This window comes from Aedes aegypti, chromosome 2 (genome assembly GCF_002204515.2).
Source record: "Aedes aegypti strain LVP_AGWG chromosome 2, AaegL5.0 Primary Assembly, whole genome shotgun sequence".
NCBI classification, from domain to species: domain Eukaryota; kingdom Metazoa; phylum Arthropoda; class Insecta; order Diptera; family Culicidae; genus Aedes; species Aedes aegypti.
In genome coordinates, this window is record NC_035108.1 from 431,731,980 (window position 1) to 431,803,604 (window position 71,625).

At 37.5% G+C, this 71,625-nt stretch overlaps 4 protein-coding genes and 2 long non-coding RNA genes across 9 annotated transcripts; 2 read left to right on the forward strand and 4 right to left on the reverse strand.

The window, feature by feature from the left end:
- Positions 1-10,334: 10,334 nt before the first annotated feature.
- LOC110676054 lies at positions 10,335-10,848 on the reverse strand. Its single transcript, XR_002500029.1, has 2 exons — positions 10,556-10,848; positions 10,335-10,490 (listed from the first exon to the last, which is right to left on the reverse strand). It is a non-coding gene; the product is annotated as an uncharacterized LOC110676054 (long non-coding RNA).
- Positions 10,849-13,656: 2,808 nt separating this feature from the next.
- Positions 13,657-22,120, reverse strand: LOC110677091 (zinc finger protein 429-like). 2 transcript variants are annotated; one of them, XM_021847761.1, is made up of 9 exons: positions 22,086-22,120; positions 16,707-17,014; positions 15,647-16,654; positions 15,193-15,588; positions 14,926-15,141; positions 14,511-14,870; positions 14,165-14,449; positions 13,935-14,101; positions 13,657-13,868 (listed from the first exon to the last, which is right to left on the reverse strand). In XM_021847761.1, exons 2-9 carry the CDS (start codon positions 16,994-16,996, stop codon positions 13,846-13,848), a joined length of 2,745 nt encoding a protein of 914 aa, XP_021703453.1. In that variant the 5' UTR covers positions 16,997-17,014; positions 22,086-22,120; the 3' UTR covers positions 13,657-13,845. The 2 variants fall into 2 exon arrangements, with proteins under 2 accessions (XP_021703453.1, XP_021703452.1); XM_021847760.1 differs by lacking the exon at positions 22,086-22,120 and adding an exon at positions 17,076-17,318.
- A 136-nt stretch (positions 22,121-22,256) lies between these two features.
- LOC110677092 lies at positions 22,257-24,568 on the forward strand. Of its 2 annotated transcripts, XR_002500937.1 has the most exons (4): positions 22,257-22,347; positions 22,522-22,782; positions 22,849-23,896; positions 23,962-24,568. It is a non-coding gene; the product is annotated as an uncharacterized LOC110677092 (long non-coding RNA). The 2 variants fall into 2 exon arrangements; XR_002500936.1 differs by lacking the exon at positions 22,257-22,347 and having other exon boundaries at positions 22,354-22,782.
- A 2,193-nt stretch (positions 24,569-26,761) lies between these two features.
- Positions 26,762-30,147, forward strand: LOC5569878 (zinc finger protein 62 homolog). Its single transcript, XM_021847763.1, has 10 exons — positions 26,762-27,023; positions 27,086-27,501; positions 27,560-28,204; positions 28,267-28,656; positions 28,713-28,928; positions 28,991-29,335; positions 29,394-29,675; positions 29,737-29,882; positions 29,944-30,033; positions 30,094-30,147. The coding sequence occupies exons 1-9, from the start codon at positions 26,871-26,873 to the stop codon at positions 29,976-29,978; spliced, it is 2,628 nt and encodes an 875-aa protein (XP_021703455.1). The 5' UTR covers positions 26,762-26,870; the 3' UTR covers positions 29,979-30,033; positions 30,094-30,147.
- A 12,681-nt stretch (positions 30,148-42,828) lies between these two features.
- On the reverse strand, positions 42,829-52,067 carry LOC110677094 (zinc finger protein 62-like). Of its 2 annotated transcripts, XM_021847766.1 has the most exons (9): positions 52,027-52,045; positions 51,762-51,926; positions 51,066-51,697; positions 49,652-50,284; positions 44,629-45,021; positions 44,348-44,563; positions 43,938-44,279; positions 43,522-43,806; positions 42,829-43,456 (listed from the first exon to the last, which is right to left on the reverse strand). In XM_021847766.1, exons 2-9 carry the CDS (start codon positions 51,906-51,908, stop codon positions 43,264-43,266), a joined length of 2,841 nt encoding a protein of 946 aa, XP_021703458.1. In that variant the 5' UTR covers positions 51,909-51,926; positions 52,027-52,045; the 3' UTR covers positions 42,829-43,263. The 2 variants fall into 2 exon arrangements, with proteins under 2 accessions (XP_021703458.1, XP_021703457.1); XM_021847765.1 differs by having other exon boundaries at positions 51,762-52,067.
- Positions 52,068-56,567: 4,500 nt separating this feature from the next.
- Positions 56,568-67,865, reverse strand: LOC110677093 (zinc finger protein 184-like). The gene is made up of 9 exons (XM_021847764.1): positions 67,668-67,865; positions 67,456-67,605; positions 66,772-67,391; positions 65,377-66,009; positions 57,997-58,383; positions 57,721-57,936; positions 57,315-57,656; positions 56,899-57,183; positions 56,568-56,832 (listed from the first exon to the last, which is right to left on the reverse strand). Exons 2-9 carry the CDS (start codon positions 67,600-67,602, stop codon positions 56,616-56,618), a joined length of 2,847 nt encoding a protein of 948 aa, XP_021703456.1. The 5' UTR covers positions 67,603-67,605; positions 67,668-67,865; the 3' UTR covers positions 56,568-56,615.
- Positions 67,866-71,625: the final 3,760 nt, after the last annotated feature.

A 71,625-nucleotide genomic window follows, 5' to 3' on the forward strand; every position in this document is an offset into this window, starting at 1 on the left:
GAGCTTCTCTGCCTCCCTATCCATGGTCGGCCACCACACTTTGGATCGAAGACGTTGTTTAGTGCGCTCGATGCCTGGATGTCCAATGTGCGACAGCTTGAGTAAACCCTTACGGAGGGACGAAGGAATGACCAATCTTTCACCTCTCAGCACCAAATCGTTCACTACCAACACCTCATCTTTGAAGGGAATATATTTTCTGACTGCTTCCGTCCACTGTCCAGTCGATATTGCTGTCTTCACGGCGTTCAACTCGATGTCCTTCATCACGCAGAAGAATATCTGTATGTTAAGATTACAATCCTGTCAATTACTTTTACTTACGCACAAATAGTTGTTTCGAAATAAAATTAACTTACGCTAACACTAAATTGACGTCAAATCAAATACACACACTTCTTTGATTGAGCTATCCATTTGTACTTATAACAATTATAATTTTGATAGTTATCACTATTCGGAAACATTCACCTCTCTAGACTTCAAGTCATGCTCACAAATCTACTTACTTCTAACATGCAAGGAATAGTGTAGGTGCTAAGATGACCACCTTTCACGCAGGAGACCACGTATCAAGTTTGTCGACTCGCTCTTTGTTTTCATTTTTGCAATGTTTTTTTTAGATCGATAAAGCAGCACCGAATCTTTTCAGATATGTTGATAAAGCAGAACAAAATGCTGAGTAAACATTGCAAAATATTGTAAACTCAATAAAATTCACTTTGAGTCAACTAAAATATAGTTAAATTTTGACGTTTGACGTTTGTAAATTCAATCAAAAATATAGTTGTTAAGAACTATATGGTATAGTTATGTTTAACAATATACTGTCAATTCAACTATATTTTTAGTTATCTCCAAATCAACCTTAAAATATAGTTAAATTGACCGGAAAAATGATTACGAACACTATATTTTGTTCTCCGTGATTGTTGCCACGGTAACATCCTCCAGTGTCATTGCTTCCGGTTTGTTCACCTCGACGATCGCCATAAGCATGGACTCACCATACTCATCATACGTAGTACACTCCTTGAAGTCCGGCAACCGAGAAAGCGGGTCGGCGATGTTTGCCTTACCTGGGATGTAAATGATCTTGAAGCGGAACGACTGGAGTCGTAGTGCCCATCGTTCTATGCGCTTACATGGGCGTTGCTTGGGTCCGAACAAAACCTTCAACGGTTGATGATCGGTAACTAGGAGGAATTCCAAACCTCGGAGATACATTTCCAGTCTCTCGACGGACCACACAAGAGCGAGAGCCTCCTTCTCATTCTGCGCGTACGCCTGCTCGGTTTCCGAAAGGCCCTTGCTGATGTAGCAGATTACACGCTTGCGATCATTCCTCTCCTGGATGAGCACCGCCCCCAGTCCTGTAGGGCTAGCATCGGCGATGACGATGGTCTTATCCAGTGGTGAATAGTATCCTAGGTTCTTGGGGTTGGAGAGAACTTCCTTAATTCTGGCGAATGCGATTTTCTGTTCTTTGCCCCAGGAAAACCGAGAAGTTTTCTTTAACAGTTGCCGAAGAGGAGATGTTAGCGTGGCCAGGTTCGGAATGAACTTCCCAAGGTAATTAACTAACCCCAGGAAGCTGCGGAGTTCTTCTACAGTTTTCGGATCCCGAAATCTCCTGATCGTGTCGACTTTATCTTCTTTAGGGGAGATGCCTTCTCCTGACAGCCGATGGCCCATGAAATCCACTTCGGTTTTGCCGAATTCGCACTTCTGTTTGTTGATTGTTGCTCCACACGACTCAAGCCTGTCCAGTACCGCCTTTAAGATGACATTGTGCTCTTCCTTGCTTGCAGCGAACACTAACACGTCGTCGATGAACGGCTTCACACCTGGCAGTCCGGTTAGAATGCGCTCCATGATGCATTGAAATACCTCTGAAGCGCAATTCAGTCCGAACATTAATCGCTTGTAGCGATAGTATCCGTTGTGTGCCGCAAATGTGGTGATTACACGAGACTCCTGCTCCAACTCCACCTGATGGAAGGCTTTGTTCAGGTCAATTTTGGAGAACCACTTACAGTTGTTCAAGTGTGGAATGATGCTGTCGAATGTCGGCAACGGGTAGTGCTGTGGGATGATTGCTTTATTAGCATCCCGCATGTCGACACACAGCCTAACAGCGGATGCATCTCCGGCTTTGAGACGCACAACCAGCCTGGAAATCCATGGTGAATCCCTTGGTGCTTCCTCAATGACGTCCTGCTCCAATAGCCTCTGTATCTCCTTTTCTGTTTTCTCGCGCAAGAGAATCGGGATATGACATTGCGTCTGCTGCACTGGTTTTACCGTCGGATCTATCTGGATTTGTGCTAGTGCTCCGACAATTTTCCCAATTCGATCGTTTTCTCCGTTGTGTAAGGCCCACACCGCTGTGTTGATGTTCAGGATGCCAAGCGCTTTAGCCGTCTTCCGCCCCAGTAGGCAACAACTTCCTTCTTCAACCACGTAAATGTCCGCTTCGGTCGCACTCTTCTTCGTTGCCATGCTGGCTGAAAACATGCCTGCAACCCGGAGGGGGTGCCCTCCATATGCTTTCAAGGGTTTCTTCACGTCAGCCGATTGGTAACTCACACGCACTTTTTGGTTCTTCAGGTAGTTCCAGGTTTGCCGGTTAATAACGTTCACCCCGGCGCCAGAGTCTACTATGTTGAAAGGCTAGTCCGCTAAGACCACGCAGATCCTAGCGAGGCTAGCCCGTCCACATCCGATTGCAAATCATAAAGAAATACAATACAGTAGATGTTTCCTTCAACTGGGCAGCTAACTGACTGATACCTCAATCAGCAGCTGCAACTCTCTTTATTCATTCCATATATTTACAATTCAATCACACTTATCCAAATATCATACCTCTCGATAAATCTTCCACACTTTTACCTACGACGACGCATGCTTCTCAACCGACGATTCTTCTACCTGAGGTACGACACTACCTCTATTCCAACATACTACCCATTCAATTTTCACTCCCCCAACTGCACACACGACTTTTTCCCCACAGTCCGGACCGGTTGCAAACACGTACTGCATTTCTTCTTCTTCTTCTGATTCTTCACTAGCGTTGTCTGTGTCATCGGAGTCGTCCGAATCAGCAAGCCGCAAGTCAGCAACTACTTGTCGCAGCTTTTTATCGTCTCGACTCTTCTTCTTCCGCGGATTCGTATTACAGCGCTTCTTGAAGTGACCTACCAGTCCACAACGTTCGCACTTCCGATCCTTGGCTGGACAGCATTCGTCGTTGGCATAATGCCCAGCTCTGCCGCACCGATAACATTCTCCTTTCTGATTGGTCTTCGCTTTGCTGGAGTATCTTGATACTTTGTTCACCTCCACCGGCTTCGAGTTGAGCTTCAAATTCTTCCTGTGCTTGCCGATCGTTTCCAAGGAGCGGCCGGCTTCTAAGGTTTCTGCCAACGTCATCTGCGGCTTGGAGAGAATTTTCGCTCGAAGATCATCGGAGTTACCTTTCTCAAACAGTTGTTCCTTTATTTCGTCCTCCAGATGATCATCATATTCGCACAGGTTGCCCTGTTCTCTCAGCCTGAGCACAAACTTCTCAATTGACTCGTCGGCCGCTTGCTCCAAATTCCTGAACTTGTGTCGTTCGAGTGGTAGACACTTCATTGGCAGAAAGTACGCATCCAACAATTTTACTGCCTCTTCGTACACGTCGGAGCCGTTAGGTACAACTGGTTCTTCATCTCCTTGCAGGCCAAAATATATATCTTGCACCTACGATCCTACGAAATGTAGGAGATACGATTTCTTCCGCGCAGCGATGTTGACATTGTTGACATCCAGAAAAATTTGGAATGCCCGCTTCCACTTTTTCCACCGCGCGGAGACAGTGGACGTGTCCCCCGGATCAAATGCCGGAAGATGGGACTGATTCATCGGATCGAACATTTTGTCCTATTTTTCTTCGAATTGAATCACTGTTCGTCGCGAACGCGGAACCGAATGTTTTCGTTTTAGTCCAACTTGGAGCACCGGATGCTCCCTTCTATTTCACGTCAAATCCGAACCTATTCGAGCAAAACTTTTAGCAAAATCACTTCCACGGATTCGTTCCGCCTCGTCGCCAAATGTTACGACCTGTTCCGGACTTTTAACGAGAAAATATAACCGAATTCAATCAACTTAGCAAATCATACGTTCTTTATTTCTCTACAGTCCGTTCGACAATCCTCTTCCTCCTTTTCAGTCCGTGTTACACTCTCAAAGTATTTTAATCAAAACACAACATATATTCAACCCGAGCAGACGTGCATTAAAGTTTATCTCGTTTCTTTCACACACGTGTTTCATTCCAAGTCCGGTTCCTTTTCTTCGGTGTTTTCGCTTCCGTTGTGCCGTGTCCACCTCTGCCCAACAGGTAATGGTCCCAGAGGAAATCAGAAAGACAATTTCCGGATAGCGTAGGAAGAAAGTGTGAGAAACTGTTTTTCCTGTTTCGGGTGTTCGCGCCGCGTGTGATTGGATTTTGTTTCCTGCTGTGGTGATTCAGTTCGGAAAACAAAATGGCGGAGCAGAACAAGTTTGCGTTTGCCAGATTGCCAAAAGATTCATCTCTAAGATGTGAAGCCTAGCGCTTGGCAAACGATAAAGTATGCCCAGCTAGATCAAAAGTTTGCGATCGATGCGGAAAAACAGGTCATTTTGCTAGCTGCTGCCGTACACCGAATGTTTCCCAGAAACGTAAACGTGAGAATGACGAACAACGTAAAAGCAACCGGTCCAAATACCAGGACGTTAGAGTTATTGCGAAGGAGGAGAAGAAAGGTAGCGCTTCCGGTAAATTTTCAAGTTTCATTTTTTCAATTGGAGAGGGAGACGAATTTCTATGGATCACTATTGGTGGTGTGTTGGTTCAAGTTTTGATCGACTCAGGTAGCCAAAAGAATATTTTAGACGATGTTACCTGGAAAAATATGACAGCTCAAGGAGCACGGGTCAAAAATCTTCGAACATATTCTGATCAAACTTTTAGAGCATATGGTCGATCTGCAACTCCTCTAGTGGTTCAACAAGTATTCGAGAGTAGCATTGAAATCAATGGGAATGATCGACAAATAACTGCTGATGCAACTTTCTATGTGATTGAAGGTGGTTCGCAACCTCTTCTAGGCAAAATCACAGCTACACAATTATACACGGAGAACAAAATATAGTGTTCGTAATCATTTTTCCGGTCAATTTAACTATATTTTAAGGTTGATTTGGAGATAACTAAAAATATAGTTGAATTGACAGTATATTGTTAAACATAACTATACCATATAGTTCTTAACAACTATATTTTTGATTGAATTTACAAACGTCAAACGTCAAAATTTAACTATATTTTAGTTGACTCAAAGTGAATTTTATTGAGTTTACAATATTTTGCAATGTTTACTCAGCATTTTGTTCTGCTTTATCAACATATCTGAAAAGATTCGGTGCTGCTTTATCGATCTAAAAAAAACATTGCAAAAATGAAAACAAAGAGCGAGTCGACAAACTTGATACGTGGTCTCCTGCGTGAAAGGTGGTCATCTTAGCACCTACACTATTCCTTGCATGTTAGAAGTAAGTAGATTTGTGAGCATGACTTGAAGTCTAGAGAGGTGAATGTTTCCGAATAGTGATAACTATCAAAATTATAATTGTTATAAGTACAAATGGATAGCTCAATCAAAGAAGTGTGTGTATTTGATTTGACGTCAATTTAGTGTTAGCGTAAGTTAATTTTATTTCGAAACAACTATTTGTGCGTAAGTAAAAGTAATTGACAGGATTGTAATCTTAACATACAGATATTCTTCTGCGTGTAGGGGTGCTGACATTAGGACTGCCAAGCACACAGTCCCCAGAAGTCTATCGTTTATGTTCGGAGCAAAAGCACCCATTTCCCAAAATTAAGGGTATTAAGCTAAAAATACCAATTGATACTACCGTTACTCCAGTTACCCAACATGCTCGTCGTCCTCCACTGGCTCTTTTTAATAGAATTAAAGACAAGCTTGATTCTCTGTTGGTGGCAGACATAATTGAGCCAGTGAAGGAGTTTAGTCAGTGGGTTTCGCCACTGCTCACAATTGTCAAAGACACTGGAAATTTGCGATTATGTGTGGATATGAGGCGTGCTAACTTGGCCATAAAACGAGAAGCACACTTGATGCCCACTTTTGAAGATTTTTTGCCTCGATTAAGAAATGCTCGAGTTTTCAGTAGGCTAGATATCAAAGATGCCTTTCACCAGGTAGAACTTCATGAGTCTTCTAGGCATATAACGACATTTATCACGCATAAAGGAGTGTTTCGATACAAACGGCTAATGTTTGGCATCTCATGTGCCCCAGAAATGTTCCAGAAAGTTCTGGAGCAGATTCTCTCAAATTGCGAAAATGTTGTGAGCTACATAGATGATGTATTCATATTTGGGGATACCGTAGAGGAACACGATCTTGCTTTGAGAAAGGTGCTGGATACGCTCAGTATGCTAGATATCAAAGATGCCTTTCACCAGGTAGAACTTCATGAGTCTTCTAGGCATATAACGACATTTATCACGCATAAAGGAGTGTCGATACAAACGGCTAATGTTTGGCATCTCATGTGCCCCAGAAATGTTCCAGAAAGTTCTGGAGCAGATTCTCTCAAATTGCGAAAATGTTGTGAGCTACATAGATGATGTATTCATATTTGGGGATACCGTAGAGGAACACGATCTTGCTTTGAGAAAGGTGCTGGATACGCTCAAAGAGATGAATATTTTTTTGAATCATGCTAAGTGCGTGTTCAGAGTCACTGAGCTGAAGTTCCTAGGACACCATCTATCAGCTGAAGGAGTACGGCCGTCGAAGGATAAATTGACTGCCCTTAAATCTTTCCGAGCACCCCAGTCTCCAGAGGAATTACGGAGTTTTTTAGGCCTTGTCACATATGTCGGACGATTTCTCCCTAACCTTTCGACTGTCAGTTCACCTTTAAGAGAATTAACCCACAAAGAAATTCCTTTCAAAAGGGTCCTAAAATTGTTGCTGAAATCTTGTTTTTATTTAATAAGACAAAAGAGTATGTTCTTGCAACCACCTTAGCAATTTTTCCTGTTCAAATAATGGTTTTATCACATTTAAAATTAAATTTTAAAAATAGGTTCAACTTTGAACCTTGACACTTAAGGTCATGTTTGACATTCACTGAGTCGGCAAAAACGCCACAGGAGCTCATCTTTTTAACACTGGGGTTGTTCCTATTTGACATTTCGGAAGGGACACGGAAAACAAAATACACCCAGAATTTGAGTTTAAACCAAAGGATGTGACAAAATCTGACAAATCTGAAAAAAAAGTTTTTGGGCCGTAAACTAACGAAAATCATTCAAAAATTGAGTAAACATGTGATTCTGGTCTAAACTTAATCGTTTGGTACTAAAATTAGGACAGGGCTTTAGGACCCTAATGGCAGCCAATACATGACAAAGCATTTTTATTAAAACATTAGCCTATTTCGATAATGCGCTGCGTACACGAGTCATTGCAGATGCATCTCCTGTTGGCCTTGGAGCTGTTCTGCTGCAGTTCGAACAGGCTTCAAATGACACTAATCCTCGTATTATATGCTATGCAAGTAAAAGCTTAAGTTCCACAGAAAAACGCTATTGCCAAACAGAGAAAGAGGCTCTCGCGTTGGTTTGGGCTGTAGAACGGTTTTCTGTATATCTTATAGGCAGGAAATTTGAATTAGAGACAGACCATAAGCCGTTGGAAGCCATATTTGCACCAACATCTAGACCATGTGCGCGTATTGAAAGGTGGGTACTAAGGCTTCAATCCTTCACCTTCGAAGTCCGTTACCGCAAAGGTTCAAGTAACAAAGCGGATCCGTTTTCTCGTCTCGCAACCGTAACTACCTCCGATGAATTTGATGGTGATAATAGATTTCTTATTTTGGCTATCATAGAGTCAGCGGCTATCGATACAGAGGAGTTGAAACAAGCATCTAGGCAAGACGAAGAGTTTGCTATTGTTAAGGAATGCCTACAAAACGGTACATGGAGGAATAAAGATGTCAAATCATATGAAACAGTTCAAGATGAATTGGGCTTCGGAGGAGACATGCTAGTACGAGGAAATAAGCTGGTCATACCTAAAATTCTTCGAAGCAGAATGTTGTCTCTGGCTCATGAAGGACATCCAGGAGAAAGTGTTATGAAACGAAGACTTCGTGACCGTGTTTGGCGGCCTGGAATGGACAGAGAGGTTAGCTTACATGTTGTAGCATGTCAGGGATGTCGTTTGGTGTCTCTTCCCAATAAACCCGAGCCAATGCACCGTAGAGAACTACCAGCTGGACCATGGATTGATATTGCATTGGACTTCCTTGGACCTTTACCGACGGGCGAGTATTTGCTGGTAATAATAGACTACTATAGCCGGTACAAGGAAGTAGAGATCATGAGACATATTACGGCTGATGAGACTACACGCAGAAGAATATCTGTATGTTAAGATTACAATCCTGTCAATTACTTTTACTTACGCACAAATAGTTGTTTCGAAATAAAATTAACTTACGCTAACACTAAATTGACGTCAAATCAAATACACACACTTCTTTGATTGAGCTATCCATTTGTACTTATAACAATTATAATTTTGATAGTTATCACTATTCGGAAACATTCACCTCTCTAGACTTCAAGTCATGCTCACAAATCTACTTACTTCTAACATGCAAGGAATAGTGTAGGTGCTAAGATGACCACCTTTCACGCAGGAGACCACGTATCAAGTTTGTCGACTCGCTCTTTGTTTTCATTTTTGCAATGTTTTTTTTAGATCGATAAAGCAGCACCGAATCTTTTCAGATATGTTGATAAAGCAGAACAAAATGCTGAGTAAACATTGCAAAATATTGTAAACTCAATAAAATTCACTTTGAGTCAACTAAAATATAGTTAAATTTTGACGTTTGACGTTTGTAAATTCAATCAAAAATATAGTTGTTAAGAACTATATGGTATAGTTATGTTTAACAATATACTGTCAATTCAACTATATTTTTAGTTATCTCCAAATCAACCTTAAAATATAGTTAAATTGACCGGAAAAATGATTACGAACACTATATTTTGTTCTCCGTGTATTAATCGATTGCATAAAATTTTCACAAGGCTTGGTTTTCCAGTCACTGTGACGTTGGACAATGCAAGACAGTTTGTTAGCACATCTTTTGAATCCTACTGTAAACGTAATGGAATCAGTCTTAATTTTTCAACCCCTTATTGGCCACAAGAAAACGGGCTCATAGAGCGACAAAATCGTTCATTGCTCAAACGTCTTCAAATAAGCCATTCGTTAGGTCGTGACTGGAAAAATGATCTTCAGGATTACTTGCTTATGTATTACACATCACCGCACTCCGTTACAGGAAAGACGCCTACTGAACTTTGTTACGGAAGGACTATTAGATCTAAAATACCATCCTTGAAGGATCTTGAAACTGCGCCATCTAGATCTGAAGTAATAGATAGAGATCAGCAATCGAAAAAAAAAGGGTGAGGAGAATGAAAATATCAAACGGGGAGCCAAAGATTCTGACTTGAAAGTTGGTGATACAGTTTTGATGAAGAATTTAGTTCCAGCAAACAAGTTGACGCCTAACTTTAGTCCAAGTGAGTGTTTAGTATTGGGCAAAGATGGATCACGAGTGACTGTACAAGACAAAGAGTCACACAAGACATACCAACGAAATGTGGTTCATCTTAAGAAAGTTATACCACAATCAGGAGACTCCATAGATACTAATTCGTCTATTCTTCAAGATTCAGTGCACCATTACCAGTCGCTATTCCTGTTGATAATGAACACGTGAGAAGTTCTGAATCTTGCAGAGTACGACGACAAGTGAAGCAACCCACGAAATTTAAGGATTATGTCATCGGTGATGTTACTTCGGAATAGACTGGCGTTCTCATAGAAAAAACGAGATGTGGTACCGTAACTCTTAAGGACTGAAATGTAAATATACCATACCTCATTGATAAGACTCATTGAACTAATACTTTGATGTACCTTTAGGTGCACGCTAACTCTGAAGTACCCATTAATGGGTACTTTCGTACCCATTTCCAACTAAAGTGGCTTAACTCATTAAATGGGTAAGGCCGACTTACCCATTAAAGAGTATTCGGCAGGAACTTCAAAACATGGGTATTTTTCACCCTTGATATATTTTGTAAAAAAGGGTAAAAAACCCCTTTTTTGCCAATTTCGTTCTGGATTTAGGTTGAGAGTTTCAAGAATCGAATTGTAAGAATATCAGGACAATAAACATAAAACATTACATATTTATTATTTCACAAGCTAATGTTTGCATCATCACAAATAAATATCATTTTAAAATTTGTAAGATCCGATCGTGGATGCTCCAACTGACTGACATTGGACAACGGCTCCGGAGATTGCCCCATCCATAGCCGCCTTCTGTGGAATACATACGAGGAAAAAATTAACAAATAATCCAGAAAAACGTTTTAGAAACTACTTACCTTGACAAGTATTTCGTAAATATGATCGCTAGTAGCGTATCGAGCAGCATTTTCACACCACAACAAATAGTTCCGGCAGCAAAAACAAATGACGCGGCACCGCAAAAGCCACTGCAAAATGACGGTGATTTTCTTCAAACTGTCCTGGCGTATTATATACCCATTATTGTTCAACGAATAGAAACTTCATCATGGGGATTAAGTACCCTTTTTATGACATTTAAGAAATACCCTTTATCTGACAACTCAGTACTGGTCATAAAAATGGGTACTTGGAACCCATTTAATGGGTACTTCCAAGTTAGCGTGTGAATACGTGCTGCCAGTAGGAAGAATGGGGGATGGGAGAAGAAGAATAAGAAGATCGACGTTTAGAAAAGTGATGCGTACGGTGTCGTGGCGAAGAGATTATGAATCCAAATAAACTTACAAATAACAGAATATTAACAGTACAATAGTTAGTGAACCCGAAACCCCACAATTACTATAAACAAAAAAGTTAGGATCTCTTTTGAGTTTGGATCGAGGATTCAGGGATAACTGCTGTATGTATGTTATTAGCTGTTAGAAAATTGAACAGCTCGTCCTCTTTACCATTCAAAGAACGAGCATTTCAATTGAAAATATTTGAAAAAGTATTTGGATACGTTAGAGAAACGTAATCCAATAACAAATTTGTAGGTAAATTTAACATCAACTTGGACTACTTCAGCCATGGTGGTGGTTTTGAACATTGAGTCAATCATTTGATTCAATTGTTCAGTTAGAAAATTAGAATCAAATGGAGACGTATTACTAGAAGTGGGCACATTTTCTCATGTTTTCCGTTAGGATTTCCAGCTGAATAGAAGTTATCTATGACGGCAAGGGTATTTCCATTTGATTTAAATTTAAAGAACGGTTACTCGTAGTATGAAAAGGGGAGGACTTTAAATTACCTGATACGATATCGGCAAGTGATTTGCCTTGGGTAGATACATTCGAAATTGAAAGATTCGAACGGCTGCCCGACGGATTAAAATTAGTTTGTGAATGAGCATGATTATAATCTTCCTGATGGGTATGATTGTTGGTCAAGCGATCGTTAACTGAAAAATGAGCATTGTTCGACAGATAACAGATGTTTATGCTAGAACAAAAATCTTCTAAAAACTTGTGTAAATATTCAAACTAAAACACGTTGAAAACACTAGCGCCGCCACACAACTTATTGCTGCAATCAGTGGTGAATATAAGTATCTTGAAATGTTTCATATTCACCACAGGCATGACACAATGGGAACTTAGTGATTACAGCGCCACCACGATATTGCTACTTGTGTTGCCACTTAAAATCACCTTATTTTGGCTTACACAGTTTTACAATCGGACTTAAACATCTGTTATCTGTGGTTCGATACTCTACCAGGGAAATACCGGAAACAACCGTTATCGTAACGGACATAACTGTTCATCTGCCTGGCACGAGCCTCGACGACTCGCCTACGCGAAGGGCTAGCCAAAAAATTGACTTATGATTGCCCCCGCAATTTGCGCATATGAACTTATCGGTATCTTCCTTCACTGGACAGACGTCCTTAGCGTGAGAAGAACCTCCGCAAATCATGCATTTAACATCCATGCGGCAATGTTTTGTACCATGGCCCCACTTTTGGCACTGACGGCACTGAGTGGGCTTCTGGTAATTTCCTCCAGGTTTCTGGAAATGTTCCCATGCCACACGGACATCGAACATAAGTCTAGTTTTTTCTAAAGCTTTAATAATATTTAGATCTTTTTTGTTAAAGTGAACTAAATAATATTTTTGAGAAAGACCTTTCCGAACAATGCAAGTGGGTTCTCTTATTCATAATGATTACTTGGACTGGAGAAAATCCAAGTAAATCATTTATTCCATTTTTGATCTCTTCAGGTGAATTATAGTCGCTTGAGAGACCTTTCAAGACGACTTTGAACAAACGTTCAGTTTTGTCGTCATAAGTAAAAAAATTGTGCTTTTTCTCATCAAGATATTTGAGAAGAAGTTCGCGATCTTTAAGAGTTTCCGGCAAAACGCAAAAGTCTCCTCTCTTTGCGATTTGGAAGGAGAGATTGATTCCCCTTATGAAGTTCAAGATCTCCTGCCTAAATCCCCCAAATTCGGAACAACTGACCACGATAGGCGGCACTCTTTGCTTTCTCACTTGAATCAAAGAGCCTGGGCTAGAGGCTGCTTCGATTTGGTGTTCAGAAAATTTATCTAGAACATCGAACTGATTGCAATTATCAACATTATCCATTTCACCCTTGGAAGAAAGTTCGCATTCCGGAGAAAAGCCCTTCTTCCATTCTTGCCACGTTTAGTGACAGTTTTAAGAGGAAAATAACCATCAACGTTTTACATATTTTCAAAACCAGTTTTTTCCCTCGAAACCGAAGCAATGTTTATGAAAATCTATCATTGCATTGCACTTGCTATCTGTAATGCAGTGATAGATTTTTAAGAGGATATATTTAAATTTGAACGAAAAAACTAGTTTTTCATTTTCGATGACTGCTGATGATTGAATGATGGATTCTTAAGCCTTAAACCCCACTTTTATGGAAGAAAGTTGTTAATTCAGAGATTCACCCTTCCTTTTGTTCATTGTGGCAACCATGTTCAATGAATAAACGAAAGAAGACGTGACCTTCTAAGAATTTTTTTTTTCCAAGACGGTGTCCAAGAAGGATTACCACCGCCAGCTTTAGCTAACGGGTCCAACGAAAAATCGAAGGCACGGGTCCAAACAAGGATCGTAAAGGGATCAATAGTAGAAACACTAGTACTGAAAAGTACTGCCCCCGATATAAACTATTTTTGCAGAACTCATGGATGCCACAATTAGATCGAATAAGTTAATTAATCTTGGTTTGTCATTCACCTTCACCTTGAATAGCAACCCGTTATGAGCATGGCGTTGATGATACTTAATACCGTTTTTTTTTAAAAGCAATAAACATTTCGGATTGAAAACAACAAGAATTTTGGTTAGTATGTACCTATTTAGATATTTCTTGCAAAGAACATTGTGTTAGTTTTTTTTTTTAAGAATTTCGTATATTTCATTTTTATAAAAAAAATATGAAAAAAGACATTAGACGTACCAAAAAAGAAATTTTAGCCAACCAAATGAAGTTTTAATCAGAATTTAAAAAACAGATATCCTTCTAAAGTAAATTTTCTCTTATAATCTTATTTTTCAATTACATCGGATTTTGATCAAACTGGCTGTAGAAAATCAAGCATCATTCCAATTTGAAACAATTCCTCACGTCCTTCTCCGTTTTAGTCCTTAGATTGAAGAAAAAAGAAATACCATTTGTAATTAGTTATCGTGAACTAGGAAATTTACCTTACCTTTCTTCACTTTCGCGTTTCTTTGAGGTTGTTTTCTACTTGCCTCATTGCTGTAATTTTCTTCAATTACGGAATTTTCTGAATCAAATTCCTGAGTAGAATCTTCGGAACTGGAACTAGCCGATTTATTGGCATGTTGAGTTTTCATGTGCTGCCAGAGTTTAACGCTGAGAGAGGAAAAAAAAAAAATGATTTAGAATTCAAATTACGAGTAAAAAGCTGTTCTGTACCGTATGGGAAACTTAATGTTGCAAATTTCACACTTGTGTTCTCCGGGTGCATGAACAGTTCGCATGTGCAAATCTCTCTGCGGTGGCGTTTGAAACATTTTATCGCACTTCGGACAAGGAACGGTCCGCTCCTCCGGGAGAGTCCTGCGCCTAACATGACCATTTTTCACGTGCACGTACAAACTTTTCCACGATGTATATATTTTATGGCATTCGGGACACTCGTAGTCCTTGGTAGCCGTCGATTCCGGCTTGTGGATTTTCATATGGTAATTCCTCTGTTGCCTGTAGCAATAAAATTTTAATTTAACAATTTAGTCCTTAAATTTAAAAGAAATTTATATACTCGTATGCAAATCGTTTTCCACAAACAGCGCACTTGAACCGTTTTGGCTTGTGAACATATCTTTTGTGACGGTATAAGAGCACTCTGGTTTCGAAGGACTTCTGACATGAATCGCATTGAAAAGGATGTTCAGCCGAAAGTTTTGAACTATTCTCGTCGCTCTTGTTCGGGCGGTGGTCAGCTTTATCGTTTTCACCGGTTTCGTTTTCACTCGCGATTGATGATCGATCAGACAGTTCATCATCGTCGTTCTGATTTGTCGTCGATTCATTTTGTTGGAACAGCTTTTTCAGCGCCTGAAAGTCCTCCTTGGTGTGGCCACGCAATGTATATCTCTTCACATGCTTCATTAACATGTCGCTGTAATTTAGAAGAAATTGTTATAACTGTTCAAAATAGAGATAGGAAGTTTTACTTGGCAGGAAATTTGAAACCACATATTTCACACTCGAAATTCCTCGGTCCATGGACTGACATATTATGCCTCCAAAGAGTGCTTTTATCCATGTATGCGGTATTACATACTTCGCATTTGAAAGGCCTAGGCGCGTTTTTTACATCTTTTGGAGGTCTTGCTTGCTGACGTTCAACAACCGACACGTGCGTTGCGAGATGTTTCGTCAGTACAGCTCTGAAAATCATTTTTTTTATTCATTGTTAGGTAACTTATGAGGCTACTTACGAGTTGTGACATGGTTTTTCACATACATGACACACGAATTTCTTCGGTTTATGATATTGCTTGTGGGTAGATAAGCTCCATTGGTTCGGAAACGTCTTGCTACATACATTACATTTCGCTTGTTCAACATATTTTTTTCTATGCGGTAGAAAAGGTTGATACTTTACAAAAAGGTCATCCTTCAACAAGTTTGAGTCTACTATTCCTGTCTTATTCTTTCCATCTGTGATTTTGTTGGCATCAAGTTTGGTTTTACTTTTTCCTTTGTTTGCTTGTTTTGGATCATCCTGGTTAACTTCAACATTTATATCCAAAGACTTTTCGTTTTCAAGTTTTAGTTTTTCCTGCACTTTAATTAAATGTTTTTTGGTGTACACATGTCTTGTCATTTGCGTCCTGCAAAAAAAAGTGCTTTTGCAATAATTATGGAGACTTGTTGTATGAAATACCATACCGCAATGTATATTGTACGTTACAAATATCACACTTATGTTTTTTTGGCCCGTGTACATTCCTTTTGTGAACACGAAATATCTTTTTGGTGAGACATATTTTATTACACACATCGCACTGATATGTTTGATCTTCACTATTCTCTTTTTCAACGTTGGCTGGTGTTAAGTTGGGATTATCAATGGCAGCTTGTCTCAATAGTTTCCTGTGATACTGTTTATGATTCGCTAATTGTGTTCTGTTTGAATATACATTTCCGCATAGATCACATTGATGCACTTGTTTGCTGTTATTTTCTTTTTCTTGATCCTCAGCAGTAACATCGCAATTAGTGGATTTATTGGTGGACGTTTCATCAGAAGACTCATGAGATGATTTTTCGTCCGCTTTTTTGTCATGAATTGCCATGTGGGCGTTCAATCGACATTGTCGTTTGAACGTTCGATCACATTTCGAGCACGCATATGTTTCATCATCATTTTTGCTTCGTTGTTCAACTTCTTCAGTATGGTCTGAATCTGAATCAGTCGAATCATATTTATTTCTGCTGCGTGAGGATACTTTCTTGATCTGAGATAGAGGAACATCACTGCCGCTATCATCATCGTCAAATTCATCCGCATCAATATCCGAAACAGCTTTTCTCTTTTTCCTTTCAACAGTTGCTTCATCATTTGCACCAGTTTCAACTTTAATCTCTTCCACAACTATACAATCTTCTATGCCAAGTGGATCGTTATCTATCTCATCGTCTTGAAAAGGCGAAGGACCCTCAGCTTCCGGACGTTCCCCAAAGGAGTCTAAACAAAGCGGAGCTTCCTTTGGTTCGGAATTTACATCAGTGGATTCTGATTGGACCAAGAAAGATGAGACTACTTTTTCGTCTTTGGAGGTAGATCCAAATCCTTGTAAGTCAACATTCTCGTCTTGTTCAGCTTTCACTTGGGTGTCTTGCTGGTTCTCAGAACATTTTGTTGTGTGAATTTCCAAGTGATCGTTTAAATATACGCTGAAAAAAAACTTATTAAGATAATAAAAAAAGGAAGCCTAATGATTGATACCGTGTTTCAAAAGACTTCTGGCAAATGGTGCACAGGTATCTTTCAGTTTCATGGGTTCTCTTGTGGGCCATTAGTTGTTTCTCGTCTTTGAAAACCATTCGGCAAACTTCACAGCGAATTGGAGAATCATTCTGATTCTTGATTGGTTGCACTGGAGCATCAGCGTCAAAACCGTTGAGCCTGTCCGGAATCAACGCCTGAAGCACCTCTTGCACTTCGTGGCATCCCGTTCGAAACTGATGGAACTCGGTCAACCTTATTCGACAGATAGTGCAGATGACTTGGCTCATGCAATCGTCGATAGATATCTAAAAGTTTGCGGTATTAAAGACGAGATTATTCACAATATATTCTAACTTCAGCCAGTACCTTTATTGCGAGAAATTCCCATATCCATTCTCTAAGTTGTTCGTCCTTAAATACGTCTTCCAAGGATTCTTCACTCATGCACAGTCGGCATATTTGTCCCTCGGATTCTTTCTTGATTGCTTCTGAAGTCATTTTTTCTGATTTTTGAAAAACTTCAACGAATTTGAATTAGAAATGTTCGCGATTGTTTGCTTAGGCGCCAAACTAAAGATTAATTTTTGTTTTTGTTATGACACAGGAAATTCTGACAAGCCAAAATTGGGTAAAAAATCCAATTAGAAAAAAGCGGAAAGATTCTGAGAGCATACACACGAAGAGAAAAACCCTTAATTATGAGTTAACTGTTTGCCAAATAGAAAATTATTGATACACTGAAATGAATTAGAAGTCTCAGGTAGAAACTACTGAATCCATGGTAAAATTAAGAACTGCACCAACGATTTTCAACCGACTACATTAATCTGTTAACTCTACCAAAACATAGTCAACATCACTACACAAGAAAATATATTCGGTTTATTTAACCACAGTTGCAGTATTTATGACTAGAAACATTCTAGATTTGACAAGTTTGGCATCATACTTTTGACCACACTGTGTTGTACGGTGGGTGTCAAGGATTGAAATAACAATGCTTTCTAGTGGATGCTACTATGGACATGGTCACATTTACTGCACTGCTCAGTGGTTTTTACCAGATTATAGTAAACTCTTGAAATCTTGAGTAAAACGCAGCTTGAAGAACTGGAGCTTTATTACAAACATCTTTATTGGATGATGGTTAAGATTGGAATGAAAAAAATACATTACAGTTTATAAGTGGTTGCTGTGATGTAAATCCAGCAGTCAGCGAGTGCTAGATTTCTAACACCTCCTCTCAATCGATGACCCCGATTTTGCTCCTGAGGAATTGGAACCGGGTGACATCTAACGCCTTCGTGAAAAGGTCTGTTTGCTGCTCGGTGATGCTGATCGGTTCGATCTTGATGGTCCCAGCAGCCACATGGTCCTTGATAAAGTGGTGCTTGATATCCACGTGCTTGATGCGCCTCGATTCAGCATTCTTGGCCAGCCCTATGCAGCTACGGTTGTCTTCGTATATTGGTACAGGGTCCGTCAGCTTCTTGCAGTTGAGGTTTTCTAAAATTCCGGACAACCAGATAGCTTCCGATACGGCAGCACTCAGTGCGACGTATTTGGCCTCGCTTGACGATATGGAGACCGTTGGCTGCTTCCGACTAGCCCAGGATATCGTCGAGCCGTAGACTTTGAACAGGAAACCTGTTACCGACTTCCGATCTTCCGCATTGGATGCCCAGTCGGCGTCCACGTATCCGACGAGCGGTCTGCTGTCCTCGTTTCTCTTGTAGTGTAGTACCAGGGCAAGGGGCAAGACAGATTCAACATGAGTGAATCTTTTCACCAGAGTTACTCAGAATTCATCAAATTCGCTCAGGTTACAGATTTGTCTAGGTAATCCCAAGATAAAAGATGGTGGGAAGTTCTAAACGGGTATTCCTCAGAAGACACGTGAGTTACTCAGGATTGCTCAGAATGCTTCAGTTTGTCTCAGACATAATCAGACCAAATCAAATTCTGTCACTCTTCAAATTGACCATGGTTGTGTATGTTTAATTTCGATCAACGTTAAGTTGATCTATTTTGTACTATTTAATTGGCCATTACATGTAAGCTAAAAGTTTACGTTGTAATTATATATGAATTGATCACAAACAGTTGATGTAGCCGAACCGCCAGCATTTTTTCGGCAGGACAATGCGTATGCTGCGTCGAAGAAAATCACAGTCTGAGAAGAGTATCATAAACCATAAACCATCCTAATGATAATGAACTATCTTTCATCGCGTGCCTTCTCCGTTATGAGTTCCATGATGATAATAAAAGTACATGAAAACTATTTCAATTTACATTTTATTCTCGGTATGAATACGGTATATTCAAATACAGACTCGTCATAGAAACTGAATTAAGTCTCCGACAGGAAGTAGTTCCTGCTTCTAGCCCGGATTGTGAACGGCCCCATTTGCCTTCGAACAGACATTTTTCTTCCCGACACTGAAGATTCATCTCATTTGCAGTTTTGTCCTTCATGACGATCGGTCTTGTGTCTTTCTCGGGCGAATATTGTCCTTGCTGGATTTAATCTACAGGCTTGTCACCGCGTAGGCGTAGATGCGGCAGGATAACCGTTTGATAGTTGCAAATAGCATGTTTTTCACACTGAATCCATTGCTATATGCGGCTAAGAAAATTTTCCTAGAAAAAAAATAATCATAATAAATTATTGAAATTTAAAATCATATAAATATGGATTTACTTACTTTACAATCAGTTATTACTTCAAAACTTTTCATCTTCATTATTTATCGCTGTTTCGATACGTCAGACTGAGTTTGGGTTGTTATTCTTTTTTTTTTTATTTGAACTGCTTTGCCAAAATCAAGATGATTCAAGGGTGGGAATTTCGAATCTCAAATTCCTCAGAGTTGCTCAGAGTTACTCTGAACTGCTCCAGATTCACTCTGCTTTGAACACTGTCTTGCCCCTTGGTCAAATGAGAATCTTCACAAACAATAAAGATTTTCTCATCCGTTAAATCTGCTCGTCTAGATCTGCCGGAAGTGTGAAAAGTTAATGTTTTGTGATTTATTTGAATAAGTTTGTGTTGTGATGGATAATGCAATTTGAGGAGCTTTCTAGTAAGTACAAAACTTTAATTTATTGCCTAATTTTTAATTGCGATTGTATTCCAGGATGACGACAGAATCGGAAGGACGAATGATGGTATTGCGCTGCCTCTTTACTCCAGAACACGGCTTGATTTTTTTTTTATTTTTGATTAAAGTGTTCAATTATTTTCCGAAAATAAAAGTGTATTACATGTGTAAGATAATATCTTGTCTTAATTTTCAAAGTGATAACCACTAACATCTGCTATTTTAATGCAATATGCAATTGCTTGAAAGCAGTAAGATTTGCCAAATCCCCATTACTGATCAATCAGCAAATTGAAAAATAAATTGCTGAATGTTCAGCATAACAGCTGTCACTTTTATCAAAATTCACTTTGCTGAATGATCAGTAATTTATAATTTTGCTGGATGGATTGCTGGACTTACAGCACAAAAAAAATCAGCAAAAATTTGCTGATTTACAGCAATGAAAATTTGGTGTGTACAGTATTTCATTTGACAGATTTGAATGTTTGCCGTAAATCAGTAAAGATTATTACTGATTTTACATCAGTAATCTTTTTTTGCTGTAAACCAGCAAACAGATCGATCTGTCAAACGCACAACCGGAGATTTTCTATCACTCCTTTTGTTCGAACTGTTTTGAAATTTATTTACTTCATTATTAATTTGAATTTGTTTGTGGTACATATCTAAATTCTAGGTGATATCTGGTAAGTAAGGAACATTTTAATAATGCTCAATATTAATTTGCGATCGTATTCCAGGATGGTGACAGTATTGGACAAGCAAAATTTGGATTGGCTCTATCTCTTTCCCCCAGCGCATGAGTTTTTGTTGTTCCGATTTAAGTGTTCAATTATTGAATAACAATAAAAGTGTTTCACATGTGTAATAACAAACCGTCTTACAATATTTTATATGGAAATTACCAACTACTATCATAAAAAACGAATTGAATTTTCAATTGCTGGAAAGCAAAAAAAAAAAAACAATCTATTGCTGATCGATCAGCAAATTGAATTGCTGAATATTCAGCAAAACAACTGTCACTTTCATCGAAATTCACTTTGCTGGATGATCAGTAATTTATTATTTTGCTGGATGGATTGCTGGATTTACAGCACAAAAAAAAATCAGCAAAAATTTGCTGATTTCCAGCAATAAAAATTTGGTGTGTAAATCAGTAAACTTTTTGAAAAAGTCATTTCAACAAAAATTCAATGTTTGCCAATTAACGGTTCAGATTACGACATGGACGTTCGATCACTCATAAACATTTACGTGTAACAAATTTGATCGCTCCTTGAAATCTGCAGGCTATTGCTCTTCTAGGCATAGAAAATCATTCTATAGTGTTTGGCATGAAGGATTGATTGTAAAATTTAAAAACTTTAATTTTCTAACACACATTGTTAGAATAACCCAAAGTTATCTGTCTAATTCTACACTTCATATCAATTATCAGAACTCCAAGTCTTAAAGACTTCTTGTGAGAACTGTTGCTCCACATGGCAGCTCTCAGTTAATAACTGTGGAAGTGCTCATAAGAACACTAAGCTGCGAAGCAGGCCCTGTCCCAGTGAGGACGTTAATGCCAAGAAGAAGAACATGCCTCTCCGCTAAAGGGCGAATCCTGCGTGTCATCTGTAGTAGATTGCAAAAAAGTTTGGATATATTTTCTGCATACTTACAAAAATGGAAGATTTCTTCTAATGCTTCCAAAACTCAACTTATAACATTCCCACATGAACCAAAAGCTCTTTATTCGAAACCTTCAAGTAGACATATTGTCACGTTGAGAGGGGCTTCAATAAATTGTTCAGATGAAGTTATGGGGCTATCCATTACAGCGGGGATTCGCTGGTTGGAACACGACTGCCTTTCATCTAGCGAATACGTCCCGTTAGTTGGAACGACTGACAGTAGGTGAAAATGCTGCAGACTAACGCAGCTGGAGAGCAAATCGTCACGATTCGCACATATACATGCACATTTATTATATATATATATATATATCAAGCATGATTTTTCAAATAGGCGTAACTAACATTCGGAAGGATTCGAGAATAATGCAATGTAATATATTGTTAAGCATTTTAAATCCTATTTAAAATGTTTTGCATTTTTTCTATTACCGTATCTACTATAAGTTGAAAAAAAGCACACTGTTTCTAACCACTATTAAACAATTCGGATTTGTTTTGAATTAGATTGAAAAACTGGTAAAATTATCGAATAAACCCTTTTGCTTTGTGGTGCTCACATACACCTTGATGATTCTTCGATATCATACCTTGATTGATACATACACCTTGCTTGATGCGTCGGTTTGACAGTTCGTTTTTCACATGCGTCACGTCATATACACCAGTATTGTTTTGTAGTTGCACATACACCGGTTTGCAAATTCCCATAAAACTTAATAAAGTTAGTTTTTACGTTCAACTACAACGAATATTGGTTTCCGAATGTTTCCAGTTTCATCTTAATCAGGTGCTCCTGACGGAGCCGTGAATAAGAAAAGTAGATGGAGAACAGTTCTTGTGAGAAATTTGGTAAGAAATGTTGTCTAGAACCGAATATTGATGGTGTTCCACATCAGTTTGCCGACGCGTCAGCTAGCTGCAGCTGTGGAAATCCTAATTTCTCGATTTCCAACATGTTTAGTGATTCCCAAACAGTATGACGTATCTGCTGATTAAAATTTTATGTATTGATTTTGCATATAGGTCGCTTTACTATGAGCATATGTACGGTGTATGTCAAGGGGCAAGACAGTGTTCAAAGCAGAGTGAATCTGGAGCAGTTCAGAGTAACTCTGAGCAACTCTGAGGAATTTGAGATTCGAAATTCCCACCCTTGAATCATCTTGATTTTGGCAAAGCAGTTCAAATAAAAAAAAAAGAATAACAACCCAAACTCAGTCTGACGTATCGAAACAGCGATAAATAATGAAGATGAAAAGTTTTGAAGTAATAACTGATTGTAAAGTAAGTAAATCCATATTTATATGATTTTAAATTTCAATAATTTATTATGATTATTTTTTTTTCTAGGAAAATTTTCTTAGCCGCATATAGCAATGGATTCAGTGTGAAAAACATGCTATTTGCAACTATCAAACGGTTATCCTGCCGCATCTACGCCTACGCGGTGACAAGCCTGAAGATTAAATCCAGCAAGGACAATATTCGCCCGAGAAAGACACAAGACCGATCGTCATGAAGGACAAAACTGCAAATGAGATGAATCTTCAGTGCCGGGAAGAAAAATGTCTGTTCGAAGGCAAATGGGGCCGTTCACAATCCGGGCTAGAAGCAGGAACTACTTCCTGTCGGAGACTTAATTCAGTTTCTATGACGAGTCTGTATTTGAATATACCGTATTCATACCGAGAATAAAATGTAAATTGAAATAGTTTTCATGTACTTTTATTATCATCATGGAACTCATAACGGAGAAGGCACGCGATGAAAGATAGTTCATTATCATTAGGATGGTTTATGGTTTATGATACTCTTCTCAGACTGTGATTTTCTTCGACGCAGCATACGCATTGTCCTGCCGAAAAAATGCTGGCGGTTCGGCTACATCAACTGTTTGTGATCAATTCATATATAATTACAACGTAAACTTTTAGCTTACATGTAATGGCCAATTAAATAGTACAAAATAGATCAACTTAACGTTGATCGAAATTAAACATACACAACCATGGTCAATTTGAAGAGTGACAGAATTTGATTTGGTCTGATTATGTCTGAGACAAACTGAAGCATTCTGAGCAATCCTGAGTAACTCACGTGTCTTCTGAGGAATACCCGTTTTGATTTTGCATATAGGTCGCTTTACTATGAGCATATGTACGGTGTATGTCAAGGGGCAAGACAGTGTTCAAAGCAGAGTGAATCTGGAGCAGTTCAGAGTAACTCTGAGCAACTCTGAGGAATTTGAGATTCGAAATTCCCACCCTTGAATCATCTTGATTTTGGCAAAGCAGTTCAAATAAAAAAAAAAAGAATAACAACCCAAACTCAGTCTGACGTATCGAAACAGCGATAAATAATGAAGATGAAAAGTTTTGAAGTAATAACTGATTGTAAAGTAAGTAAATCCATATTTATATGATTTTAAATTTCAATAATTTATTATGATTATTTTTTTTCTAGGAAAATTTTCTTAGCCGCATATAGCAATGGATTCAGTGTGAAAAACATGCTATTTGCAACTATCAAACGGTTATCCTGCCGCATCTACGCCTACGCGGTGACAAGCCTGAAGATTAAATCCAGCAAGGACAATATTCGCCCGAGAAAGACACAAGACCGATCGTCATGAAGGACAAAACTGCAAATGAGATGAATCTTCAGTGCCGGGAAGAAAAATGTCTGTTCGAAGGCAAATGGGGCCGTTCACAATCCGGGCTAGAAGCAGGAACTACTTCCTGTCGGAGACTTAATTCAGTTTCTATGACGAGTCTGTATTTGAATATACCGTATTCATACCGAGAATAAAATGTAAATTGAAATAGTTTTCATGTACTTTTATTATCATCATGGAACTCATAACGGAGAAGGCACGCGATGAAAGATAGTTCATTATCATTAGGATGGTTTATGGTTTATGATACTCTTCTCAGACTGTGATTTTCTTCGACGCAGCATACGCATTGTCCTGCCGAAAAAATGCTGGCGGTTCGGCTACATCAACTGTTTGTGATCAATTCATATATAATTACAACGTAAACTTTTAGCTTACATGTAATGGCCAATTAAATAGTACAAAATAGATCAACTTAACGTTGATCGAAATTAAACATACACAACCATGGTCAATTTGAAGAGTGACAGAATTTGATTTGGTCTGATTATGTCTGAGACAAACTGAAGCATTCTGAGCAATCCTGAGTAACTCACGTGTCTTCTGAGGAATACCCGTTTAGAACTTCCCACCATCTTTTATCTTGGGATTACCTAGACAAATCTGTAACCTGAGCGAATTTGATGAATTCTGAGTAACTCTGGTGAAAAGATTCACTCATGTTGAATCTGTCTTGCCCCTTGGTGTATGTGCTAGAATGAAAAATGTTGACAGTTGAGTCGCTCTAGAAACGTAGGGTGTATGTAGCCAAATTAAAACACTAAGTAAAGTGCACATAGGGCAGAATGGAAATTTATTTCAAAAAAGCGAAAAATGGTTTCAGGAATACTTTTGTAGGCTCAATATGTAGACTACGCGTTTGTCAAGCCCGTGCAAAGCAAATCTCGATTTGTTTATTTTTGCAGATACGTCGGATTGAAGAATTATGCTTGATATATATATGGAGACTTCAATGCGACGATGCTCAGACGTCAAAGTCAGTTTGACATCTACACTGAAACAAGCGTTGCAGTAATGAGAACCATGAACGTGTTTTTAAATTTACTATTCCAACCACGATTGAGCTATCATGAACGCTTTTTATTTGCGTTTTGTTCCCTCTCAATCCAACCGCGTCGATAGCCGAGCGGCTAGCGTTCGCCCTTGACAATCGCCAGATCCTCGGTTCGATTCTGGTCTGCTGCAAGTTTTTAACCATGATATAGTAATTTTTGCTATACAAATGGTGCCATGGTAAAATTGAATGCACAAAATATTCTAAATAAATGCGAATTTAGTCTGCACAAATCAAGTGGCGTTGTGTATTTAATTTAACCCTATGATATAGTATTTTCAACCGCAACGCTGTTCTCAGTGTAGTCTTGACATTCGAGTGCTTTTTAGTTGGAATATTTTCCAACCAGCGAACATCCAACCATCGAGTCATTCCATGTAGCGGAGCTCCAACGAGCGAATCCCCACTGTAATTACGTAAGGGTTTGTGGGGGGAGGGGGGGGGGTCTGAGATTTCTTACCCGCCATACAATTTATTTTTAATTTTCATACAAAAAATCTTACCATGGGGGAAGGGGGGGTTGAAAAACCCCAAAAATTTTCTTACGTAATTAATGGACCGCCCCTATGTATATCTAGGGCTCACGCTAGATAAAAAAATAACTTTCAAAACTTTCAAACGTTCACTTAGTCGACAAAAACGACACAGAGGTTCAACTTTTTAACACTGGTGTTGTTCTTATATGACATTCGGAAGGGACAAGGAAAACACAATACACTCAGAATTTGAGTGTGACAAAATCTAAAAAACCGGAAACAATTGTGTTTTGTAACTAAATCAAAGAAAAACGTTCAAAAATTGAGTAAGTATGTGTTTCTGGCCTAAACTTAGGCGTTTGGTACTGAAATTGAGACAGGGCTTTAGCTGAAAGAGACTCGCGAAGAGGAAAAATATCAACGTCATATGCAGCCCAGATTCCCCTCTCACGAAACGTCAAATGCAGCCCACCGTTTTTATGGCTGAAAAAGTGAAAAGTATTGTGTTCAAAGTAAACTGTTATTAAAAATCTCAATCGGCGGAGCAGTTGCTGATAAATCTAAGCAGAAGATTAATTATTTCTAATGTCTGCTACGTTTGCTGGCATGAAATTTCACTCAAACGGCTATTTATGATTCGATGTGATGCAAACTCAATCATTTTTTGCTGAAAGCTTCATGTGAGGGTTTGAACGGCTTGCGCATAATTGGTATAAACACAAAGTGGAATAAGAAAAAAACTCAGCAATCACAGAAAAAGAAGACCGTCTTCGCGAGTCTCGTCTCAGGGCTTTAGGACTCAATGGACCAATGCACGTATTCACGAATTTGACGTTTAAGCGGTGCCGAATTCACTCGTTTCCATGGTCACATAAATAACACGGCACCGCTCAAACGTCAACAAGTGAACTCGTGCATCAGTCCATTGAATAGAGTGATTAACAACTGATAGACTAATTTCATTTTACAGTGCAAAAGTTGTTCGATGTTTGATAGTCTGGATGGCTTTTATTACCCGATTTTGACTAATTTTAATTTTCTGTGACAATTTAGTGATAAAAATCTCGAAAATCAAAACAAACACGTCGAATGTAAATAATGTTTAGAGTTCAAAAATTTGTTTAAGTAATTTTGTTTTAATTTGTTTTGTCAAAGCATTTTAAATACGATGAAAATGGCTTCAATAGCAATCAAAAAAGAGCCCGAATGGTACGAGGAGCGTGATCGCATATGCCGACTGTGCATGAGTGAAGAAGCCTTTGATGATGTATTCAGGGACGAGAATCTTCACCATTGGATAAGCGAATTTCTCGCAATCAAGGTAATGAGTAAACTCACAAATGATACTGACTAATCTTTCTTTCATTGAACGTAACTGTTTAGATATCGAACGACGATGGCATGAGTCGAAGCATCTGCGCCATCTGTCGATTACGGTTGACCGAGTTTAATAATTTCCGGATAGGATGTCTGGAAGTGCAAGAAGTATTGCGGCGAACGGTTCGAACTGAATCTGAATTTTCGAATGATTCAGTAACTCCAAAAGCTTCTTCATCGCAAGAAAAGTCATATCTGGATGATGATGATGATGATCTGGATGGAAATCCTGCAGTATTTCAGGACAATGAAATGGAAAATGATCCGGGATTAATGGAAGACAGCATCGTTGTGGAAGATGTTAAAATTGAGCCGCGAATAGATGAAGACGAAACACAAGCTTCAAATACATCTGGAGCTGAAGAGGATCATAGTGAGACAGGTAGTAAGTGCCAGATTTGCGACAAAGTTTTAAGCTCACGGTAAGCATTATGCGAATATGTTCAAACTTCAATAACTCTGTTACCTTTCTCACTGTAGGAGCAAATTGGCGAGACATTGTCAGTCATTGCGGCATTGGAAAAGAGTTTTGGAGGTTCAGGCGAATAAAACAACAGCGACTGGAAACTTAAAGCAACCAATTCGCTCAGATTCTGATCGTTTCGATAGTGTCGAGAAACTCATGACAAGGGAAGAAAATGATGAAGGATTCATGTGTTCAATATGTGGTCAAACATTCAATCGGCCGTATCAGTTAACGAAGCACATGACAACACACAACGTGAACGAGTCACCAACGTCTCCTGAGACATCCGGTATGTCCAAAAATTATTCTTTTAGCTCTGCCATGGATCAACAAAAGAATACTGACGACGAACAAGTGTATCAGAGTGATACATGCGAAAAAGTTCATTCAAACATATCGAAACTGACGAGCCATGCATCTTCCGTTATCAAATCCATCGAAATTGGAACCAATATTGCGATAGAAGAATCCCAACTCATCTCGACAACTAGTGACATTCCCACTAAAGTTGGAAAAGCGGCTAGTGAGGAACGACCATTTCAGTGCGACTTGTGTCCTAAAACTTTTCAATTCAGGCGGGTACTGGTACATCATAAATCAAAAGTTCATGGACCAAAAAGGCATAAGTGTGACATTTGTAATAAAAAATTTCCTTCACGGTAAGTTATGCCATTTAGAACGTATCTATGTACATGGTACCTAATTAAAAAAACATTTGCAGGTGTGAAATGATCAGGCACGAGTACACAAAAAAGCATTTAAGAAATCTCGAAAAAATACATAGGCAGCAAAACGAGCAATCGTTGCACGCAAACGTACAAAGTCACGAAACCGATTCGGTGCAACCAAATGATCAAATGAGCGAAGACGAGGATGGTACAACCGGTTCTGTCCATGCCGATAGCAGTGCCAACGAAAAGAGCTACGAAGGAACCAGCTTGTTAAAGAATAAACGTCTTTTAGCAAAATATTCTGAGCAATTAGTTAAAGTAAAATGTGATGTATGTAATAAGGTACTTGCAAACAAATGGACCTTATTGAACCATAAAAAAAGCCATGATCCATCCAACAACTGCACATGTCATGTATGTGGTAGGCCCTGTCGTAACTTGTAAGTAGTCTTATGAATTATCTATCGAAACGCTAGACATATTTTATCCTTTACAGAAGTACACTGAGGAACCATCTCGTAACGCATAAATCAGTTGTCGAACGTCAGCGGATAAAACCGCCGGAAGATAAAAAAAACGTCCCTAGACCATTCAAATGTGACATATGCCAAACCACGTACGCGGCCAAATTTACTTTTTTGAATCACAAAAGAGTTATCCATGGACCGAAAAACTATCAATGTGAAATGTGTGGTTTTAAATTGTCGACGAAGTATGGTTCACCGACTTGCTCAATATTTGTCAAACTGGTTAATTCAAGCCTTACAATTACAGCGAAGTGTTAGAAAAGCATATGCAGAAACATATATTACGTGGTCACACCAAGGAAGACTTTCAGGCTCTGAAAGAACTGATGCAGAAAATGAACTCATCTACGAACTCAAACGAAGAAGATGCTAAGACGGATAGATCAGCTGAGTTGAGTGAAAATGAAAACTCTCAAGACATCTCGACCAAGAGCGAAGAAAACTGCTCAGAACTTCCTACTGAACAGTCTTTCCAATGCGATGTGTGTCACAAATCTTTTGAAACCAGAGTACTTCTATATCGTCACAAAAGAAATGTTCACAAGCCGAAAAGGTTCAAGTGCTCCGTTTGCGGAAAATGTTTTGCCTACAAGTATGGTGCAACAATTCTCGACTTCGAAATGAACATTATTATGATCTTATTCTTTCAGACAACAGAAAAATATGCACATGCAAGTTCACAAGCAGAATTCAACAGCTACTAAGGACTTCGAGTGTCCTGAATGTCCTAAAATATTTCCATCTTGGAAACATTTACACAAGCACCTGATCTTTCATGTCAGCAAGAAGAAATCCTCCGGTGAAAGAACTGTCGCTTGTCCAAAATGTGATAAAATGTTTCAAACGTCCGCCCATAGAGATTCTCATATGCGAATTGCTCATAAAAATGTGGAACACAAATGTGACATCTGCAACAAATCGTTTTCCATGCGGTAAAAGCAAACATAAGTTGTTCCACCGTGGACATTTCAATGTTTTTTTTCTTACTTCCAGCGCTCAACTTTGGAAGCACATGAATAATGAACATGGTGAAAAGTCGGCTAGTTCTTCTGAATCTGACGGCGAGAATTCTTTTCAGGGAAATAACAGCTACGAAGCGGGTAGGAAACAGCCTCAAAGAAATGCGAAACACAGAGCAGGTGAGTCAGATTTGATGTACATTCAACATCCATGTTTCTAATGTTCCTTTGGAAGAAACAGTTAAACAGGAAACGATAACGGATGATGAATCTTAGACTTGCTTAGGCCGAAGTGCTATCAGTGAAACGTGAACTCAAAAGAATAAGCCAGGTAAGTTATCTTGTGTTTCATTGCGTCGAAGAACTTCCTAATGTAAATTAATGTTGGCAGGTGAGGACATAACTATAATATCAATTATAATTAAATATATCATCAATGACATAATAACTGTTGAGTTATTTTTGAAGAAACATCCATGAACTGTAATCTTTGGCGTAGCTAGCATTTTTTTCTGGAGGGGGCCTAGCAAATACTTGTTTGACTGAAGTAATTTCGGTCGCAATAATCACGATTTTCACAGATTTCGTAGTTTTAAAAGATTTGGCTTGATTTTATTTATTTGTTATTTTGTCTCATTTCGCGGCACATCAGTAATATTTGTAAAATTCAATTTTCGCTACGGAAAACATTCATTCTTTCTGTAATTCAGTCAAAAATCCTTCAAGAATTCTAGCAAATAAATAAAAACTCACAAGGAATGTCCTTTGTGATTCTTCTCTGAACTTTTCAGCTATTCAACTATGTGCTCTGAGAATTCCTAGGGAAATTTTTCATGAATTCATACTTTTCAGTGTTTTCTCCAAGAACTCTTTACCAGATTTTACTGAGCTCGTCCTGGGATTCCCATGGAAAATCAAACCCAGACTTTCTGATCTCATCAGAAAATTTCTCGAACTTGCTTAGAACTTGCTTAAAATATCTCTTGAAGACTTCCGCCTTAGAATGAATAAGAAATTCTTTTAATGATTTCTCCTGTTAGGTCCTCTTCATGAATTACTGAGGATTTCTCCAAAAAATAGTACAACCAATTCAATGAGTCCCACCAAAAATGTCTTCAAGATCACCAAGCAAGGATTCATTTCACGAATTCTTCAGAGAGTTCGCCAGCAGTTTTTCCAATTTCGCTTTTGAATTTCTTCCTAAAGTTTCTCTACAGCATTGTTTCGAAAAATTGCAGCAAAAATTTTCCAGTCTCACAGCAAAAAAAAAAGTTTGAATCTTCCAGTTTTTACTGCAAGGATTCCGCGCAAAATTCCACAAGAATTTTAATAAGGTACCGCGGGGCAAGTGGGAACGAAAAAAACGATAGTTCAAACAAATTGTTCAATAACATTTTCAAATGTCAATAATTTTCAAATCCAACAACACAATCACGTTTTGGCAACATATTTGCTGGTGTGTGCATGAAACTAATCGAATAATTTCGAAATTGTGAAAACCTTGGAAGAAAGTTTTAGAATGAGCCATTGGACGCAGTTGCCTCGCTAAACGGGGCAAGTGGGACAAATCCAGTTTCATGCGTTAATCTACACCAGTAAGCCAAGCATTACAATAGTAGGATTGATAAGTCATAGATTTTTAATTTTAAGTACATATTTGATGTACATAAGGGATCAACCATAAAATACGTTACGTTTTAGGAAGAAACCCTTTATTTAATAGTATGTTACCTCACATTTAATATTAGCTGAAAATTCCTCAATAAAAGCGTAAAGACGAATTAAACATGTTCAAAATATATCATTTATAAATTGTTAATTAAAATGTAGCACACAAACAATCAATAATTGACGAAATTATAAATATGTTTTGATATTATTTATATACATGGCAGAAAACCACCTTATGGGATGGAATTGTTTTACATCACTACTTAATTTGGTAGAAATAACAAATAAAATTCAAATAAAATAGAAAAGTAATCGTTATCATGATGCATTTCAAATTTCAGCTGTTTGTTTGTTCAATTTTGAAGTCTTATTTCAAAAATAAAAAAATAATTTAAAAATAAAGAATAATAACACTTTTCTTCTCCCTCTTATGCAATTACGTAATTTGAGGTTGATTTTTTTTTATAAAAATCATTTGTTTGAATGTTTTAGTGCTACTCTCTACGAAAATGTATGAAACGTGTACGAAAAGTTTTGATTCTGGTTTTTGTTTTGATAGGTCCCACTTACCCCAGGTACAGATATATTACGGGGTAAGATAGACCAGCGAAAATTTCATATGAAATGAAAACAAAATACTGGTTTATCGTTAGCAGCTTGTAATAATACTTAAAATTATACTGATGGAAATTCGATTTAAAACACATTTATTTTTTGCGAGTCAATGCAAGACGTGAAACGTATCACAATTTATCATGCAAGTTGAAAATGGCGCTGAACTGACAACTGTTACATGAACCACATGGTAATAAAAATAACAATATGTTTAGTACTAAATACATTCCTTGTCATTGTATCTTCAACTTTCTAGAAGAATACCCCCATGAAAAACTTTTCCTAGTTGAGCTATGACGAAATGCCCCACTTACCCCGGATTCTCACTTGCCCCGGGGTACCTTAGCAATTAAAAAGAATTCAATTGGGAACAAAATATGCATGATTTCTCAGAGAAGTTCTCCGCAGATCTATCTGTGTTTTTCATGGTTAGTTATCCATTTAGATTTCTCTAAAATTAAGGAGCAAAATCTCACCATGCTTGAAAATTCTAACATTCCTATAAAGTTCCTAGCGGAATCCGTTCAAATGTTCTTTCAAAAACTCTTCCGCGAAAATACTCAAAGACTTCCCGAGTAATTTGTTGAGGGATTTCTTAGAGAACTATATTATTGTTTTCCTAAGATTTTTCCGCAACATTTACCGGAGATTCATCTAAGTATTTCTCAGAGATTTTTTTTTCTTTGAACCGCACTAACGGTTCTTTTCAAATTTTTCACCAGATTTACTAAGAAATTGCCGTTCATACTTAACTTCTCAAAAAAAAAAAAAAAAAAAAAAATCCAAGTATTCTTTTAGGTTCTTGAAATTACTTAATTTTTTTTGCGAATGATAATCTCAGGATTCTTCCACGATTAACATTTAAAAAAATATCCAATGTCTATTTGTTATTCAAAAACAACTCCAGGAATATCTAAATATTAATAATTGCAGCTTAACCCGTATAGGCCAGAGTGAAAGCAAAAATACTGAAACCCTCACCGCTTAGCGAATTAGAAACGGATTCAAATGATTTTTTGTCAGTTCACTGGCCCACATTTCTAGTTTCTAGAAGTAGCCGAAGGAACTCGGAAATATTCCTGTGACCGGAGTTATTCCGGTGGGTCACTGGGTTAAGTCTGGTAAAAAAGGGCTATTTTTTGGGACATGCCAAGTTAACTTTATTTATTTGCAATGACAATCATCTTAATTTGCATAAATCATTAAGATCTGATATTCAACATTATAAATGAAGAGTTTTGCATCGTTTAAAATATACCGGATGTGGCTATTCGGACGTAATGCCCTGAAGAACTGGCTATAGATTTGTTGGATACTAAACCGTTTCAATTCTCGAAAAGTAGAAATCAATCATAATTGTGCACTAAAATGCGTTCCCAGAAGCTTGGAACAGATATTCAGATACAAATTGTCTACTTTATCGTAAGTTTGCGGCGTCCCGGGACCCGAAAATGGTCATATGGGGGATGAATCAAATGCAAAACTCATAGTTATCCAATTCAATCGTTTCTCAAAAGGTTTACACTGATGCAATTTTCTTAAAATTCCATTATGTAGTGGCCACATCATATTCGATTCCGGAAATTATCTGTGACGGGAAATTAACCTACCTCCAGGGACACAAAAGCACAGTACCCTTCCCACCCGACCTGACCCAGTGATCCACCGGAATAGCTCCGGCCACATGAATATTTCAGCGTTCCTTTGTCAACTTCTAGAAACTAGATATGTGTGCCAGTATACTGACAAAAAATCATTTGAATCCATTAAGAATTCACTGAGCGGTAAGGGTTTTAGAATGTTTGCTTTCACTCAGGCCTATACGGGTTAAATAATAAAATATATTCCTGTCGTAAAATTCAAGAATTAAACAGTAAAATTTCTAAAACTTGTTAACATTGTACCTCACAGAAAAGCGTAAGTAGTCCTTGTAGGATTTACTACAAAAAAATCTTGTTCTACTTTCTTCGTCTTTTATAATAAAAAAAAATGATTGGTGTTAAAACAAATGGAATATTGACTGATATGATCCGCAATGCACAGTGGTCCAGGAATCAGTTTTACGCGGAAAGATGCATTTTGAGCTTTAAAATGAAACATTAGACGAAAATGGTCTTCCACAAAGTTGATTGTAGCTAATACACCTTGTTTGGTGTTATTGAAAATTATTTAAGTTTAAATTTTGACTCAAACTTCTTTTGAAGGAATTTTTTGCCTGCGCTTTTCTGCAAACTTTTAGAAAATGTTATTTTGAGCAACTTTTTCGAAGACACTTTTGATTTAACTCATCATTTGATGAAAAAATCGAATTTAGTACTATACCATTTAATTACACTAGAGTTTGTATCCTTTGACAGATGCGCGTATTTGGACCTCACTTACAGTTGAGGTCCAAATACGCCTTCAGTGTCGTGTACTAGACTCGACTTTATTCTCATCATTTGAGCTAATCAAATTGATTATGGAAGTTTTAAGTTAGGGTGGACCCGAAAAATCAGTTATTTTTGTCTAACTTTTTTATTTTCCGTTTTACGTGAATGTATTGCGTTTTACGTGAAAGTAATGATAAACATTTTTGCTGAACATCGCATGTTTGTAATTCTTGTAATTTTGAAACTATAAGCAAATTTTAGTGAAAAAGTATGATATTTTTAGATGCCCATGACTCATGGAGTTGGTTCGATAAAATTTTTCTTTGAGTGGCATTCGAAAAGCCATACAATAGGACACTTTTGCTGCAAAAACTATGAGAACGTAATTTTTATGAATTGAGAAAATTCATTTCAAAAATGAATTAAAAAAAAAAAAACTCGAAATTCGACTGTAACTTATAAGATTTTAAAGTAAACGGCGTGCTGCCTTCAGCAAAGTTGTAGGTTTCAGCTAGATCTACAACTTTTTCATATGGAACTTTATGGAGAAATGTGAAACAAAAAACTAGTGTTTTCGACAAAGTTGTTCAAAATAACATTTTCTAAAAGTTTGCAGCCTCAAATTTCATCAATCAAAAACGTTTGAGTCAAAATTCAAACTTAAATACGGGCCACCCTATTCAACTTTTTTCTTAGAAGATGCAAAACTCAATTGCAAATAACTTCTCTGAAGACATCGAACGTCTAAAATCGACGAGAGCAGAGAAAACACCTTTTCCCTGCTAAATTGTCGATTTGGACCATTGTGCAATGGTATAATGAAAAATAAGTTATAATTTTCATTTTAGAGGTAAATTACTGGATAGTTAAAACCTCTCTAATAAATTTACAAATTAAACAAATTTCTCAAGAAGGTCCACCAGAGTCGCCCTCGTACCGCACAAAAATTCAAACCAAGAATATGGATTCTGCCAATAATTGGTAAACGTTTTTTTAAAGCAGTGTTGTAAGGAAGTCCAATACAATGTTAGTATCTTAATAAATCTTTCCAAAAATTCTTGGAATTCGTGTTTCTGACGCAATTTGTGAAGTATTTTAGAAATATTTCTTAAACACTTTTGATGAACTTCGCGGAAGAAATTGGGGTATTTTTTAGAAAACTATTTAAAGAAATTCACAGAAGAATTTCTAATATAACCTTCAGCAAAATATCCCAGTATTGAATTTGACAGAATTAATGATTTTTTGGAGGAATAGGGTCCTACAGTCCTGTCCCAATTTAAGTATCAAACGCTTAAGTTTAGGCCAGAAACACATGTTTATGTGGGAAGGCTTTGACCACGGAGATGCCCACCAGGTACACAGTGGCACCGACAAAACCACCGGGGGAATTTCGGTACGCGAACGGGAAAGAACACGGAACACACAGAGTACGTTTGCTCGTCGCGGCGGTCGGTTTATTACAAATCAAACATAACATAAACAACAGTCAACATACAATTCACAGGGCCGGCGCAAGGTAGTGATGATAATCATCGCACTCGCATATTAGGCTGGCCCAAATTCCAACACTCCTCCTCGATGTGTTCATCACTACTTGGTATCACTAAGTCCAAATAAAGTCCTCATTGGGCAACTCAACCATCTCAGGTTCTCAACCTACGAGTCTTACTCCTCCTGCACACAACGCCCTCCTGCTTCGTCAAGTTTGACAACCACAAAGTCACAAAGTTCACAAAGAGTTTACAGTCGATACACGATGTCACACTTAGCATCGGTTTCCCTCGTCAAAACAGTCATAAAATTCTTCTTGTTGGTGGCACTCCTCCACAATGGGATGCCCAGCTGCATTTTTCCGGCGGTTGCCGCTCTTCCTCACTTCTGCAGTCTTCAGAGCAAACAGCTCTCCACATAGTTCCGCTACAGCTTGCACTTCTCCGCTACGACTTATAATCTGGCACCTGGACTTCACGAAGTTCACTTTTAGTCCCTTTTGTGCCAGCTTCCGGACTGAAAGCAATCCACAGTCCAGCTCCGGAACATACAGCACGTCTTTCACTGAGATTTCATTCATTTTTCCTTCTTCGTCGACGCACTTCAGGAAGCCTTCTCCAACTCCTGCGGATCTCAGCACCGAGCCATCCGCCAAGTTCACTTCGACCTTCACACTTTCGTCGATCTTATCGAAGAACTTCCTGTCGCTGGTCATGTGGCTCGAACAGCCACTGTCCACGTACCAGCTGTTCCGCTTCCGCTGTCCGCCAACACCAAAACAGATTCCGGGATTTTTCTTCACCGCTTTCTTCACTTCCGGCACTTTTTCTTCCCTTTCACGTAGCTCTGGGCAATCCCTCCGGAAGTGGCCAGGTTTCCGGCAGTAATAACAAACTCTCTGTTGTTTTCTTCTTCTGCCTTCGTTAAACGCTTTCAGCGCATGGTCACTGCGCTCACCGGATACCTCTCGCTTCTCCATCCGTCGGTGGTACTCGTCCATCAGCCGCTGCTTCACAAATTCCAGAGTCTGGTCGTCATCTGGCCGGCTTTCCAAAGCCGTCACCAACCCGTTGTACGATTCCGGCAGGCTCCTGTACACCATCGCCACTTGCAGCGAACTCTCGAGCTTCTGCCCCGCACACGACAGCCGATCGAACAACTCTTCGATCACGAACAGGTGCTTCTCCATATCCGCACCTTCTTCGTAGTTGAAACTACAAAGCTTCTTAAGAAGCGACACTCGCGACGTCACCGTAGCCTTTTCGTGGTACTTCTTCAGCTTATCCCACACTTCGACAGCTGATTTCGCGTCCTTCACCAAGGCTAACTGATTGTCTTCCACATTTAGAACGATCAAGGCCCTCGCCTTCTGATCTTCTTTCGACCACGCCACAGTCACATGTTCGGGTTTCACCTCAGAAACCGTATGCCACAGATCGACACTGATCAGTAGCATTTCCATTTTCACTTTCCACGTTTGATAATTTCTATTATCCAAACGGGCGATAAAACTTTTCTCAGCCATTTCCGATTTTTCGTTTTTCTGTTGGCGCACACTGTATTCACGAAGATACAGCCAACAACACTTTTTCGAAAGTACCCGCCGTATCTATACACACACGTCGGCGGTACACTCAGTCACAGTTCGATTTCTCGAACACCACCACAGCTACGGCAACAAATGGCACAAAATGGCAATCACTTTCTTCTTTTTTTTTTTTCGGCTTTGCGGGACAAAATGGGGCACTCAACAGCTTTACCGGCACTTTCGTCCTCGTACTGGGCTCTTTACCAGACGGACAACGGCTCCACTAACCACTTTTTCACTGTCCCGGTCGCAGCTGTTTTTCCACACAGCAGCAGCTCGACCACTAGCCAAAACGAGCGCAATTGAACGATTCGCTCCCACCGACCGGCACCACACAGTAGGATCGTTCGCAAAAACGATTTCACACCGCGACTTTTCGAAGCAAATTCACCGGTTTTTCCACTACACTGGGCCCATAACCTGTGGGAAGGCTTTGACCACGGAGATGCCCACCAGGTACACAGTGGCACCGACAAAACCACCGGGGGAATTTCGGTACGCGAACGGGAAAGAACACGGAACACACAGAGTACGTTTGCTCGTCGCGGCGGTCGGTTTATTACAAATCAAACATAACATAAACAACAGTCAACATACAATTCACAGGGCCGGCGCAAGGTAGTGATGATAATCATCGCACTCGCATATTAGGCTGGCCCAAATTCCAACAGTTTACTCAAAATTTAGATGTTTTTCGTTGGTTTGTGTACAAAAACATTTTTTTATGGTTTTTGAGATTATGTTGCACCCCTATGCTTGAACTAAGCGGGAAAAATCGCAATAATATGTTATTTTATGTAATGACATTAAAACGTGATTTCATTTACAATTTTGGGACCCTATTGCGACAAAAACTGATCTTTTGAATGAACAAGTAACTTTTTTTTTGTCAATCCGGGAATATTTTCCGGAATCAAATTGCTAATAAGAAATAGGCATGGAAGAAATGGATGTCCTTCTGGAGGAATCAGCTTTGAAAGTATGAAAAATAGTGAAAAGTTTTTTGAAAAATTTTGCTACAAATTTGTTGGAAATTAATTATAGCATTTATGCAATAATGAATTTTCTTCCAAAAATATAGTTTAAGCAATAAATTTATTCATGCAGAATTTAATGCTGGAATAAAACACTAGAGTAAAGTGGGGCAAAAATTCGAGTGGGGTAAGAGTTTCTTTTTAAGATTTCAAGCTCAATTCAAAACAAATCTCATAAATGCCATGGTGGTTCGAATGTTATTCAAGTAAGAGGCTTTCACTCCAAATATCATAAAAATCGATTGAGATTTGGATAAGTTATGGCTATTTGTTTTTTTTCGACGTGAAAATTGTAATTTTTGGTCAAACTTTCGTTGCATGGAACCAATTGAAGATAAAAAAAATCTTTTTCAATATTTTATGAAAGGGCGTTTCTAGGCCTATCATAAGGTTACTTTGAGGTGTATTAGTTTTTGCATAAATGCTTGAAAACAATTTTTGGTCCATAGTGGGGCAAAAGTTCGAACCAGCGGGGCAAAAGTTCGACCCATGTATACAATCACGAAAAAAAAAATGCAAATCGCCTAAAATCTACATATTATCTCCAAATTTAGTTAAATTCGTCTGATCGTGTGAAAACTGTCACCAAAATTTTACATATCCACTTAGTTTTGCGAAAAACTGCTATTTTTGAGTATATTACAATTAACCCGGTTCTAGGCAATTTTTTGATGAAAATTTAGTGTGTATTTTTCGGCAAACTTAAGTTTACGGCTGGTGTAAAGTATGCCTGTCATAAAAGGATCGATATTTTGTGTTTTAGCCAGCGAACTTTTGCCCCACACTAGATTAGAACTTTTGCCACCGGTGGGGCAAAAGTTCGTTTAAGACAATCAATTTTGAAACTGTTATAACTAAAAATGGGTAAATATTTTGACACAAGTTTGTTCAGCAAAATTATAGCCAATATGTTTCCTGAACACTTTGATTATACCACTAAGGTCGAACTTTTGCCCCACCTTACTCTATGGTTGATTTTGTTATTGCTGTTTGCGTTTGACGTGCAAATCCAGTCTAAAAGAGCTTCAAATGCGGTAACACAACGTAACCATATTAAATAAATCAAGCATAATTCTTCATTCCGACGTAACTGCAAAAATAAACAAATCGAGATTTGCTTTGCATGGGCTTGACAAACGCATAATCTACATATTGAGTCCAAAAAAGTAATCCTAAAACATTTTTTTTATTTTTTGAAATAAATTTCAATTCTGCCCTATGTGCACTTTACTCAGTGTTTTTAATTTGGCTACATACACCCTACCATTGCAAAGCGACTCAACTGTCAACATTTTTCATGCTAGCACATACACCGTACATATGCTCATAGCAAAGCGACCTATATGCATAATCAAAACATAAAATTTTAATCAGCAGATACGTCATACTGTTTTCGAATTACTAAACATGTTGGAAATCGAGAGATTCGGATTTTCACAGCTGCAGTAAGCTGACGGGTCGGCAAACTGATGTGGAACATCATCAGTATTCGGTTTTAGACAAATTTCTCACCAAATTTTTCACAAGAACTGTTCTCCATTTACTTTTGTTACTCACGGCTCCGTCCGGTGATCCTGTTAGTCGAGTTGAAATTGGAAACATTCAATATTCGTTGTAGTTGAACGTAGAAACTGACGAATAGAACAAACAGTTTGTACTTTATTATATTTTATGGGAATTTGCAAACCGGTGTATGTGCAACTTCAAAACAATACTGGTGTATATGACGTGACGCATGTGATAAATGAGCTGTCAAACCGACGCATCAAGCAAGGTGTATGTATCAAGCAAGGTATGATATCGACGAATCATCATGGTGTATGTGAGCAGCACAAAGCAAAAGGGTTTATTCGATAATTTCACCAGTTTTTCAATCTAATTCGAAACAAATCGGAATTGTTTAATAGTGGTTAGAAACGGTGTTCTTTTTTTCAACTTATAGAAGACACAACAATAGAAAAAATGCAAAACATTTTAAACAGGATTTAAAATGCTTTACAATATATTGCATCGCATTTTTCTCGAATCCTTCCAAATGTTAGATACGCCGATTTGAAAAATTAGGCTTGAAATATTAGCTAATTTATGCCTATCAGATGCATTTGAAATCACTGTTGGCCTTAAGTGTTCGGAATATGAGTCAAAACGGTACTTAGAAACCATGATCCGTATCACCGCCAACCTAGCAAAGAACATCAATCTTTGACTTCGCCTTTCTTGTTAAAAATTTTACCGCATTTCGGTGTTCCCATATTTGATATTTGCGTTGCAAACGCACACAGCAATAAATTTTTTACGCCCGAAACATGAGAAATCAAAACTAGTTCAAACAGTAATCAATCGATTGACAGCCGGACGGTTAATCCGCAGCACGTGGTTTCAAGTTCTCGCTTACCACTGAACAAAAATTTCAAAACAATCACTTTAAAAATGATTTACACAATTGTGATACTTTCACGCCAATTTATTTTACATGAGTAACGATTAAAAATAGTAAGATATTTAAGGTCAAATTAAGGCGAAGTAGGACGTCATTGAAATTTGTACGCGTCATTAATGATTGATGCTAAATCATCTTACGATTTCAAAGTAATGAAAATCAATTGATTTTGTTCGGACAAAGCTGAAAAAGTATCAGTATACTTCCTGCATTTAGGCGCATATACTGATACTTTTGCAAAATATCAATGACTCTGAGGACTGAGTTCAATTTCTTTGAAATTGCAAGCTACAAAATCCACATGGCTGCCAAATCAAATGACGGACTACTTGGCCTCAAGCTGTTCTGGTTTTCAATAAAAACTTGAGTAAAATTTAAGTAAGACCCTACAGTGCCATAGAAAATTATCAAAAAAAAGTTTAAATTGTTTTTTTTTTTATGATTCAAAAAACAATCTCTAATGAAGTTCTAGTTTACTAACCTATTAAATTATGGCCTTGAATTAAGTATTTTTAAGAATTTTCTCACTCCTTAAGGTGAAGATGAATCGAAGCCAAACCTCAAATTTTCAAGAGCACAAATCTGGAGAAGCGAACATTCAATTGGGCTGAAAACTTAATCGATTGGTCACAACCTTAACTGCCGTTATACGCATAATTGTCCCATGTTACTTTTTGTGCATTTTGACTTTTTGTCATCAAACAGTAATTTTTTACGTATAGTTTTAGAAAACACTTACCAAAAATTAACTTTGTTCGGAATCTCAATGAAAAGCAAGCCAAGTCAATTTGTCCCATTGTTGAATTTCCACGCATAACTGTCCCACTAATATATTTCTACGCATAACTGTCACACTATACCATTCGCTGCGCTGAACTCGAGCAAAATATTCAGTAGGCAGTTTTGAATTGGCTGGTGTTTGGGAAAATCGTTTTGAACATCTTCTTATGTTGGCTTTACATTCCATGTGGAACAAAACCCTTTTTATGTGTTTGTATTATCGGGATGCATTCATCATTCATGCGAGCCTGTCGTCAAATTTGATTGAAATTTCCAATATTAAAATATTATTTCCCATCCGTTTTTCAATGAATTCCAGTTGAATTTTCATGGTCGATCACAAAATTCTTCTAGTTTTTGGAACCGCGGTCTTCGATTAGAAATTTACCGTATTTTTGGATTCATCACGGGAAGTACTGACATAATCCCACTTGAAGAATCAGTAACCACTTTAATTTCGAGTCCTGGCTTGCGACAAATCAACTTCATGATTTAGCAAACCAAGTCTAAATAGAAATAGTTTGACCGATATTGGTTGTCTTGGCCACATTCTGGGTTGTTCCGAATACCGGTTCACTGGTGGAAGTGGCCATTATATTGGCGAATCTGAAACCTGGCTTGCGACATATCAATTCATGCATTTGAAAATCAAGGCTAAGCTGGTTCAAATGTATTTGAAATATTTTGACCACATGTCGATTTGTTCTGAATTCCCGGTTTTCTGGGGGAAATGGCCACTAAACTGTCGGTTCTGAAACCTAGCTGGCAACATGAGGCGGCATCCACAAATTACGTAACGCTCAAGGGGAAGGGGGGGAGTAGCCTCAAGCGTTACGGCTCATACAAAAATTTAAAAATTTAAATACAAAAAACGTTACGGACGGGGGGGGGGGAGGGGGTCGAAAATTTTCAATTTTAGCGTTACGTAATAAATGGACGCTGCCTGACTATATTTTAAGTTGATTCTTTTTCTAGCTGTTACGAATGAGGGGAGATGAAGTTAACCCCTTTGAAATTTCACCTCAATTCATATTTAAACAGGTTCAAAAACCTCTTGGATAAACACAACTATGCCAAGTTTGGTGATAGTTTATGGATATTCTGTTTGGACGTTGATGTGAATAAACAATTATTATGTTTCATTTTTTTATTAATAACATCTTTATACATAGACCTATCCGTTATAATAGCAATTTCGATAGATTTATGAGACCCGCAATCCTGAGTAGAATAAATTAGTTTTATCGAGTTAGGATGATAGAACACAGAACACGTTCGATTGACTTATTATTGACATTGGGGACACGGTCAAGTGCAATAATTCTAGGGCCGAATGAACTCAATTCACCTATGGATAAGTCCGTAAACAAACTACGTACCTAAGGGTACTTAAAATTTCAATATTCAGTCTGTAGGATCATACCCATACTGTTGGATGGAGATTTTCTGTTTTCCGTGGGTTTTGTGTAAGCCACCCCGCTTTTGGCCCTTCATAGAGCGGTTTGTTGAAATAGGATTGATAAAATATAACCTGACTGTTGAGCTATTGTGATAGTTCAAAATTGCTTCAAACACTCTTCTGTTTTGCGTTTCTTCGAGGCTGTTTCCTACTTGCTGCCTGACATATTTCGCTATCGGGTTTGTCTTTGTTGATATATTTCTGAACCGATAGTTCCAAACTTCCTTCGGAATCATCTGATTCGGAATTGCTGGATGAACTTCCACCATGTTGAGTTTTCATATGCTGCCAAAGTTGAACCCTGAAAAAAATAGAGTTTATAATTAGCAAGCTTTCCACTGTCTGAACGGATATGCTTCCTCGTACCGTACGGTAAATAGTTTGTCGCAAACAGTACATCTATGTTTCTCCGGTAGATGAACAGTTCTCATGTGCAGATCCCTCTGATACACGGTTTGGAACATTTTGTCGCATTTTGGGCAAGCGATTGTTCGCTCCTCACTGAGTTTTTTCCTTTTAATGTGTCCGTTGCTTATGTGCGCAAACAATGACTTCCACGATGCGTATATTTTATGGCATTCTACGCACTCAAAATCATTGGAAGACTTTGAACCGGAGTCGTGAACTCGCATATGCATTCTCCTCTGTTTGCTGTGAAGACGTAAGGATGTAAGCACAATTTTATGCTGTTCAATTGAAAATACTCAGACAAACAGACGGAACATTCGCGAAATTTACGTATGGAAGTGTTACATCCGTTTGTGTCTGTGCAATATACAAACCGATAGGCAAAGTGCTTGTCACAAACACTGCACTTGAATCTCTTGAGCTTGTGAAGATTTCTTTTGTGACGATAAAGAAGAACTCTGGTGGGGAATGATTCATGGCATACATCGCACTGAAAAGGTAGTTCTGAAGACGCCTTAGAACTCTTCTGGACGTAATCACTACTGCGGTGATTGTAAGCGTTTTCATCCTCACTAACTTCTTCGTCCGATTTTTCGTCGCCTTCGTTCTGATTCGTAGATGTGTGTTGTGAGCGCATCAGCTTCTTCAATGATAGAAAATCTTCCTTGGTGTGACCACGTGCGATGTGTCTCCTCACATGCCGCTTTAACATATCACTAAAAAATAGGAAAAATAAGAAGTCCAAATTAACAACAGCTGGATTGGAAACGGAATTTGAGCATACCTCGTTCCAAACTTTATACCGCACATATCACATTCATGGATTTTCGGGCCATGCTTCTGCTTATTGTGTTGCCAAAGTGTGCTATTCGTTTTATACGCTGTCTTGCATATATCGCACTTGTATGGTCGAGGGATGCTGTCGGGATCTATCGGTGGATTTGCTTGTTGACGTTGAGCGATCGGTTCGTGCGTTACAATGTGTCTTTTCAGAACCGCTCTGAAATAGATGTAATTTTGAACTTCCAATAAATATATATTTTTCCTAACTCCAAAACTACTTACGCGTTATGACAGGGTTTTTGACAAATATTACAAACAAATTTTTTTGGTTGATGATACTTCTTGTGATTGGATAGGCTATATTTGGTAGGAAACACTTTGTGACACACGTCACATTTCCCTTGTTCAACGGAGCTTCCTCTGTGCAGCCTACGTGACTTATAAACGTCGAAATTGATGTCATCTTTCATCAAGCTGGAATCATCTTTTCTCTGGGCATTTGTTTCAGCGCTGGTATTGTCCGTTTGACTGGAACCGACTTTATTTTTTTGTTGGCTTGAATCAGTTTCGTTACTTTCAACAGTTCCATTTTTAGGCGAAACGTTTTCATGTGCTCGTTTTTCCTTCAAATTGTTCAAATGCTTTTTGGTGTACAGATGTTGCCTCATTTGTGCCCTACAAAGGGAAAATAATTATGTCTAAAGTGCTATAATGTACAATTAATTGAACGAACAGCTTCAATTAGTTTTAAAACAATTTCATGAGATTCCAGACTATTTTTTCCATTCTTGAAACTCAATACAGTTTTTGAAGTAATCAACAACATGATTACAATCAGTCCACAATAGGGCGAGGCTTATTTTTTCTTCAAAAAACCGTAAAGCCTAAAATTCGTGTGATTTTTTGAGGTCAAATGATATAAAAAGAAAAACCTCAAGGTTTGAGCTAGAAATATTAGGATTTGGAAGCGGCGTTAGCGACTTATTTTGCTTTTGAAGACAAATTGGTTGTCTTTTAAAAGTGGAAACAATCGTATTTACTTGTTTTTTTAAAACAAAAATTGCTTAAAAACATGAATCTTTATCGAAACATACCAAATTTTTCAAGTTTTTGCCAGTTAAACGTTTGTACTAAGGCAGATTTTTTTCATTCTTCTTAATTTTATAAAGATATAGCAACAGTTTTTAATAAATTTTGTTACAAAAACAAAACTTTTAATTATGCAATTTTTACGACACTTTTTTATGACCGAAATTCAGATTTACGACTGTTTGTATAGATGATCAATATCTTAAAAAGTGATCAAAATATAGGGTAATGATGTTCAGCAAAATTGTTCGGTAGATTAAGGGATATCATACGGTGGTCATTGAAATGTGAAATTCTGCCACCAGGCGGCGCTAGTGAAACTTTTGTTTTGCGGTTATCTCAGGATCCTGACCACTTAGAAAGATGGCGTCTTCGGCAAAGTTGTTCAGTAGCTAGAGGACTTTCGTTGTTTGAGTCATGAAATTTCAGCTTTTGTCATCAGGTGGCGCTAGTGAGCATACAACTTTTGTTTTGCAAATATCTCAGGATCCTGATCATTTATAATAGGGGTTTTTAGCGTTTTTTTTTTGGCGCGTGGAGCACTATTTTCAATAAAATTCATCACTCCGTTTGGAATCTGGAATTCTAGAAATTACGAAAATAGTTAAATACGATTTATATTGGTCAATATTTTATCATGTATTTTGATTTAAATTTTATTTTTCATATAAAAAGATTTGATTTATTTGATTGAGTGTTTTTTTTCTTATTTCAAGGACAAACTATGACAATTTGGCATCAAAATGAATCTGTGTTTGTTTTTTCGTCAGATATATTTCAAAATTCATGGTTTGAGTTTCTGTAGCAAAATATTTCTATTTTTAGCCTTTATTACTGTTTCTGAAAGGGTTATGCACAAATTCAATAAAATAATATTTTTTATTTTGTTTCGCGGTGTCAAATTTTGGATTATAATCGAAGTTGCACGAACACCAGATTTTTTTTTATACGAATAAGCATCCCAACATGTCTATCACACCCTGTAAGTTTCAAAATATTCTATCGGAAAAAAATGGATTTCTTGAACTTTAAGGATTTTTTTCTATATTAAATTCAAGAAAACCAAATTCGGCAGCCTAATGGAAAAAATTTCACCGATAGAATATTCTTAACCTTCTAATTACAAAGTCTCAACACAAATCCATTTCATAAAATACCCTATGAGACATGTGCAACTGTATTAACTATTAACATCCACCATAACGACGTAAAACATTATAAGGTGAAGATGAATTGAAATCACCTTTAAAATTTCAAGACCGCAAATATGGAGAACGAAACACAAATCTGGATCAAACTTTCAGCGCGATCAGTTGTTTTGTACGTTAAATTTATTCTCTTGTAAATTCTAGATATGATTTGGTTTAGTACAATTAAAAGCATATTTTAGCATAGCATGGTAATCCATCCTCGACTGAACATGAATATCTCTGCGCACTCACACAGCGCGAACAGCAAAACTTCTCGGCGTCCCGAAAACAAACCGTATGGTTGGGCATTCCGAAAAAATGCCCAAAAAAGGCGCGAAATGAAAAACGAAAAGCATATTTTAGAGCAAAAAGATGAGATATTTCAACGCTATTCCTCCATAAGATGTGATGATGTGATCGATTTTTATTCATTGATTTTTTCCTTCGCTTATAACTTCGCCAAATTAAAGAAATTAGTTTTTGCTCATGAAGCAAGATGTAGTGATTTTTTAATCCTACAGCTCAAAAATATGTTATGAAAAGTGAAACAGTTCTCGACAATAATGCAAAGAGATCAACGTTGAAGAGAAATCGATCAATGCAGATAAGCCCTTAAAAGAATCAACGTCGATTTCAAGGCATTGGTACAAATTTTCAAAAGTGTCGTGGAGCTCCTGCCAAGGCTTCGCGGAGCACCATAACAAGAATAACTTTGGCGAAGACGCCATCTTTCTAAGTGGTCAGGATCCAGAGATATCCGCAAAACAAAAGTTTCATGTCTACCAACACTGCCGAGTGGTGGGATTTCACTTGAGAAGTGTTGCACGACACCCTTCCTGAAAAACAGATTACAGTTGAAGAGTATTCATGTGTTGCTAAGCATTCTATTGGTGAACATTCGGTGTCGTTATCTTAAAAATTGATTGTAATCTGCATATAAAACCCCCATACACACTTAAACAGAGTGTAAGAGTTCGGTAAATAAAATTACAGATTCGATCTGTAAAACACTTAATTACAATTGTATAAACATAAAAACAACTAAATTAAGGTATAAAAATAAAACAATCCAAAGAAATTTGATTTATTCCATCAAAAAATCATGTTTTTGAATATTTATTTTGTGTATCTAATTTAAAACAGTGTTTAAGTAAATGTGTCATTCAACAGCGTTTAAGCAAATGTGTTATTCAAAAGCATGTAAAAAGATTTGAAATCAGTTGAGAATTCATAAAGTTATGGCCAAACAAAGATGTTTTTTTGTAGAATAGAAGAAATTACTTTTCACTTAAGGCCCAAATGCAATGACAGTGGGACTGCAACGGAAAGCGGAACCGGTTCACCAGCATGAACTATAACATGCTTGTCGACATTCATCAGCTGACAGCTCAGTTGACAGACAGCGGAACTGGTTCCGCTTGCGTTTCCGTTCCGCTATCATTGCGTTTGGGCCTTAAATTCTAATATTTTCGGCTTAAACGTTGAGTTTGTTTAATGTGATTAGATTCCAGAAGAGCACACGAATTTTTGTTTTTGAGAACTTTTGAAAAATAACCTAGTGGGACAGAAAGCTGGATAAAAGATTCTTATAAAATTCTAGCGTGAGTTTTGTAAAATTTGTTCATGAAAACCTCAAGGATTATGATAAAAATTTATGTTGAAACTTCGACTACCTACATTGAACCATTAAGGCCCAAACGCAATGATAGCGGAACCGGTTCGCCAGCATGAATCACACCATCTCGACTGAGCTGTCAACGCATGTAAGTGAACTAGTCGACAAGCATGTTATAGTTCATACTGGCGAAGCGGTTCCGCTTTACGTTGCCGTTCCGCTGTCATTGCGTTTGGGCCTTCAGTTACACTTGAGGCCTTCAAAATGTAAGAGGGGACATAATTGCCTGAAATTCTGAATTCGATACATAAAAATAGAATCCTACACATGAATACAGTCGACTCTCCTCATTCCGATGTGCCCTATGTCGATGATTTTTTCGGTCCCTTCAATCTGCATACATTTTCACTCTCCATATCTCGATATCTCCCTATCTCGATGTGATTTTCATCCCCGATTTTCTCTCCGTATGTCGATATGCCCATTATCAACGGCTACTAGACTAGATTTTAGGGATTCAAAACAATTTGCTAAGACGAAATGACGTCTGTTTGTTGTTGTTTTTCCTGGTAACGGAGTGATTTTCAATCTAGTATTCATTAAAAATTGGTTCTGTGTCTCGATCTCTCTCTATCTCGATGGTCCCTTCGTTATCGAGATGTGGAGAGTCGACTGTATATTAGGGCGATTCAAATTTTAAAATGTTTTTAAATCCAATCTCCTATATGCTCCTTACCATAAAAATAGTGTTCTGTGAAATTTTTAGCTTTTTAGGTGGTGATTTAAAGGGGGCCCAAAGACAATTATTATGGAGAAATTTGGAGAAATGTTCCAAACACGCTAGTACTGTAATGTTAGAAGATACTTATTATCTCATATTGATAACTCATTTTTCAAATCTTAATGAAGGATTTTGCTGAAGAAACGAATCCCTTTTGTGCTAATTTTGTTTGGAATTTTTGTTCATTTTTGCAGGACTATAGTATATATATAATCCCATATTAAGCTAAATAAAAGCAAACACACTCATGAATATCTCTTCTGCAATCTTGATTTCGCTAATGCAGTTGAAGATTTCTTACCTAAATCCTCCGAATTTGGAACAAATGACCTTGATTGGCGACACAATTTGCTGCCTCACATGAATCGAATATAGCATGGGCCAGATTCGATTTGTTGCTCGGAAAGTTTGTCTTACACATTGAATTGATTGCTCATCTCGATACAATTTTCAACATTACTCATTTCACGCTATGACGGAAGCAATCTTTTTTTCCGCTTTCGTCTCCGCTAATGATTTTTGAACTTCCGCCAATAGGTCAAATGACAAATCGAAGACACGTGGTTTGAAGGATCAAGAATGGATTAATAGATATGATAAATAGCACTGAAACGTACTGAAACAACTTACCGTGTTGTGTACTGTACATTACACATCTTACACTGATGTTTTTTGGGTCCATGCACTAGCCTTTTGTGACGTAGCAATACTTTTCTAGTTAAATACGTTTTATGACACACATCGCACTCAAGTTGTTGATTTTCATCGACATTTTCTTCGCCGTTGGTTGACCGATCAGTAACTGCCAATGAAGGTTGGGAATCCGTCTTCTTAGGTTTGCTTCCATCTGCCTTGTTTGTATCAACCGAGGACTCATTGTGGCGTTTCGTTTTATGATATCTCCGGGTGTGGCTGATCAATTTTGACCTTTCCGAAAACACATTGTCGCATTGATCACAATGATATTCTTGTTCACTATCATCTTCTTGATCTGAGTCAGAAAAACCTGCACTGCTGTCCGATAGGCTGGATTCTACTTCTTCCGAGTTATAAGATCGTTGATCGTCTTCCTTTTCCTCGTGAACTGGCATGTGATTTTCCAGTTGGCATTTTCTTCTGAAAGAGCGTTTGCAAATCAAACACACGTATCCTTCGTCATCTGCATCGTTTTTATCACTTGATTTTGGTCCGTCATCGCTTCTACGTTTCTGTTTCATGTTGTTTAGATGCAGCTTTGTTCGAAAATGTTTCATCTGTTCTTCCCTACAAGGAAAACAGTAATTTAGTTCGAAAAGAAAACTATTCACATCTGTTCCATCTGAAACATATACAATTTCTAAAAAATAATCATTGTTATACCGTTTTAACGATTCATGGAGTAGATATGCGAGTATATTCTGTAAAACACTATTACGCATAGTTGCAGTTATGACCCACAAAATAATGTGAAAATTTTACAAACGTGAATTTAGCACTCACAAGCGTTATATTTATATTTTTCTTAGGGTACTTGTAGGACATTTTTTGTCTTAGTTTTTGTTCTCTAAGAGTCACAAAAAGATTTTTATTGTCGCGTACTCTGGTGATATACTTTACACTTAAAAAAATAAGTTTATTTGGTTTCGAAGGATGAAGGAGACCTTAGAGAACTTATTTTTTCAAATATTTTGCCACAGTCATGACTTTGGAAGCAATTGAATTCTATATGTTTAATGTGCTTTAATTATTTTTTAAAGGTTAATAAAATATGAATATACAGGGTGCTTTGAACAATTTTAAGGATAAATGTGTACCTTTTATTAAAGGTAACAAATATTAGCACCGGCTCATTGGTTTTCTGAAACAAAGAGACGCTTATCATACTTAAATGAAACATAAATCGCGATTCTTCAAAAGACACAGTTTGAGCTAAATTGTGTTCATTTCTCCAGTGCTTCAGACACATTCGATCGTTTGTCAAGTGCGTTCCATATGAGAACTACCATTGAACATGATATTTTAGATTATCGCATGTTTTTATGAGCTAAACGGTGGTAAAGCTTACCGTTTGGAAAACTCCATTTCGCAAATGAGGCACTTAAAGTCTGTAGATTGGTCCACATCTTTGCTATGGTGAGCTATACCTCTTGATGGCGGAATTTCTTTAACTTTATTTATTGTACCAGTATCATCCTTCTCTGGATCGGAAACTTGCTTCGACTTCTGTGTATGAACGCCATATTCCTCCGTATGCTCGTTGGACAGTTCGGAATCGTCGTCTAACCATGTTTCAACCTTGGCTTCTTCCACATCTATACTATCTTCTGCACCAATTGGATCAACTTCCATTTCTTCATCCTGAAGACTCGTATGACTTGGTTCGTCTAGTTTCGCAAACGATTCAAAACCTAGCGGATCTTCTTCTGTTTCTGAATTCCTGTTATCTGAATCAACACTTTCAATTGACGATATCAATCCTGACTTCTGTTCTCGTTCGATCAAAGAAACGAAGCTCACGCTCGGTTCTGGTTTAACATGAGCATTTTTCTCACCTTCTACCGTAACGGGTTTATCTTTAATCATGGCTTTCAGTACTTCTTGCACTTCCTGGCAGCGTACCCGGAACTGATGGAATTCGGACAACCGTATTCGACAGATGGCGCAGATAACTTGACTCATGCGATCATCGTTAGATATCTTTAAAAAAGATCATATATTATTTCGAGTTATGAATTTTAAAATTTCGATCGTTCACGATTACCTGAATTGAGAGCAAATCCATTATCCACTCTCGAAGATGATCCTCCTTGAATACATGATCTAGTGATTCTTCGCTCAAACATAATCTACATCCATGAACATCGAGGTTGATGGATTCTTTTTTAATTGATTGCGGTTGCGTAGGCATCTTCTAGTGATGGGAATACTGAAATGATTAGGAATTGAAAGTTAGAATTGAATACTGAAATGATTAGGAATTGAAAGTTAGATTTCAAGAAGATTTCTAAAAGTTCCACTCGTTTCACAGTTTGAACTTGTTTATGTTGTGATAATTTCGGTTAATATTATTGACACGAAAAATTAGGACAAGTTAATAGTAAGAGTAAAAAAATCCAATTGGACTGGAGTAGTTACTATATTGACAGTCTGGCAAATAGGAAATCACCTTCACGCAGCGAACTGTATTATTGAAGTTTACCTTTTTGAACATTTAACGGATCAGGGCCCATTCACAAATTTCATAACACTTTAGGGGGTGGGTGTGTGTCCTAACGTTGTTACGGTCCATACAAATATTGTAGAGCATCAATACAAAAAGCGTCACGAGGGGGTGGGTGGGTGAAATGGCAAATTTAAGCATTATGAAATACACAGAAAAAAAAAATCCTTTCTCGTATCCGTGAACAGCAGGCGTGAACTCGTCAACAAGCAACAATACACCGTGAACTAGATCATGTTTATGTGACCTTTGGTGGTAGTTCATGGTGTATTTTTGACAGTTCACGTTTTCCAGAACTCTTTTTTGAGCGTGTATATGAACCAGCTCTCAGACGGATTTCAATGGACGTTTTTTAATCGTTTTTATAACTTTGAATCATTGTTTTATCAATGTAGAAAATGTTTTTTTTTATTTTTTCAATACTTTTTTCTAAAACTTCAGAAAATTTCACGACAGTCCCCCATACAACACTTTTTTGTAGGTCTTACCGTTTTTGAATTATACAGGTTTATAAAAAGAAGTAAAAAAATTGACCCTTTCCAAATGTTAGTCTAGATCGATTTTGGAAAAAAACAAAGTATGTAAAGTATCTTAGTTTCACATAGTCTTCACACCCAGAAAGTTTCATTGAATTCGGAAGGGGTGCTGCCAATCGCGTGTCTAGTTGGCGTGAAATCCGTCATCAACAACCGGTTTTAAAATCGACCTATCGTTGCACCGACGCTTATGGAGTTTAACTAAAGATGCCCTTGTCAAACATCTTCATCTCCACCAAATAATCCGTCTCAAGTAATTTGAACCAAGGTAGTCAAAACCAAAAACAAAAAAAAAAAATAAAATATTTGTATTAATTTTAAAATATACAAGCTAAGGCTTCGGCATTTTGGTCAAAATGTGTAAAAACATTAATGTAAGGGAGCATGGTCCAATTCGGACCTAGTACCAAATTTCTGGCCTTATCTATTCAGCATGATGAACGGCATGAAAAATTATGTTTTCTTGAAATCCTGATCAAGCGCGCACACTTTTCTGAGAGTTGTGTAATATCTCCTACAAAAACATGACTTGACATCCCAAGTAACCACAAGCATTATAACATTGCACGTATTCTACTGGGTTGTGCTACTTTTCCCCGAATGTCGTTTCCCCGAACGCCAGTTCCCCGAATGCCAGTTCCCCGAATATCCCGTTACCCCGAAAAGCCCATTTCCCCGAAATGAATTTTGGCGCGCATATTTGTCATATCTTCATACATTTCAGGGTGGTGAACGTACTGGTCACCTGATAAGCACCCTTCTTTTTTTCTATGATTTTAATTGGCGGTTCTTACGAGTTTTACCGTGCTCAGTGTTTTTGGCAACATGTATATAGTCGAGAATGACCAAATACCTCCTTCTATTGTTTGCTTATCGTTCTTTTAATTTACCATCCTACCACTGAAAACTATTCTAGCACCTATTTCAATTGCAGCCACTTTTCGGGGAAACGGACCATTCAGGGAAATGGCATTCGGGGAAACGGGTCATTCGGGGAACTGGCGATCGGGGAACCGACATTCGGGGAAACGATATTCGGGGAAAAGTAGCACAATCATTCTACTGCATATCAACACCATTGATGCAACATTGCTTTTATTCGACAAATTTCAAGAGCTGTCAAGCAATAAACCATTAACCCTACACTACAAATGTATCAATGCACTAACATCACTTTATAAATTGTACTGCTGCATTAATATTACTTTATAAGTTGCTTCATTGCTTTATCGTCCTTTTTGCATAAATTTAACTGTAAAAGTGCCCTTTTCCACTTTTAAACTACTTTAATGGTAGGCTTAAGGCCCAAACGCAATGATAGCGGAACGGCAACGGAATGCGGAACCGGTTCGCCAGCTAGAGTCACACCATCTCGACTGAGCTGTCAACGAATTGAAGTGAACCAACACTGAATCGACAAGCATGTTATAGTTCATGCTGGCAAACCGGTTCCGCTTTCCGTTGCCATTCCGCTATCATTGCGTTTTGGCCTTTACGGCAATGCAGCTGCATTATATATGCAATTATATAATGCTCCATGGTTACTTGGGATGTTTGAACAAAATTCGCCAAAAACTCCAAATTGGACCGACCCTCTTCCGATTCGGACCTCCCATGTTCTAATTTGGACCACCCTATATTTTGTCGTTTATTGCAATGGTAGTAATAAAATATAACTTCGATTTGTTTGGTATCAAAGCTTATAGAACTTCTTATATAGGGCAAGCATAAAAAATAAATTCAATGCGTGACAAATTTGAATATAGTTGGAACGTTGAGAAAAAAACGTTGGTGCAATCCAAAACAGGTTCAAAATTGAGTACAGTCAAAGTCTCAACTTGATTTTAAACTGATCATAGTGTATGGGAGATATCGAGATAAAGAACACATATGTTTTAATTTTTGAGCATTTTGTTACCGTTAAGTCATCAGTCACCGTGCGGCCTCCATTCACCGTGCACATATACAAAATTCCTACAGAATATTCATACAATTTTCACAAATTATTGTTTTGTTAGCAACATAAAATAAAGCTGATGAAATATAGTAGTTCTTGTCACAAAACATTTTGAAAAACCTAGTTTATGTAGTCAAAATCATGTGATTCTGTTTAATAATGGGATTTTTCAATACTCTTAGTAGAAACGCAAAAAAAAATAACATTTTTCATTTTAACGTTAGAGCATCAATTTTTTCATAATTTCAACAAGTTTTCGCTGTAGATACTTGTAGTAAAATGTATTTCATCGTACCATAAGATTTTATGCAAAAAAGATTTTTTTATTGTGTTTCTATCGAAACACATATGCACGGTGAATGGACCTTTTTCTATATTTATGGGTCCTATTACCGTGCATTAGTATAAAAGGCTTGAAATTATTGGGTAATATTGGATTTATTGTTATGTAGTGATTTAACCACTTTATATTTACTTTTTGAGCTAATATAAAATGGTTTGGACAATACAGTCAAACCTCTCATAACGATTTTGATGAAAAAATAATTATTTAGCCATTTTTTGAACTTTCTATGATTTCTATGTTTTTTTTTGCCGCGGCAACAAAGCAAAGCCATCACCACTTTTCTATCATCATAATTTCTCCATCGTCTTTAATCAAACACAGCAAATTTTTGTGGATATCTTATCGAAATTCAGCAGAATCATCTCATGGACCAACAAATTCTTTTATTGTGGCCACGATCAGAAGTCGCCGTGTTTCAACTATGCAACAGTGGAAAGATTGTCCATCAGGTTGGTCTTTAAGCGGGTCACGTAGAACAACCCTTGCAATGATAATATCTGGGTGATCATCCATTGCCATCGCTTAAAAAAAAAACAAAATCTTTTGGAAGATCCTAGTGCCGGTAGACTGACATCTAAAAAACTGCGAGTGGAGTTAGTGGATAGCATGGTCCAACTTCATAATAAATTCACCCTTCTTTTTGAATTAGGCTGTTCTTCTGAGCATTGCATTTTATCTGTGTGAATCTTACAAAAATTGAAGAGCAATGCCCAACGAAATTTCTAGCCAAAATCGTATAATGCTTATAAGGAACCGTACAATTATCTTCCTGCCTTCTTATCAGAATTAGTCTCAAAATGCTATGTATTCTGGATAATGGCATTCAGAGTAGTGACCCATTCGGGGTAGTGGCGTTCGGGTTAATGACTCATTCAGGGTAATGGCGTTTGAGGTAGCGGCATTCGGAGTAGTGGCGTTCGGGGTAGTGTCATACGGTCGTGTTCATCATATTGTTGTCTTCGTGCCATCTTCCGTTGGGACTTCGATGTGAATAAACAATTATTATCTTTTAAAATATTTTTATTAATAACAACGATATTCATAGACGTATTCGTTATAATAACAATTGTATTAGATTTATGAGACCGGTAGCCCGGATTTAATTTTGTCGAATTAGGATGATAGAATACATAACCCGCTAGATTGACTTGAATGCTTCCCACCATGTTCCGGGCCCGCTCAAGTGTCGAAAACCATGGGCCGAGTGAACTCAATTCACCGATGGATAAGTCCATAAACAAAATATGTACCCGTGGTACCGAATACTACAAATTTCAATTTTTAGTCTGTAGGATCATACAGTTGGACGGAGATTCTCTGTTTATTCTGTGGGTTTCGCGTAAGTGTGTATGCTTGCGGGTCTGCCTCCCTTTGTCGGCCCTTCATACAGCGGTGTGTTGGCATAGGATTGATCAAATTTTACCTAACTGTTGAGTAGAGCAAGACTCGAGCAAGGGTACATACATAGCAACATCACAAAAGAAGTGTAACGTGGATTGCCGTTTACAGGTGCCTTATGGATCGTTATACTCACGATCCGCTAACGAAAAGCATCGCTATTGTGATAGTTCGCAATTGCTTTCAACATTCTTCAGTTTCGCGTTTCTTCGAGGCTGTTTCCTACTTGCCGCTTGACACGTTTCGCTATCGGGTTTGTCTTTGCTGATATATTTCTGAACCGATGGTTCCAAACTTCCATCGGAATCATCTGATTCGGAATTGCTGGATGAACTTCCACCATGTTGAGTTTTCATATGCTGCCAAAGTTGAACCCTGAAAAAAATTAGAGTTTATAATTAGCAAGCTTTCCACTGTCTGAACGGATATGCTTCCTCGTACCGTACGGTAAATAGTTTGTCGCAAACAGTACATCTATGTTTCTCCGGTAGATGAACAGTTCTCATGTGCAGATCCCTCTGATGCACGGTTTGGAACATTTTGTCGCATTTTGGGCAAGCGATTGTTCGCTCCTCACTGAGTTTTTTCCTTTTAACATGTCCATTGCTTACGTGCGCAAACAATGACTTCCACGATGCGTATATCTTATGGCATTCTGCACACTCAAAATCATTGGAAGACTTTGAACCGGAGTCGTGAACTCGCATATGCATTCTCCTCTGTTTGCTGTGAAGACGTAAGGATGTAAGCACAATTTTATGCTGTTCAATTGAAAATATACAGACAAACAGACGGAACACTCGCCAAATTTACGTATTGAAGTGTTACATCTGTTTGTGTCTGTGCGAAATACAAACCGATAGGCAAAGTGCTTGTCACAAACACTGCACTTGAATCTCTTGAGCTTGTGAAGATTTCTTTTGTGACGATAAAGAAGAACTCTGGTGGGGAATGATTCATGGCACACATCGCACTGAAAAGGTAGTTCTGAAGACGCCTTAGAACTCTTGTGGACGTTATCACTACTGCGGTGATTGTAAGCGTTTTCATCCTCACTAACTTCTTCGTCCGATTTTTCGTTCCCATCGTTCTGTTTCGTAGATGTGTCTTCTGGGCGCATCAGCATCTTCAATGACAGAAAATCTTCCTTGGTGTGACCACGTGCGTTGTGCATCCTTATATGCCGATTAAGCATATCACTAAAATTAAAACAAGAAGTCCAAATTAACAAAAATTGGATTGGAAACGGGATTTGTGCGATACCTTGTTCCAAACTTTTTACCACACATATCACATTCATGGATTTTCGGGGCGTGCTTTAGCTTATTGTGTTGCCAAAGTGTGCTATTCGTTTTGTACGCTGTCTTGCATATATCGCACTTGTATGGTCGAGGGATGCTGCCGGGATCTATCGGTGGATTTGCTTGTTGACGTTGAGCGATCGGTTCGTGCGTTACAATGTGCTTCTTCAGAACCGCTCTGAAATCGATGTAATTTTGAACATTTCAATATATTGTTCCTGACTGCAAAACTACTTACGCGTTATGACAGGGTTTTTCACAAACATGACATACAAATTTTTTTGGTTTATGATACTTCTTGTGATTGGATAGGCTATATTTGGTTGGGAACACTTTGTGACACACGTCACATTGTCCTTGTTCAACGGAGCTTCCTCTATGCAGCCTACGCGACTTATAAACGTCGAAATTGATGTCATCTTTCATCAAGCTGGAATCATCTCTTTTCTGGTCAATTGTTCCAGTGTTGGTATTGTCGGTTTGATCGGAAACGACTTTATCCTTCTGTTGGCTTGAATCAATTTCATTACTTTCAACGGTTCCATTTTTAGGTGACACGTTTTCACGTTTTTGTTTCAAATTGTTCAAATGCTTTTTGGTGTACAGATGTTGCCTCATTAATGCCCTGTAAAAGAAAGATAGTTATAAATTATTATTATAGAGTTCAATTAATTCAACCAGCCAAACAATTTCTTGTGAATCCAGCCCAATTTTTAAAAATGCCCATACGGTCATGTAGGATCCCAATACATTTTGGACCCTCAAATTATATATTTTGGACACCCGGAATTTTTTATCGTTTGGCAACACTGGTTGTATAATAGGCCTTTTCATGTGACAGGTCCGTCTATGCATTTGTTTACATCGGTGGAGGACCGGTGTATACACGAGGCTGTCATTTTCATAGAAGAACTATCAAAGAGCTTCCCGATCAGCTGTTTTGGAACGTCATGTGAATAGGCCTATATGCTTGCCCATAGTCTAATCAATCGATTGAGAATGGAAAACCGATAGCAACGTATAGCATCCTCAGTGTACGCTTTTAGTTCAGAAATTTGAAAACAAAAACACATTTAAAAAAATTCTGACGGCTTCAATTTCTGTGTGTAACGTTTTGTAACGGTTGCATGGATGAATCGATGATTCGATTAAATTAAATTAATTTCAGATAAAATAAACACGTTTTCTATCCGCAAACGGTTGATGCTAGTGCGAAATAGTCCTATCTTTCCAAATGGCATGCGAATTGAGTTGGTCTTTCGATTTAAACTGGGAAATTTGCAGGAAAAAAGGCCCAGGGGGTCCAACATATATTGGTTACCCTACATGTGTTGAAGAAGTTAACAACATGACATAATAGAGTCCGATTTATTGTTCTAAACAACTTCAGTTAAATAGTAACAATTCAATTTCTGGTCAAAAATAAAACAATTCAAAGAATTTTGATTTTTTATCAAAAGATCATGTTTTTGAATTTTTTTTTGTTGTATAACTCTTTTACAAGAATTTTAAAAGTGAAGATTCATCGAAGCCAAACCTAGTGCTGAAAACGAGTGACCAGTATGTTAAATTTTCAACACAAACGGTTGTCTGGTTTTCTAGAGTTGTGCTCTTGAAAATTCGAGGTTTGGCTTCGATGCATACCTGTCATATACATGTGTAATGTGTACATAGTAATGAAGCAACAAAATGCGTTTCAAGTGCATGTAAAACGATTTGGAATCGGTTTAGTACTCATAACGTTATGGTCAAACAGAGAAGATTTTTTTTATAAAACGAAAACCAATTCGAAGAAAACTACTTTCAACTAAAGGCCTTAACGCTATGATAGTGGAACAGAAACGGAACAGGTTCGGTCAGAATGACTCACACCATCTCGAGCAGCTGTCAGCGAATGATAGTGAACCAACACTAAGTCGACAAACATGTTATAGTTCGTGCTGACAAATTGATTCCACTACCATTGCGTTTGGGCCTTCACCTTCAAGTCACTTGCCCTATATCTAAAGGTTCAAACGCAATGATAGCGAAACCTGTTCGCCAGCATAGCGCCCTTGGAGGGATGCATAAGGATAACCAATATAATTTGGGCCTCTATGTAGTTTCTTTTACTGAAAATAATAACATTAAATCGATAATAAATCTTCGAGCTGTTTAGTAGAATACCTATAAGTAGATGAAAAAACCGAACTTAGTACTATACCATTTAATTCCACTAACTCTAGTGGAATTAAATGGTATAGTACTAAATTCGATTTTTTCATCTACATTAAATCGGTTCATCCATGCAACCGTTACACCACGTTACACACAGAAGTTTAAGCCATCAAAAATATTTCGAATGTAAAAACATTGTTGAAGTTTCTGAGTTATAGCCATAAAATTCTATCAGTTTTCCATTTTTAATTGTTTGATTAGACTAGACTATGCGCAAACATATTGAACAATCAGTACTTTATAGGCTTTGTCTCAAATCGAATGTAAATGTCGGCGACCAAAATATATACTTTGAGGGTCCCATATGTATTTTGAACATATAAGCCAAGTACGGACCTGAAACGTAAAGCACTCAAGTAAAATTTTTCTTTTATACCAAAGTAATATTGACAGCTGATGTAGTATGAGCGAAATGTCACTTTTACTTGCGAAAAAATTGAGCGGCACATTTTTCCGTTTGGAAAAGTGACAGCTCCCTTTGATTTGTACGGCAGGCGTTACCGACTTTATGAAATCAGCTCTACTTCTCAGCAGCGTACAGTTCAAGTAATTTCGGTAGCGGAATCATTCCTTGATCGTTTCTTGTCCTATCCTTTTGCACAGTACTCATGATCAGCGTACCAGCCAATAAAGTAAAACAGTGTTTTACAATCATTTTCCACGTATTTTGAACTATGAATGACCATGTGGGCATTTTTATCTCACAGAGGAACTTTTATACTATGTATGTTGGTATGTTCATTGATTTGATTACGCTGTCCAAATAATTAATTGAAAAATCCCTTCCTTGAAGGGTCCACAACCGTTACCCTATATCTAGCTTTTTAGCACACCCAGAAATAAAAATAGTCACAGAATAGGGTCCTAAAGACCTGTACCAATTTTAGTGCTAAACGCTTTTATTGTTTTTCGTTTGTTTAAGTCCAAAAAACATTTTTTTAGATTTTGTCACATTCCTTGGCTTAAACTTAAATTTTGGGTGTATTTTGCTTTCCGTGTCCCTTCCAAAATGTCAGATAGGAACAACCCCGGTGTTAAAACTGAAAGCCCTGTGGTGTTTTTGTCGATTAAGAGAACGTCAAACATGATCACAAGTGTCAAGGTTCATTTATGGTCCCAATTTTTAAATAAAAGTTTAAACATGATATAGCCGTTGTTTGAGCGGGAAAAATTGCTAAAGTAGTTGCAGTAACATGCTCTTTCGTGTCATTAAATAAAAACAAGATTTCATTAAACATTTTAGGACCCAATTACTAAAGTTTATGCGTTGATGATTATTTTCTATTGACTAAATCCCTGTGCAACTTCGATTGCTCTGGTCAATCATGGAGTAGCAACTACGAATTGTACGGTCATTTATGCTCGTGCATTAATGACTATTTTCTATCTGCCTCTCTTTCATTCTGCTGTGAATTTTTACACTAACTGTCATTTAACAATTGACAAATAGGAATAAAATTCCCTGTAGTATGAACGAGAGACAGATAGAAAATAGTCATAAATTACAAAAATTTAGTAGTTCTGCAACTACCCGTGTTTCTGAGCGCAAGCGCTAATGGCCCGCCGCAAACAGGCTCGCTTTCTGGTAGGGATCAAACGATATGACGTTTAGCTTGGGTCCGTCCAATAGGCCTTCTCGCGAGGCGTTTTAAATTAGCTGATTACGAAGCACTTTGAAAATTTTTCTATGGAAAGATAGCCCCGTGTATCCACCAGTCCCTACCAGAAAATGAGCCTGTTTATGGCAACCATTATCGCTCGTAAAAAGCAGGATAAAAGATTTTTTTCAAATTCCGGTGTAAGTTTTGTAAAACTTTTTCATAAATACCTCAAGGACCATGATAAAACTTTATGTTGAAACTTTCGTCTGTTTGTCTTTGGTTTCATCGAGAAACATCCAAAAAATTTAAGATTATATGATAAAGAAGCTCAATGAATTTGTTGTGAAATTGCTTTTTTTTTTTTCAGTGCATCATCAGAAAGATGAAAAGTCGAATTCAGAATTTAGAAAAAAATAAAAAAATAAATAAAAAGCAGTGCAGTCGAATTTCGTTCGTTGCACTATCTTTAAGTGGGCTTCGTGTTGATTGGGCTCCCGTTAGGTGTGCTATAAACCACTTATAACGAAGACAAACATCGCTTTTTCACATGAAGCTCGATTTATTAATGTTGGTAGCCCTGATTTTCTATTGTATTCAATAATTTGACAGACAAAAACTCAGCCCAATTAGTGAAAGCCTATAGGTGTGCTATAGGTTACCCAGTGAACCACGTATCGTATAAGAATGTGCATCCAAAATCACATATTCATGCGTCCAAAATCAGAATCACATAAGATGCCATATTAAGCGTTATCAATGTCAATACAAGTTGTATATAAATCCCCACTACGATTCATAAACGACAATCTGTGTTGACAACAAAACATGTCGTAAATAGTGCAACATAGAATCGCGTTATGTTATATAAACTGACAGATCATATATCAATCCAGAAAGCATCGTATGAAATCGCAATACCTTTAGCAAAAATTGCCATCCAAACTTTGTCTAACTGCTGACGATGGGCCTCAAAGAACAACAAAGTATGTGTTGCTGTACATGAAACATGCATTAAAATTGGCAAATAATCACCCATCAGATATGCAACCCTTGGTAGTACAGTGGTTAGGTGTCTGATTCCTGATCCAGAGGTCCCGCGTTCGAGACTCGCTGGAATCTTTTTTTTTATTTCCATCCAAATTTTGTGGCATCGTATATTTGATCGCAGAAAGTCCGAAAAAGTCGTGCCAAGTACGCATATAGCCTCCACTTTGGTAGGTATATAGCCTTTTCGTGCATTCTATACGATTGAATTGATTCATATAGAATGATGTATAACAAAAGTTATACCAACCAAAATGTTGACTGGGTAAGTGCAACGAACGAAAGTTGACTGTAATTTCATCCTTCTTTCACATCAAAATCTGTGATTATCATTTCTTTATTGCAATTACTTTTTGCTCTGGACAAGTTCATCATTCATCTGTTATTGTTCAACAAACGCTTTCTTTGAATTTTACTAAGAGTTTGTTTTCGTTTTTCTTATTGTTGAATCCAGGGATGAAAATACTCAATCTACCCTCGTCTATATTGACGCTTGCTGGATAGCATCTTCTTTAATTTTTATTTGTTTTTTTCCTCACCTCGACAATACAACAAAGGTTGGCAAAACGCTTGTTGCAGGATTGTCAGTTTCCTTTTAACCTGCTGATACTCAACCGCTTTGTGATAATCGGAAACCAAAAATGATTTTCATTCGAACTAGCTTGACTTTTTTACATTCCGCTTCGGGAAGTTGTATTATTTGCACGAAGCACACTGAAGACGCGCCAATATCATTGATTCCGTGCATCGGATTGTTCATTACCTGTATAGCAGCATATTTTTTAATTAATATGAACCTCATTGATAATCAATTCTCTGAAACTGACACTCTTCTGGTTCTGATAATCAAAAACACCAATGAGATACGGGCATCGTTGTTTGTTTTCTTCATCTATTTTTGTGCCATCTTCATTGGTACCACGGTAAAAAGAAGCAAGATATTATAGTCCGGAAAATAACATTTGGCAGTGACGTCATTCCTATCGCAAACTCGAACGAGTGAAAAAGAAAGCAAGGCCTGCACTCCTTTACTATCTTCAAGGCCTCATGCTTGTCGATAGGAATGACGACACATGTTTTGATGGAAAATCGTTGTTTACACGTGGGAATAGCCTACCTTGTTGTGTCTACCGTGATTGGTACAATCATATTGGTGGTGGTGCGGTTACTTTGATGGTGACATAAATGTCAGTGAATTGAGTAAAGTGAGCATGATTTTTTTCGTCCCTGGTTGTATCAAATTTCTGTCATTGCACAGCAAAACATCAGTGATGTAGAATTACGTCATTTAAACCGTTGCTTCTTGAAATGGGATTTCTGTCGAGTGAATATCATTACGTTTTGTGCGGATTATTGTTGTAAAATGGATGTAGGGTAAATCGGTACAATGCGCCCCAACCGGGCAATACGCCCCACTTCATTTTCAAGGGATTGAGGTTTCTTTAACACGTAAATATGATTACATATTTTAAATATTTGCGAAAAAATGATGACATGACATCAAAAACTAGTAGTAGTAGGTTTTCCTTAAGGGGGCGTATTATACCTGTTAACCCTAATATACTATATATATATATATATATATATATATATATATATATATATATATATATATATATATATATATATATATATATATATATATATATATATATATATATATATATATATATATATATATATATATATATATATATATATATATATATATATATATATATATATATATATATATATATATATATATATATATATATATATAATATGATACTCTATTTTACAGAAATAGAAATATTGCTCTTGTTACAAATTAAAGCCAATATTCTGGCTTGCCTGTTTTCACTCAATGTTGAAAAATTCTCCAATACTTCAGGCTCAGGATTCTTTGTGCATTGTACTGAATTTTTAATCATAATTTCAGATTAGATTGTATGTGATTTTTGCATACAACTGTTGGATATATTTCTGAGAAGCTTCGGCCTTTTAGTCAGATTTTTAGATAAAAAAGCACAGTGTTACTAAGTTTCGATCCGTATTGGATTCTCAGATTCTACGACAATTGTCCAAAAATCTTGCTTAAAGTTCTGCCCAAAACTCGCCTGAAATTTTTAGTCAGAAACCTGTACATACAAATAGAATGCGGAGATGAACCTGCCTACGGCAAAAAAAAAAATAATAAAAATAAGAAAGGAAAAACAAATAGAAACTTATACATAAAAATATGTAACCTTATATACTTTTGATTATTTTGCACTGAAAATTAATGCTTACATAAAAATGATGTATGAACGATATGTTCGTAATACTCAGATGATATTGATAGTTGAATGGGATACAAAAATAAACAAGATTTTTTCAAAATTAATTGGTTACCAGTTAGCTCTATTTGAGATTTTATTCTAATAATGTTAAAACATAATGAAGAAGCAATCCAAACACCCTAACGTCTTCAGCTAAGTGATAAACTATTGTGTTAGCAAAAGGCTAATGGTATTTTCGAATAATTTTGAAAGTAAGTTTGGTGTTTCGGGAAGGTATTCCGGTAGAACAGTCCAAAAAACCGCTTACCTTAAAAATTTTACCAAATTCGCTCATTTTTGGACAGATAACTAGACTAGATTATACTTCCGTCACTGCCAATGAATTTTTACTTCCGCCAACAGGTCCAACGACAAATCGAAGGCACGTGGCACGAAAGATCAAAAAAGAATTTATAGCTATAATAAGAAGCACTGAAACATGCTTCAGCAACTTACCGTGTTGTGTACTGTACATTACACATCTTACACTGATGTTTTTTGGGTCCATGCACTATCCTTTTGTGACGTAGCATTACTTTTCTAGTTGGATACGTTTTATGACATACATCGCACTCTAGTTGTTGATCTTCATCAACATTTTCTTCGACGTTAGCTGGCTGATCAGTAACTGCCAATGAAGGTGAGGAATTCGTCTTCTTAGGTTTGCTTCCATCTGCCTTGTGTGTATCAACCGAGAACTCATTGAGGCGTTTCGTTTTATGATATCTCCTGCTGTGGCTGATCAATTTTGACCTTTCCGAAAACACATTGTCGCACATATCACAATGAAATTCTTGTTCACTGTCATCTTCTTGATCTGAGTCAGAAAAACCATCACTGCTGTCCGATACGCTGGATTCTACATCTTCCGAGTTATGAGATCGTTGATCGTCTTCCTTTTCCTCGTGAACTGGCATGTGATTTTCCAATTGGCACTTTCTTCTGAAAGAGCGTTTGCAAACCAAACATACGTATCCTTCGTCATCAGCATCGTTTTTATCACTTGATTTTGGTCCGTCATGGCTTCTGCGTTTCTGTTTCATGTTGTTCAGATGCAGCTTTGTTCGAAAATGTCTCATCTGTTCTTCCCTACAAGGAAAACAGTAATTTAGTTCGAATAGAAATGAAGCCTATGCATACATATCTGTTCTATCAAAAACATATACAATTTCTTAAAAAATCTTCAGTTATTATACCATTCTAACGATTCATAGAGTAGATATGCGAGTTTATTCTGTAAAACACTATTACGCATAGTTGCAGTTTTGGCCCATAAAATAATGCGAAAATTTAAAGAACGTGAATTTAGCACTCATAAGCGTTATTTTTTTTTTCTTAAGGTATTGTACGCCCTGCAGGACAGTTTTTGTTTTATTTTTTGATCTCTAAGAGTCATGAAATGTCTTTTATTGTCGCATACTTTACACTTAGAAAAATAAGTTTATTTGATTCAGAGGATGGATGAGACCTTAGAGAACTTATTTTTTCAAGGTCACCATAAAATATTTTGCCACAGTCATGACTTTGGAAGCAATTGCATTCTATAGGTTTAATGTGCTTCAATTATTTTTAAAACTTTAATAAAATATGTATATAGAGGGTGCTTTGAACATTTTCAAGAATAAATTTGTACCTTTGATTAAAGGCAACATATGTTAACATCGGCTCATCAGTCTTCAGCAATACAGAGACGCTTATCATACTTAAATGAAAAATAAATCACGATTCTTCAGAAGACGCAGTTTGAGCTAAATTGTGTTCATTTCTCTAATGCTTCAGACACATTCTATCGCTTGACGAGTGCGAGTTTAGATTATCGCATGTTGTTATGAGCTTTACGGTAATGCTTACCGTTTGGAAAATTCCATTTCGCAAATGAGGCACTTAAAGTCTGTAGATTGGTCCACATCTTTGCTATGGTGAGCTATACCTCTTGATGGCGGAATTTCTTTAACTTTATTTACTGAACCAGTATCCTCCTTCTTTGGATCGGAAACTTGCTTCGACTTCTGTGTATGAACAACATATTCTTTTGTATGCTCGTTGGACAGTTCGGAATCGTTGTCTAACCATGTTTCAACCTTAGCTTCTTCCACATCTATACTATCTTCTGCGCCAATGGGATCAATTTCCATTTCTTCGTTATGAAGGCTCGTATCACTCGCTTCGTCTAGTTTCGCAAATGATTCAAAACATAGCGGATCTTCTTCTGTTTCTGAATACCCGTTATCCGTATCTACACTTGTATTTGAAGATACCAATCCTGGCTTCTTTCGTTCCATCAAAGAAACGAAGCTTTCGTCCGGTTCCGGTTTAACATGAGCATTTTTCACCCCAACAGGTTTATCTTGACGTATGGCTTTCAATACTTCTTGCACTTCCTGGCAGCGTATCCGGAACTGATGGAATTCGGACAACCGTATTCGACAGATGGCGCAGATAACATGGCTCATGCCATCGTCGTTAGATATCTGTGAAAAATAACATGTTTCAGTTCGCGTTATGAATTTTTTACTTTCGATCGTTCACTATCACCTCAATTGAGAGCAAATCCATTATCCACTCTCGAAGATGATCCTCCTTGAATACATGATCTAGTGATTCTTCGCTCAAACACAATCTACATCCGTGAACATCGAGGTTGATGGATTCATTTTTAATTGGTTGCGGTTGCGAAGGCATCTTCTAGTGATGGGAATACTGAAATGATTAGGAATTGAAAGTTACATTCAATTAAGAATTTTTACCAGTTTAACGATTTCAACTTGTTTATATTAGCTGTGTTCAACGAGCTGCTCGAACTTGATTGCAACCACTTGCGAGTCAGCTTTTGGTGTTCATTGAGCCACTCCAACCTACTTCGAGTCGCTCGGGTTTGTGTTCATTGAGCCGAGTCCAACCAACTCCGAGTCGCTCGAAACAGGTTGGAAGCTAGAGTCCGAGCTAGTTCAACCAGCTCGCAGTAGCTCGTGTTTTTGACGTTTAAAAACGTAAACATTGAGAAAAAAAGCAAAATTCCGAAGCGATACGGATTGTTAAGTGCGCGAATTTTTTTTCACGTGGAATTCCGGTAAATTAGTAAAAAGAGTAAAAAGAGCGTTCATTGAGAAAGCAGCTTGGAGTTGCTCGAAGTAGCTTTGACAGTTATTTGTTGACAAAAAATACGAGCTAGTACAACCAACCCCGAGCAAGTTCGATCAAAGTCATTGAACACAGCTATTGTGATGTTTTCGATTTGTATTATTAACACGAAAAATTGGGACTAGTTAATAGTTAAGAGAAAAAAAAATCCAATTGGACTGGAGTGGTCACTATATTGATAGTCTGGCAAATAGGAAATCACTTTTACGCAGCGAACTGTATAGAGCTTAGTGACATTTGAACACACGTAGACTAGCATACACTGAACGAAAGCTTCTTCCTTATATTGAATGATTTGTAATACACATGGCCGTAAATATTCATATTCCTTATTTTGAATGACTATTGAAGAATATGACACATCCACCGACTACTGAACAAAAATCATCCAATCCTGAAATGACTTTTACTGGGATTCCGTATGACAATAAGTAGACAGTTGAATTAAGACACCACAAATGAGTAACATCCAATAATTGACGGATTTTATTTTATACCATGCCCCTAATCAAAAATCATTCAACTATCGACTGGAATATCATACGGAAAACTAACGATCCTAAACTTCAAATTACTCTTGAAATGTTTACCGAAAATATGGTGGCAGCAGCGTGGTGTTTCAAGTTTTGCCTCGTGGATTTTACAGGTAATTGCATTTTGTGAGGGATTTATCCAGAATTATTTCTATTGAAATTATGTTTTCTTACTTTCAAGCTTGCTTTAAAATGCACAAAACCACAAATCGTGAATTCCAAGGCCTTCCGTTTAAATTCTGGAGTCACATCAGCAGCCGCTTCATGCAGGTGCCTGCGGCTCATGCGGCCGTGGGAGCAATTATTCCTGGATTAATGAGAATTTTTGATGTTGATAACTTACAATAAAATAGAATGTGTATAAAACTATTAACGTTATTATTGTTTGAAGTCGATTTGAATATTTTTATTTATACGTAGCATTGTTTACATTGACGTATGAAAATCATTCAAAATCAAGCATCTTTTGAAAGGATGAAAATACTTTCAAGATAGGATGATTTCTATACAGTACGATTTGTAAACAGATGATTTCACCGAAGATGAAAATCATCTTGAATGTGTCTGAAAATAGGTATGGGGCTCGGATAAGGCAAAAATCATTCAATATATGGCGGGAGATTTCATTCAGTGTACGCTCGTCATACACAGTTTGTTTTTGTTTTCCTCAAAGAAACTTGCACACGCTTTCCAGACTCATCAAAATTCATATGGAAATATTACCCAATTTGAAACATTTATACCCGGATTCTGGGTGTCTTTCGAGACAGAGTGCATTTTGTTTTCCTCAAAGGTTCACAACTACTTCTACATTAAGGCACCCATACCATTGGGCGTGATAACCACTATTATTGAGGTTTACCTTTTTAAACATTTAACTGATCAACAATCGGTTTTAAAATCGACCTATTGTTGCACCGACGCTTATGGAGTTTAACTAAAGATGCCCTTGTCACGCATCTTCTTCATCTCCACCAGATGATCCATTTTAAGTTATTAAAGTTTTTATAATTTATTAGTGGTTCTTGGTTCTTCGAAAACGTATTTTTTCAAATAGTCACATTATTATGGTGTCGCGTTACGAAAATTGCCTTATTTTTGACATTGTAAAATAAATACTTCTTATAGAACTCTTATATTTTGGATTCTCTTCCTACTGGTCAAGATACGTGTTTCCATAAAAAAGATTTAAAATCGGACCATTCTTCGAAAAGTTACACTAGGTGCAAAGTTTTGGTGTCGCGTTACGTTAATTTTAACCGTAAATTTTCAGGATGAAACTACAAATTTCAAAATGCTCGTTCTCAGCAATGCTACAACCGATTTTCGAAATTTTTGATTTTTAGTAGATGGAAATAGCTATACTAGCTTTCAGCGTTGGTGCCACCCCACTTAAACCCTCCCCGTTTTTGTTAAATGTGGGTATGTCTGTTTTCTCTTGTTTTTCACTCAAATCTGATCAAGTAGCTCTGGTTTTTAATGAACTCGTTGGCTAGTGACCCAAATCTTATCAGACAGGTGCCGTTTAGTGCAGGAATAGTCTCTTACATGTTGTGGAATACTTGGCTTCGATGGTAAACAACGTGGTTCTCCAGCGGATAATCCGGAATATCCGTAAAAAATGGTCAATTCATAAAAATAATCCAAGACTTTTTTTTTGCAAACTCATCCGAACTCCTTAAACTAAACGAAATAGATTATTTCAATTGTTTATGGACCTAGGTGGACCTGAAAGATTCGGAACATCCGTAAAAATGGTCATTTCGTGAAAATCATCCTAGATCACTGCGTTTTTTTCAATACATATCATCAATTAATTTTGCAATAAATTTCGATGATCAAGGTGGTCTTTAATTTCAATACTAATTATACTTTTTCTTCTTCTTCCTGGCGTTACGTCCTCACTGGGACAGAGCCTGCTCCTCAGTTTAGTGTTCTTATGAGTACTTCCATAGTTATTAACTGAGAGCTTTCTTTGCCAAAGTTGCCATTTCTGCATTCGTATATCGTGTGGCAGGTACGATGATACTCTATGCCCAGGGAAGTCAAGGAAATTTCCATTACGAAAAGATCCTGGACCGACCGGGAATCGAACCCAGACACCTTCAGCATGGCTTTGCTTTGTCCGCGGACTCTAATCACACGGCTAAGAAAGGCCCCCAATTATACATGTATTGCAAATTTTATAAGTTCTACAATTATGATTTTTACGTATTAAAAAAACGCACAGTGGTCTAGGATGATTTTTACGACCAGTTATGGGGATCTTCCAAAGGGAGTTGTAGTGGTCCATGGGCAGTCCTGATTGGATGATTTTATAAATTAATAATTTTTATGAATATTGCGGACTTTCCAGTGATCCAGGTTGTTTACCATTGAAGCCAAGCAGTTCCCAACATGTGTGAAGCTATCTTTTCACTGACCGGCACCTTTCTGATAAGATTTGGGTCGCTTCTTAAAACCAGACCTAAAACCAGAGCTGAAATGAAAGCTCAAACAATCGGTTGAATAATTGAGAAACTAAAATGTATTCATAGTTTCGCCTAATAATCTGATTTAATAACTCTTTTGTGCGGCAGAATTCCATGATAGTCAGATCACTATTTTGAGACCATAAACGTCCTTAACAATTTTGCTAAAACATGATCCTCAAAATGCTACATGGCTACGTTGAAATTTTATTGGCCCAAAATCTGGTCCAATTACAGCCCTGTGCCACAAAATTCTGTATCCTGTAAATCATAAACACCTGCACACGTTATGTCTGAACCAGCAGATTATAAAAATCGAATGTACATCGGATATTTTCATCATCTTCAAAAAAGATCGAAGGAACGGTTAAAAAATTCAACCCAAAAAAAGTGCAATTATCCCACTATACAGCAGCTCTACATATGTTTCGTCCCATCATTAAGAAGCTTTTATGGTCGTCTACAAATTTCTAAAACAATATTCTTAAAAAAAATTATTGAATCTTTTTAATAATTTTACCCATTTATCAGATCCATTAACTCCACTGTGTTATTGAAAT

Coding starts and splice junctions, on each gene's coding strand:
- LOC110677091 (XM_021847760.1), bottom strand. CDS start 17,207: ATGACTTCAGAAGCAATCAAGAAAGAATCCGAGGGACAAATATGCCGA. Junction 14,450..14,510: donor GGAAAACGATTTGCATACGA/GTATATAAATTT, acceptor TTATTGCTACAG/GCAACAGAGGAATTACCATA. Junction 13,869..13,934: donor AAACGCGAAAGTGAAGAAAG/GTAAGGTAAATT, acceptor CTTCAATCTAAG/GACTAAAACGGAGAAGGACG.
- LOC110677094 (XM_021847765.1), bottom strand. CDS start 51,908: ATGCCTACGCAACCGCAATCAATTAAAAAAGAATCCATCAACCTCGAT. Junction 50,285..51,065: donor GAAATGGAGTTTTCCAAACG/GTAAGCTTTACC, acceptor TTTTCCTTGTAG/GGAAGAACAGATGAAACATT. Junction 45,022..49,651: donor AATGTACAGTACACAACACG/GTAAGTTGTTTC, acceptor TTCCCTTTGTAG/GGCACAAATGAGGCAACATC.
- LOC5569878 (XM_021847763.1), top strand. CDS start 26,871: ATGAAAATGGCTTCAATAGCAATCAAAAAAGAGCCCGAATGGTACGAG. Junction 28,205..28,266: donor AATAAAAAATTTCCTTCACG/GTAAGTTATGCC, acceptor AAACATTTGCAG/GTGTGAAATGATCAGGCACG. Junction 28,929..28,990: donor GGTTTTAAATTGTCGACGAA/GTATGGTTCACC, acceptor TTACAATTACAG/CGAAGTGTTAGAAAAGCATA.
- LOC110677093 (XM_021847764.1), bottom strand. CDS start 67,602: ATGCCTTCGCAACCGCAACCAATTAAAAATGAATCCATCAACCTCGAT. Junction 58,384..65,376: donor AATGTACAGTACACAACACG/GTAAGTTGCTGA, acceptor TTTCTTTTACAG/GGCATTAATGAGGCAACATC. Junction 57,937..57,996: donor GAAAAACCCTGTCATAACGC/GTAAGTAGTTTT, acceptor CATCGATTTCAG/AGCGGTTCTGAAGAAGCACA.